The 60,948-nt window shown below is 51.2% G+C and overlaps 2 protein-coding genes across 4 annotated transcripts; one reads left to right on the top strand and one right to left on the bottom strand.

The window, feature by feature from the left end:
* Nucleotides 1-1,032: 1,032 nt before the first annotated feature.
* MTCH1 (mitochondrial carrier 1) lies at nt 1,033-18,455 on the bottom strand. Of its 3 annotated transcripts, none has more exons than XM_036916163.2 (12): nt 18,092-18,435; nt 14,247-14,331; nt 10,866-10,972; nt 10,377-10,454; nt 9,946-10,003; nt 9,554-9,605; nt 7,955-8,014; nt 5,581-5,725; nt 3,493-3,540; nt 3,245-3,312; nt 2,895-2,970; nt 1,033-1,868 (listed from the first exon to the last, which is right to left on the bottom strand). In XM_036916163.2, exons 1-12 carry the CDS (start codon nt 18,410-18,412, stop codon nt 1,797-1,799), a joined length of 1,170 nt encoding a protein of 389 aa, XP_036772058.1. In that variant the 5' UTR covers nt 18,413-18,435; the 3' UTR covers nt 1,033-1,796. The 3 variants fall into 3 exon arrangements, with proteins under 3 accessions (XP_036772058.1, XP_036772059.1, XP_036772060.1); XM_036916164.2 differs by having other exon boundaries at nt 5,632-5,725; nt 18,092-18,434; XM_036916165.2 differs by lacking the exon at nt 14,247-14,331 and having other exon boundaries at nt 18,092-18,455.
* A 12,198-nt stretch (nt 18,456-30,653) lies between these two features.
* Nucleotides 30,654-51,773, top strand: FGD2 (FYVE, RhoGEF and PH domain containing 2). Its single transcript, XM_036916158.2, has 16 exons — nt 30,654-30,899; nt 34,377-34,608; nt 36,141-36,221; nt 36,904-37,052; nt 38,287-38,443; nt 38,581-38,719; nt 39,254-39,312; nt 39,563-39,709; nt 40,378-40,470; nt 45,119-45,198; nt 45,280-45,310; nt 45,696-45,788; nt 46,366-46,497; nt 49,235-49,381; nt 50,504-50,650; nt 50,995-51,773. The coding sequence occupies exons 1-16, from the start codon at nt 30,832-30,834 to the stop codon at nt 51,208-51,210; spliced, it is 1,971 nt and encodes a 656-aa protein (XP_036772053.2). The 5' UTR covers nt 30,654-30,831; the 3' UTR covers nt 51,211-51,773.
* Nucleotides 51,774-60,948: the final 9,175 nt, after the last annotated feature.

The following is a 60,948-nucleotide window of genomic DNA, read 5'->3' as shown; positions in this document are numbered from 1 at the left end:
AGGGTTTGAGGGTAGAGCAACAGGAAGAAGTTACCCCAGAACAGTGGTCAGTGCTGTGGGAAACCACACTGGGCTGCAGAAAGGTAATGAGCCATGAGGCAGACATGCCTCTGATGGGCCTTCCTGCTCTCAAGTGGCGCCAGCAAGGCCTGGCCTGCTCCCCTTGCGATGTGCTCTCCTTCCCTGTCACTCCAGCCGTCTGAAGTGAGTAAAAGACCTTAGTGGCCTCAAGTGATGTATACTTACAGACCCCACCCAAGCATTCTCCTGCGTTCCTGGGGAGCAAGGATACTTGAGTCAATTGTTTCTAGGGCATTGGGGAAAACCAGCTCTGCACAAGCATCTCAGAGGCCTTCCCTGGAGGTAACTTAGCCCTGACCAGTGAGGAAGTATGACTAGTCACCAGACCCCAACTCTCTGAAGCCAGCTCCCCTGGAGCAGAGAAACACTTGGTGTCTCTGACACATATATCAGTATGCCCAGTTGGTATTCCTCAACTGGCAGTCAAACCCCATTAGATGGAAGCCAACAGTTTCCAGGGACAAGCATGTTCCACTTCTAAGTTTTGCTTATTTACAGACCCTGAGCAGAGGCAAATGGAAGCGAGGTCTGCCTTTTCCAGAGAAGGCAGAGCTCAGTGCTTCAGCTGGGCCCATGTCTACCCCTTCTGCTACGTGACCAATACACCAAGTGACACTCGGTAAAACCTGAGAATGTCATCTGCAAACAGAGATGGCAGAGGTTTGGTGGAATGTTTGCTGAACTTGGGGGAGACTTAAGGGAAGTCTCCCTGGTAAGGCTTATGCACTAGTTGCTGCTCTGTGAACTGGCATCCTGGCCTTTGTAATTCAGAAAATCAACCAGTATCTCCCTTTGAGGATGATCTATGCCACGCCCTGGCACATCTCATCCCCCAGCTGGGCTGCCCAGCCCTGTCGCTTTATAGCACCATCTCACACAAACACAAAGAACTGAGAAGGAGTCTGCAGATAGTTTTTCAGCTCATAAAAATAAGAGACTCCCCACCAATGCTCCAAATCACCACCAATACATTTATTTGAAGAAGAAAGGATCAAATCTTATCCAGAACTTTTCAGTTGGGTAGGATAAGACACACTGATCTGCCTACTTCTGGGTGTTCACAAATGCACAGGTCACCAGCGCCTGCTTGTGAGGCTTCACCATTAAACTGACAAGCATTTGATGAAGGAGACACAGTCTGAGCAGTCACATGATTTCCCATTAGAAGGTGCTGCCTTCATATCAGAAAACTAGTGTTGAAAAAAACCAAGGCGGAACCTGGCAATAGTTCCTAGCACAGGCCTGGACATGATGGTGGCCTTGCGAAAGGGGTCACGCCCTATTTACATAGCAGGAGAGTGACGCTCCCAGGTGAGCTGCAGGATGAGAGCTGGGGCTGACTTGGGCGTGAGCAGGGGGTGCGATCTGACCCCACGAGCCTTTTCCCATCCAACTGGGCCTCCACAGCCATTCTCTGGCCCCCTAGACAAGGCAGACTCAGTAAATCTGCACAGGAAGAGCATTCTGCCTCAATCTCACAGCCCCACCCCACCTTCCCTGCATCCTAACAGGTGACCAATCCATCGGGGGCCGCCTCACCCCCACTCAAACCCTGTTGCTGGACAGACACATGGCAAATATGGAAACCGAAGCCCAGCTGGCTGGAGCACATCTAGGTTTTGCTGGGTTGAAGTCATCTTACAGGTGCCTGAGATGATCAGGACTCACTCACGGTGGCCAGGCTGAGACCGCATGTGTTTTTCAGGTGATTCAGGTTACTCCAGGGCAAAGCACGATCCTGACGACACTCGGCGGAAAAGCAAGCTGGAGCCGCGGAAGAGCTGGCCCTGCATTGGAACGGTCAGTCAGTGAAAGGGGAGGCCATGCTTCTCGTCCCACCCCAGAGCAAGGCCAGTGTAAACCAAAGAAGGGTCCGCAGCTCAGAAACCCCAGGGTCAGGGGTGGGATGCCTAGGCTCGCGTTTCTGCAGGGCAAGGTCAGAACCTGTCCTGTGCTGATGCACGAGAGAGGTTCTCTTCATGCCACGGGGCTTTCAATGTCCACGGGGATCCTCAGCAGGAAACCCTGGAGAGGAGACTCCCTACCCTTCTGGCTTCTGACTCCTCCAACGCCCATGGGACATGATGCATGTTGACTTGACAGAGTTGTTGGGAAAAACTCTGTCTTTTGCCTCCTCACTTCCCTCCCATGTGTCATCGTCTCAACTTTGTGGCCATTAAGTGCGCTGGCTCCTCCCCAGGCCACTGCCTCACTTTACTTACAGGCAAACCAAGGCCAGGAAGAGGCAAGGACGTGTCCTGGGCCAGTTTCCTGGATCCTTGACTCCTGGGTCCAAGAGCCAGCAGGAGGGCGCTCAGAGCACAGAACACAAAAACCCAAAGACCAGCACCCTTGCCAGGTTCACCACCTGGCCCAGGTCAACCTCAGGCTCTCCTGGGCACCAGGGACATCCTGCAGGAGTGGCGGTCAGCCTCCAACATGCCAGCGCCTGTCAGGAACTGTTCGTAGCTCTTGCACTTTCAGCTTGTGTTACCCGAGGTATAAGAAGTCCCTGGGCTTCCCCGCTACCCCATGGCCACCCTCATACTTGCTCTAAGAGTTTGAGTAGAAAAGGAGACCTGGTCTGCTGTATAATTTAAGTAAATTCCTATCTAACTACCTCAAATCTTTTCCAAAAGTAAGTGAAAATTTAATTTACATGCCTTAAATTGAGAGTCTATATTCTCTTTATGCTCCCTGCTCACAACACTGGATTCCACGACAACCCTTATTTTTCATTGCAATGAAGAAATCTACAAAATCATTTTATCTGGTTGACGTGGCAGGAACGGGAAAAGGGGCTCCTTGCTTACCTGCACACTAAGGTACTTCCAGCAGTGGATCCAGGATTTGAACACTGGGGAGTAAGGGGGGAGCCCGGCCTGTAGCCTGCCAGAAAAGAGAACATGACAGACCCAGACAACAACGGATGGATCAGCCAGGGAAAAGGAGAACTCAAGAGGGAATGGCTTGGAGCTGCCACCATACACATCCTGAAGCAGAGATTCATGCCAAAGGGGTGTGGTGAATCCCAGAGGAAGCCAGCGTGCCTCGTGGGCTGAGCTAACACACAGACCAGGCAGGAGGGCGCACAGGGCTGGCCAGCCCCAGCTGGGTCTCCCCAGCAGCCTTGGCAAGGAGCCTGTGGAGGGTGAACACCTACCCACAGTTGTTCACGGCCATGAGATCACCGACCAGCAGGAAGGGGTAGGTCAGCATGCTCACTGCAATCTGAAATCCAGTGAGATTCATGTCGGTGACCCACCCACTGACAGCTGCCACCCAGCTCAGAAGCAGGTACACACTGTGCCAAGACCTTACTGAGGCTTGCCTCCAGTCACCACCAGAGCTGGCCTCCTAACCCCCACCCAGGCCCACAGGGCAATCAGAAGGGCAGCTGGTATGACTTACCCCCATCACAAATTTGGTGTAGCTCCGGATGGCCAGGGCCTGGCTGAACTGAAGGGACAGAAAGGAAGACCAGTTTGCCACAGGTACCTCAGGACACAGCCTTCAGATATGCGGGCCCTTGCCCCATGCTGCCTGCTGTGCGGCCCCCTTCACCTTGCTCTCTACACTGGCCTCACGTGCCCGCTGCACAAACTGCATTGCCTCTGAGGGCCTGCCGGCAGCCTCCGTAGCCTTAGTCAAGGCCAAGAAATCAGGAGACAGAATTGGGATAGCCAGACTGAAGGGACTCCCGTGGCCCAGCTGGGGAGGGTGCAGAGCAGAAGTGAAGACTGGGTAAGTAGGACAACTGGCCTCTAGCTTGCGTGACCCTACCTAGCTGTGAATGCCAAGGGCTTGGCCTGTGTCTGCCGTGATCACTTTCCAGGGCCTGGCACACAGTCAGTGCCAAGTGCTCACCGAACGAGCAGATACCCACGCACCTGAACTACCACACAGATTCCCAGTCTGTAGCAAAAGGTGAGGGGCAACTTGGCTTCCTGCCACCACCTACCCCACCAATCTCTCACCCCTTTTAGACCCCCACCCCCAACTACTAAATTCTACTTTGCCCAGGAAATAGCCCCTAACTAGGAAGAGTGACTACCTACCCCTCAGCTTCCTGTGGCACAGCCGTCCCACCAGATGGATGCCCTGCAACCCTGGGGGAGGTTTGCTCAGCCCTCTGCTGCAGTGACAGCCTCATTTTAGCCTTTAAGCCACACAGACAAGCACTTGAAAAATACTTTCAATGAAACTGTTGACTGCTAGTGTTGGTAACGTTAAGTGCAGCAGCCCCTGGTCAAACAGCCAGATTGGAGGAAACCAATTGGCTCTGACACACAAGACATCCAGCTGTCCCAGCCTTGCTCTGTATGTGACATCAGCAGCTCACCCATCCACAAGGCCCCTAAGAAAGGACAGGGCCATGGGTATATGCTACTAAATGTAGATGGTAGCTGGTTCTCGACAGTCATTTGAATCTGCTTACACTGAAAGGCCAGTAAGACTCACCTATCCAAGTCAAATGGCCAGACATGGTTTCCCTTTGAGCAGAGGCTTACAGCTGTGGCAGGGCACTCCTCCCCACACAGACAAGTGCCCAGACCCCCAGACACACCGGATCACCATTCTGGGGCCCAGACACAGACACATGTAGACTATGAACCGCCCCCCCGCCGACACACACAGACAAGGTGATTCTGGCAGGCAGGTCCCCAGCCCCTCACCTATCCTCCTGGGGTCAGCAATCACTGCTGTTAGAAGGTCTATCTACCAGGAATCCCCTGCCCATCACTGTTCCCCAACTCTTATCTTAGTTCAGGGAGAATCATTTGACCCATCAGGTGCCCAGACCCCTTTCTTCAAGAGCCCTTCCAAAGGACCAAGGTCTCCAAATGCCTGACCCAACCTACTGAGAGGTATGTGTAGGCCACCACTAATAAAACAGTGAGGTGCACCTGTATGTAGCCGATACAAAAATGCTCAAGGGGAGAAGCACCCTCAGTCCGGTGCAGGTAAAGATCTAGTTGCAGCCCTGTTAATTCCCAGCTGATTGTCTCAGGAGAGCCCTTCAATCTCTGGGTCTCAATTCCTCTATCGGTAAAATGGGGTGTCACACCTGCCCTGTTCCCTTGACACTGGGGTGCCGTCAGGACTGAACATCAAAATGTCCACAAAAGGGTTTTGAAAAGCCTAAATAAAACATTAAGCAAAAGCTAAAGGGTTATTATTAGCTGGTCTCCCCCTTGACTTCCTGATCCCTAGTTGGGTCACTCCTCAAACCAGCCTCAGGTAAGCTGGTCTGTTTTATTTCTAAACATGAACTCCCCCAAGTCTGGTTACTGATCTTGAACCTCATCTCTTAGGGCCATTCTCCTTGGAGGCAAAGCTGATGTGGGACAGCCAGAGGTCATCTGCTCAGACTGCTCCCCAGAGGCCCTCTCTAACCCTCAGGGCCTGGTGCTCAGAACCCCAGAGCCCCTGAGTCTGTCCCAGACCCCTGGCATCAGCAGTGCATGGAAAGATGGACAAGTCCTTGTTCCAACCAACCTGGGAACCTGGATTCTGGTCGTTTCCCAGCCCCCCTGGGGTGTCACTCACGCTGTCATCCACCAAGTAGGCATTGATGAAGTGGGCCAGCAGGTTACAGCCCCACAAGAAAACCACATCTCCCAGGAGGTGAGGGATTAAGCCACTAAAAAACAAGGTGAGTGAAGATAAGCAGAGAAGGAAGGGTACATTTCCTGGGTGCTCCACACCCAGGAAGCAGGTAGGGATGTTCCAAGCTCAAAACTTCAGCATATCCAGTGGCACAACCACAGGAAAACAGCCTGCAGGGGCCCTGGGGAAGGCACACTGCCACCATACCAAGAAGGTAGTGTGCCTTTCTCCATGGGGGGTGTTATATCCCACATCTGACATCACAAGTTAGTTTAGGGTCTCACAGATGGTTTTCAAACCACAGAAGCCAGTCCTCAAAATGCAAATATTGCTCACTTTGGGATTTGCAGATGCAGATTATGAAAGAGTGCTTATACGTTCGTAGATTTCTCCTGGCTTCTTTACCTAATCAACTCTCACAGAACACTTTGCTCAATTCATCTGTTGTTTTCACCCCTATAATGTTCCATCAAAGACATTCCATACAAGCTTTGCAGGGAGGGCTGACTTGTAAAGTGATGGCCTTTAGGATAAACAGCTCTATAAACTGATATGAAGATTCTCTAAAACACAGTGCTGAAGAGAGAAAACCAGATTAAGAACAATGGATCCTATGTGCTACTTGTGGGTTTTTTCTTTTTTTTGCTTGTTTAGATATGAAGTGACTTGGAAAGATCCCAAAAGAATAGCTCTCTCCTGGGAGGGGAGGCAGAACTGTGATTTTGAAGTTTAAAGAATGTTTTTACAAAATCTTTGAAAAGTTCAAAAGAATTACTCAACACGTCTATTTTATGAGGGATATTAATAAATGAACCTTCATGAACATTATTTCCAAATTTGTTGCCTCCACCTATGCTCATATTTGACTTCTTACATACCTTTTGGTGCTTTTTGAGTACTGTAACATGTACAGGTATCAGCTGTTCCACAAGCATGTGATAAAAAAAGAGAACTCAATGGGTGAGCATTTTCTGTGGGAATCCTATCCACACACCAAACAGAAATATACAGTAAGTGTGAAAAATGCCAAGGTGGTGATGTGTGGTTTTTTAAGGTCTGACGTACTAGTTACACAGAAAATATTTGTTCATGTTTTTATACGTTTGTGTGTATACAAATCAAAGTTTGTCGATCTTGGCACTACAGACGTGTAGGGCCAAATAATTCTTTGTTGTGGGGACTCACCCCTACCTTACAGGACATTTAGCAGCATACCTGGCCTCTACCCACTAGATGTCAGTTGTGACAAACAAAAGGTATCTTCAGACATTACCAATGTCCCCGGCAGGCAAAATCACCTCCTATAGCTATAGGATACATATTTTTACATACATGTACCTACAAAAACAGGTGAAAACCCCATACGGATGTGCACACACACACACATGCCTACATGTAGTTTTTCCTTGATTAAACAAGGGAGCATAAATACAACACCTGGCCAACTACAAAATCCCATTATGAGTTAACAGAGAGACCCATACCTAGTACACTGTGTTCATAATTTGCATGTATGTCACTGAGTAGACCTTAAAAAGGCAAAAAAAAGATACTTGGCTTTTGGGTTCCATTTGTGGGCTATCCTGTCTGAACAGTCTTTTCGCTATGAGCTTTCTTTATATGTGACACCAAGGAGGGCAGGCAGTATATGGTCCTTGGGAGACCAGGTGCCCTGCTGTCAGCTCATCTGCAGAAACACTGGCCCGGCAGGGCCCGGTTTTCTTACTTTTTGAGAGAAGCCACAGTCAAGAAATACAGATTGTTACATGAAATATCCTAAATGTTCAATGTAAAGAACTTATTTGTCAGAAATGCTGTGTCAAACAGAATCCATCAGCTGGAGTCAGCCTGTGGCTGCCAGTGCCCAACCCTCATCCAAGTCACAGATTTGCAGTTATCTCTCAGCAGTGAAACCAAAGCCGATGAAGTGCCCTGGCTCGTGGAGACCAGCCCCACACTCACCCCTAGCCCTGGGGCAAATGGACAGGGCGGGGGGCAGTGGTCAGTCTGTCTGTCCAGTGTGCTGGACAAACAGTACCATTTCTGTGTGAGCTGTGACCTGGAAAGGGCTCAACAGCTCTGGCCCCGAAGATCTGTAGCTCAACATGCCATGGAGCTCTCTGGAGCCAGAGTGTAGCTACTCAGTGGGGGCAGAGCCCTGTGGTTAGTCTGAGGCCAAGAGCTGTGGCCTGAGAGGTTGAGAAGGCACCTGTTAGTAGAGCCATGCCCTATGGCCGGTTATAGGGTGTATAAACTCACGTACACAAAGAATCCCAGCAGCCCTTCCTCTTTGAAAATCTTCCCGATGGAACTCAGCACGCCACTGTGAAGAAGCCAAGACAGGGATATGAGGTCACCCAACACCTTAGAGAAGCCCACGATGTGCTGGTGAGGAGCACAGCCCACCACCCCTGCTCAGAGTCATCCAGTCCTGGCTGGGATGGGGAAGGGAGATTCTCTGTTAGCAAGCAGAGCCCAAGTGCAGAAGTTCAGAGAACTCCTGTTTGGGGGTGAGGGGGCAATCGACACAGTTCATGGAGATGGAGAAACCTTAACCCCACACAGGGTCAGAACCCTGTCAATTCTCTAGTGCCATTTTCTGTGGTTCTGAAATTTAGCAATGTACCTTCCAGCCTGGGCTGCTGCAAAGGCAACAGGCCCTTCTCCTGCCTGGTCCTAGTGCTCAACTCCAGCTGAACCACCTTCTGGCAGAGAAGCCTGCATGCCTGATAGGGAGCAGGAGAGGTGGCAAATGGAGAGAATCACATTCCCAGAGGGTAGAGAGGAAACACAGGCCTGTAGCACTAAGCCCTGGATTCAGACTGCCCAGGTGCAGCCCGGGAAAAGGCATCTGGCCCTCCTCAGCAGGTAGCTCGGAGATCAGAGAACAGGCTGTCGGGTCTTAGATATACAATGCAAAGGAGGCTCAAGAGCAATCTCTGTGACCTGTGACTAGCGATGCCCAGTGGTCTGCCCTGCATGGAGGCTCTGCTGAGCCTAGGTGGCAAGGGTGGCCTAGGAGAAAAACAGTGGGAGCCAAAGCCCTGCCAAGCCCCACTACCCTTCTCAGAACAGTGGCTCGGCCCACTGGGCTGAGCGAGATACCCCCTCCTGGTCCCGGCTACCAGCCTTGCATTTCAATCTGGGGGAATGGACTGATTTCCCATTAGTGAACCCCAAATGAGATGCCATGGCAGCCAAGCTTCCCGGGGCAGTGGTTCCACAGGTCAGCTGCAAAAAACTGAACTCAGGAAATGAGACTCAGAGAAGGTTAACAGAAGCCTCCTACCACATGCCTCCAGGATCTGCCTCCTGTCCCACACTGAGCCTCAGAGGGGCCAGGAGGGTATAACGCCACAGGGAGGGGCTACGTCAACACAGCCATGCCCCCACCGCACTTAGCTCAGTAAGAGGCATGGCAGATGTCGGGTAAATATCTGGCAAGCCATTGAGATGAGTCCCACACCCACAGGGCAGACATCCTCTTAGCAGACAATGTCATGAGGTATAAACTGGGTTCTCTGACAGATGCAGAGACTGCATAACCTAAGGGGTCCAGGAGGAAACCCTACCTGAGTCCTAAGATTCAGCTCTGGTGCCAGAACGCCTAGCTAAGCCAACTCCCATCCCACTCACCCCCTCTGCAGGGAATCTAGGCTTATCCAGGGCAGCCCCAGCCAAAAGATAGAGAAGAGAAAATGCCCCTGGACTCGGGCCATGGAAGCCACCACCACATTCCTCTGAAGCCATCACATTAGAACTAGGGCAGAAAAGGGGCAGTGACTGACCCAGCATGGCCCGTCCTGGCAGACTCTGAATGGTGATGGGGCCACTCCTGCCAACCCTGAGAAGAATTACCCACCTGTATTTGGCCTCCCGTCCCACAAACTGGACCATGCAACGCATTGAGATGACTGAAGAAAAAGAAAACACACAGGTGACAGGTGGCCAAAGCCACTTGACACCCAGCTGTGGGGTGCCTGGTGCTGTGGCCACTGGGCAACATGGCCTGTGTTAGAGTGCAGGAGGGAAGGTGGGCCCCTGGGATTCCCCATCATACCCCAGCACAATGGATCCTATTCTGCCTGTGAAGAGCCGCAGCTCTCTTTAGACAGGACTCCTAGCCACTATCCTGAGCGGGGTTCCAACAGAATACCGCCCCACTACCACTTCCCAGACATCCCACCGCTGCCTGCCTACAGTCCCCATGGGGCCACCCCACAGCTGAGATGCAGTCTCCAAGAGGCAGCTCACCATGCAGGGGGTGGGCCAACATGCGGGACACACACTGCATCATCATCTCATAGGAGGTCTGCAAGAGAGCAGAGGGTGGGGACTTGGGCCAGCCTGTCTCCGGAACTGGCACTCAGGAGAGGCACAAACTCTTATGGCAGAAAAACCAGGATCCCCCAGCCCTGCGTGGGGTCATTCTACCTCGGATGGTCCCATTTGTCATCCACCCCCAATTCCCTCCACCCAGAGATCTGCTGGGGTCCATGCCAGGTCCTGTGGCAGCAGAGAGGTTTTCTGGGAGTCCCTGCAATCTCCACTCTGACTTTCCAAATCCCTCCCCACCCACACACAAAGAGGACCCAACTCTGTGACTCTTTAAGGACCTGCCGACTTGGCCGTAAGGAGTAATCAGACACTCTTCCAGGGCCTCTCCTTCAATTCCAGATACCCACCTCCTTCACTACTTTCTTCAGGGAAGTCTTCATGTCATCCTTGTTGGAAACCTGCTCAATCTCATCCGGAGGGAAAACCTGAGAGACCAAAAAAACAAATGAGGGTCAAAATCAAAGTACTGCTATGCCTTTTAAATTTAACTCTTAAGGGTCACAGATGGCAGGAATCAGCTCCTAATGCTTCCTCTGTAGTGTCCACTAGCCAGTCCTACCGCAGGCAACCCCCAGGGCTGGAGCTTGGGGGAAAAAGACCCCCACCTGGTATCACAGTTGTGGCAAAGTGGGAGGACTGTGGGGCAAGAGCCCTCCCAGTCAAGGAGACCCAGCACTGGACCACCAGGGTGCTTGGAGCCCGGCTATGGTGCTGGGGTGGAGACCTGAGCAGCCTGGGAGCAGAGAGGCTGGACCAGTGCACACAACTGCCTCTGAGAGTGGCAAAGGCCTCGGGGATACTGTGGGCCACGGCTCCCGGCCTCATCCTGGGCTCACCTTCTTCATGCTGCCCCGGGTCACGGTGGACAGGGCGTTAGACATCAAGCGGGGGCTCAAGCCTCGGAACAGCCCTATCTTCCCATCCACTTGCACAATGTACTTGGCTACAAGAAAGCAGAGGTGGCAGTGTCACGCCCAGCCTAGACACACCCACTCCAGGTTCACATACACACCCAGACCAGATGCAGCCTGTCCCTTAGTACAAGCTGCCTTCAATTACAAAAGGAAGCATCCACCTAGGACCCCAGAAACAATCAGGTCCCACCCCCAAATGTCTTCTCTAGCCCATTTCTTTTAGTAAAACCTTCAAAACACATTTCTGACAAGTTCACTCATTTCCTTTTTTCTTGGCTTTAAAAAACCTATTTGGCAAACTCAGCTACAGTTTTTCAACTCAGCAGTTTAAGTGCTGCAACCCAGAAACCAATTCTGCTGCTTATAAAAAAATGTTTTTTGGGTGTGTGCAAGAAGAAAAGGAAAAAGGCAGACAGTGCCCACAGGCAATGAAGTTTCCAATCTAAGGTGGGAAAAAGGAAAGGAAGGGCTCCCAGAAGGAAGGCTCCAGGGTGTCCCAAGCATGCCACAGACAGGGCTGTCCCCACCCTCTCACCAGAACGCATCCCGGCACCCACTGGCATTAATCACAGGGTTGGGGGATGCTGGTGGAGAAGTAACTGAAACAGGCACTGAGGAACTATTTTATGGACAAAAACGTTATTAACGCAGTTCAAAAAGCTGGACCCCATTATGTGTGTAAGTCAGCGTTTTTTCACTACATCTCTAAAAGGATTCCTTCCTTAATGTTTTATTGTTTTATTCAGTATCAACTTTTTATGTTTAAAAAGGTGATGTATTTTTACAAACATGTATACCCGGAAGCTAGAACGTTCAGACAATATGCTTCCCTTCCAGACCCATGACTTTAGCTCTCTAGCGCCACACAGCGGCAGGAACCAGCAAATGTGCCTTTATCTCTGCAACATGTCTGCCGACCCAGCAATTCAATGTCACTGCCAGCAGGAGCTTTCACTGGGCCCAAGAGCACCTGTTACCTGCGTATTTGGCTTCCTGAGATGGGGGGTGGGGCTGGAATGAGAAGAGTGGGAGGGGAGAGGACACTGGGCAACGTGGCAGGGCGCACGCTTCACAGAGTGAACAGGCAGAGGGAAGGTTTACTTTGGGGGAGGGGAGCTCCAGCGAGCAAAAGGATGAGCAGAGCAGCATAAAGCCTGAGCGTGATCTGAGCCAGACACGGCCTTTCTACTGATTTGCCCACCAGTAAAAAAAAAGGCAGCGTATTTCTCCCCACCTCAGAGATGATCATGAACAAGAGGAGGCATGCAGAAATGCTTCCAGAGCCTTTGTGAGCCCAAAGGGCCTCATGACTGGCCAGGGGCCCCAACATCCCCCGGTTTCTCTTCAGTCCCTGGAAAACTCCCTAGAAGTTCTGTTAGACCAAAGAACATCATGAGGGTTGTTGTGCTTTTCACCATGACATTGGGAGGAGTAGATCCTGTCCAGACAGCACCTAGACAGCACCTAGACATTGAGATATCGAGTCCCCACCCTGACTCAAGAGCAAATATGGTGGCTGAAAATGCCTAGTGGGCATTTGCTTACAACATCTGGACTGAAATAAACAGGGTGGGGAGGGGCACCTCAGAACTCTGCTCATGTGGGTCAAGACCTCTCTAGTTTGAGTTCTTTTGGGAATAGCTGCATGACATGAACACAGACACTCTGGGTTCTGACCGGGAGTTCCTCACGTGGCTAGAGCATGCAGACAAACCACAATGCAGGGGCTGGCAGCCACACCCCGGCTTCCCACATATCCAGTATTAACTTTGTATAAGGGCCTCCTTGTACAACTGTAGGGTGACTTCTTAATTCTGTAATTTCTCTCTCCCCTAAACTGACCATTTTTAAATAAAAACAAATAGGAGCACATTCCCCCACAAAACATGTTCTGCCTGGCCCCCGACTGTACTCAACACCACAGTGGCAAAACTGGAAGAATATGACAACAGATTCTGCCAACAGGGTGTGAAGTGAAAAAAGGTGACAGGAGGCAAAGCTCCAGGTTATTTGGCAGAAAGTTTTCAGGGAACATTCTAGACTGATCAAACAGGAAAGAGCAGAGGTAGAGGGAACATGAGGAGATCAGCCTGACTGTTGGGTGTGGAGAGCAAGGGCACATTCTTTTTTTTTTTTCTTTTGGTATCATTAATCTACAATTACATGAAGAACATTATGTTTACTAGGCTCACCCCTTCACCAAGTCCCCCCACATACTCCTTCACAGTCACTGTCCATCCGTGTAGTAAGATGCTGTAAAATCACTACTTGTCTTCTCTGTGTTGCACAGCCCTCCCCGTGCCCCCCACACACTATACATGCTAATTGTAATATCCCCTTTCTTTTTCCCCGCCCTTGTCCCTCCCTTCCCACCCATCCTCCCCAGTCCCTTTCCCTTTGGTAACTGCAAGGGCATTCTTAAAAGTCCAGTGCAGGTGGGTCTGGAAGGGCCAGTGATGGTGGATTTTAGGTCTTGGCCAGGTGGTGCCTGCAGGCCAGGGGATGAGCAGTGCAGGCAGCCAGGTGGATTTCACAGCATCAGGCAAGCACCACTGTAGTGGATTTCTTGATGGAAAGAACTCCAGGTAGGCAGAGCCTCGGGAAGTGAGGGTGAGGGTTGGGGGGGAACTGGGCAGAAGTGTCGATGGGGTGTGGGTGGAGGGTATGCTTGTATGAAGGGCCTGTGCGCTAAGAACGAAGAACGAGGAGTTCTTCAGAGGAGGAGTGTAGGGCCAGGGCAGTCAAGCAGCCTGCCTGAGCTCATGCAGGTGTTCAGGGCAGAGCAGAGGTGTAGTCAGACTCCTGTGCACTGGTCCAGACCCAGCGGCTGAGATGTCAGAGTGAGTAGGCACCACTACCTGCAGGGGACCGAGGATGAAGGAAAAGAACGCAGGAGGCCCAACAGGCCCCCTGCTTGGAGGAGCGGGAAAGCAGAAACACTGGTAACAGGGCAACACTGCTCAGAAGGCAGAAGGAAACCTCCAGCCCCTGCTTCCAGGTACAACCTGGGGCAGCGAGGATGGCAGGGCTCAGGGTTCTGGCTCAGCCCCCTCTCGGGCACCTGTCTGCCCCTCCTGCTGCCAGGAGCTGCAGGCAGAGGGGCTGGACCAAAGCTGCACTGTTCACCCGCTCCTGCCCTGAACCCTGCTGACTCTGGCCATGCTCTTCATCCCCTCCTCCACGCCAGCCGCGGCTCTGGGTGCCAAGCTGCCCAGCGTGCTCCCCAGGGCTAGCTGGGCTTGCTCCCTGGTTGATGCTTCTTTTTTGCCGGTGTGGGCTCTCCTGCCTGGGAAGCACACTCACCGTAGGTGAAGAAGCTCGGCAGATAGAGGACCTTCCTCCCCAGGACGTTGGTCCCAATGGTGGGGGGCATCGGCTCATGACCCACCTTCAGAATCAACAAATACAAAAGGAAGGTCAGATTCTACTGTTGATTCAGTCTCACTGCTTCTCATCTTTCCTAGGCATTTAACTCTTCTCCCACAAATTCTAAGGTTCCTGTTGATGTTTCCCCATCAAAACATACCCAAAATTTCATTGGTGTCTCTAACCACCAGCATATCATGTGATCTCCCAATGAACAGAAACACCTGGTCCCAGAAACCATGCTACTGCAGTCTGCATCACCCTCACCTCCCAACATTCCTACCTTCAAATTCCAGGTATATCCAGGGCAGAAACCCCCATTTTTAGGTACTTCAAACCCCATGCTCCTCTCAGAATAAATCTGTTATTTTCCTCTCCAGATAACAAACTTCAGTCTCCATCCCAAAGGTGGCAACATTAAAATGTATCACACCCAGTCTCAGTCCCAAACTTCAGACGGCTCAGCTCCAAGTAACCCACTACAAAGTTCACCCCACACTCAAATTTCTTACCATACCCACTGCAGACGCCAACAGACCTGACCCTCTCACTCCCAAAATAGAGCAAGCTGTTACCTCAAACCCCAGTTGCTCCCCAAACAATTGCTCACTGTATTCTGATCTTGAGCATCCCATATCCCTGTGACAGGATAACCCCATCTCTTTAAGGCTGTTATGACTCTTGCTGTACAGATGCTGGCTGTAATTAAGGTCTGTTAAGACTCACAGATGGGTGAAGGACCAAGCCACCTATACCCACTGTGTGGAGATGGGGATCTCTCTTGAAGGGGGAGGCCATGGGTTATGCTGCCAGTTAATGAGAAGAGAGACTCTCTCCGCTGCACGGCAGGAGGCAAGGGGTCTTGGACACTAGTCCTGTCCTTCAAAGCAGCCAACCAAGCCCAAGGAGCAGAGCAACTCCTCTTGGATGTGGAAAGCAGCAGGAAGAGCAGGGTTGGGAAGCTCTGACTTAAAAAAAATATATGCTCTCAGCATTTTCCTGGTTCAATTTGCTTTTTTTTTTCACCTTAGTCAATTGTTTTTGAAAGTCCAGACTATCCCTTGTGGATATGATTCTGAGCTATGTGACAGCCTACTGATTATAAATAAGAAACCCCCTCTGTGACAGGGACCTTCTTTTAATAAGATTTCTAGCCCAGAGGAGCTAGAGGGAAGGGATGAGCCAGCTGACCCAAGCAGTTACCCCCATCTTCTAGAACTTTCCCCTTCTGAGCTGAAAGCCTCAAGGGTCTAAGTTTTGTTTTGATTTTGTTCTCTTCTACAGGCAGATTCCCTTTATACCCTCGATTCCAAGTCTGAGCTACTGCTCTTTTGCTGTCTTACCCAGTCTAATCACAATTTGGGAGTTCCATCAATTTCAGTTTCACCCTTAAGGTGAAATCTGTATTTCTTCACCCCTATCCTCATGGCCCCAAATCTGTGGAATCTATTTTTTTAAAATTTCATCTGTGTTACCAAAAGCACAATGGCCGTATCTCACCCCTCTTCCCTTCACCATCAAATTTTTGTGATTTATGCCCAAGTCATACCCACCCAATTTCATCCCCAAATCTAACACAAGTTCTTACCATAGCCAAAGCTGAAGCTCTGTATTAGGTACTGGCAGAGCCAGTTAATCATCCTCAAATCTCTAACTCCTGAAACTTAACACCCACCAGCCCTGATCTGAGGCGCTGCATTCTAATTCACCTCATCTAGACAACCCCCCAAATCTGCCACTCACTTCTGCCACCCACCCCAAACTGGGATCCTCCTTTTTGCAAAATGTTAATCAGATTCCCAAGCTATGCCTGTTAAGACTTCACCCCAAAATATGTTCCACTCAGCACAAGATGGGTTCAAATTGGATAGGCCACCTCTGTCACCCTAACTGGGCTCACCCATCCTTACCTACCCACCATCTAGTTCTTCTCACCGTTTGGTCTCCCTCATGCCAATTCTCTCTTCAAATCACTCCTACACCAAATCTACCATGGTCCAAATGATAAAGCCACTTACCATTTCCTTCACATGAGGCCCCCCACTTGTGTGCCAGCATCATCCATTCCACAGACCCTCCTATCTGCCACCCTAAGAACCCAGCCCTTACCAATCCCACTCCACTAGTCAAAAACTTAGCTCCTAGAACTCTTACTTCCCATCTCAAGGATCACCAGTTTCAAAGTCCCAATTTCTTTACTAAACCTCCACTGCTGTACATATAAATTCTAATTCCAAAAGTAAAGCAACCCTGACTCCCAAATAACAACCATATACCAGACTTGACCTTCCCCCATCAGCCATTTCCAAATCTCAGTCACAGTCAGGTTCTAGTTAGGCACTCTCATGTCCCCGACTGAATCTCTTCCTTCCTTGTCATACTTCTGGTCACACTCCTCAGACCTGAGATTTCAATTACTTCCATTGGAGTCCCTCATTCCAATCGTTATCTCCCACCCTCTCAGGCCAATTATAAAGACACTAAATCTGACGTTCATTTGCCTCAGCTCAAATCAAACCTCAAATTTTGGTTGAATATCCATCTCAATTTTTAACCCCCAACCCTGACTCTTCTTAACTGGAAAAGTCTAGGCTAGTTTTCAAATATCAGTCCAGGCCGGAACCATCCCCAACTAAACAGTGCCCATGTCAGTCAGTCCCACCTCATTTTTCCAAACTATTTCCTCCACCCCACCTCCTTCCAACTCAATCTCTTTCTCAAGCAGCCCACTTCATCTGCAAGACACTGCTGGCTACCACCAAATATGCCAAATGCCCCTGTAATAGCTCCATTCCAAAAATATCCCCACCTTGGCTTCAGTTTCTGCCAGCCTCTACGTATCCTGCCACCCTTATCCCAACTGCCCCTTCTGCCCAGTTCCAATACTCCCATAACCCCTTCGGCCCATTCCCCCCAATGCAAGGGCTGCATTCCCATCTCCAGACCCTAACGGTGCCTTCCATTTTCTCCTCCAAGTGCGTCATCCCTTTCCCCCAAAAGCCTCTAAATCGCCACCACTCCCCTCCCCCATTGCGTCGCTCTCTTTCCCCCTCCCCCAAAACGCGTCACCCCGTCCCCTCCTCCCACCAAATCTGCCGTCGCCCTCAAATCCCGAGCCCCCATCTACAGCAAACCGCTACCTCTACCCTTCTATCCTTTGCCATCCCCGTCTTCTACCAAATTTCGTCACCATTAAATCCCACTGTCGCGCCCCCTTCGCCCCAGTCTGATGTCCTTTCTTTTCTCCTAAATTTGTGGCCCGGGCCCCCAGTCTTTTGTCCTCCCAAACCGCCTTATATTCACCTCTCTGACTTCTTGCTCCCCTCTACCCTAATACATGCTCCTCATCTTCTAAATATTTTGCAGGGGCTCTCAGTCCTCCTTCCCCCCTTCACCAAAATGTCTTGCTCCTTTCCCAATTCTGTGGCTTCTTTAACTCACCCCAAAACGCTGCCCCTTCCCTACTATTCCAAGTTCATCGCCTCCACTCCTTCATTCCCCCAAACCCATCCTATCGCCCTCAAGTCTGCATCCCCAAAATCTCGTTCCAAATTTGCCGCTTCTACCCCTTAAGCCCTCTCCCGCACCCTTACACCGTGCCCCCTGCATCAGTACACCCTTCAACGCTTTCCCCTCTCCCACTCCTTCGACCCATCAGATACGCCGTCCCCGCCCCTCTCCCCAAATGCGACGCCGCCGACTCCTCCGCCCCCGTCTTCCCCCGATCCCGGCCGGTCACCTTCACATCCGTCCCCCACCCCCACGGAGCCCTAGCCCCCCACCTGAATGAGCAGCTTCACGTAGAGCAGCGGGTGACTGAGCGCCGTCACGCCCGCGCCCAGCGCCACGAAAAGAGCCTCGGTGGTCGGGGCGTTGTCCCCGGAGCCCAGGCCCCCGGACGCGCCGTCCATCCTGCGGGCCGAGGGTTGCGCCGCAGGCCGAGGATGGCGCGGATGTGCGCGATGCGCGGGCGGCGGGTCGCGAGCCCGGGCCTCGACTCCCGCCGCCGCTCCGCCGCGAGCTCCGGCTCCGGCTCCTGCTCCCGCCATCCCTGCGGCGCCGCCGCGAGCCCAGGGCGCCACTTCCGGGTCCGAAGCCCCCATGGCTCCAGGCGGCGAGGTCACTCCCCATCACGTGACGGGAGGACGCCCCGCCCCTCGTGGCGTCAGCGGGCGGGGCCTGGACGCACCACTCGCGCCCGCGGGGGAGTGCGGCAGTGTCGCGTGGCGGGGGGTGCCCTGCGTGTGGGGCCCCCGGGGCTGGGTTGGGGCCTGACCTAACGTGGGGTTGCCAGCGGGAGGGTCAGTGGTGGCTGGCCTCCCGGGCCATGGGCTCGGAGACTGTGGAGGACGCTGCAGGCCGGGCGTTCCTCCGGGAGTCCACGAGAGCGTCCGGGCAGGGCTCGGTGGCTCTGCAAGCCAGATGCCCCCAGTATGGGCCGAGGCGCTTCCAAGCCCCCTCCCCGGCCTGGGGAGTTTTTCTCTGCAGGTCTGTGCCCGCCCCTTTGCGGCCTGGATCTCAGGCGGCGAGCTGAGCCCTTCCGCGGTCTCCAGTTGTGTCTTACCCTTTTCCTCTCCTCACCAGACCAAATCCAGTCGCCCCTCAGCGGCTGTGGTCACCCTCCTTTGCAGTTGAACCTTCGCGAACCTCCCTGAGAGCCTACGGTTAGAAAATGGGTTTGGTCGTAAGGTATTTGCCAATCTCCCTCACTAGAGGATGAGGGTTTAATCACTCAGTGTGAGCATATTTAGGCCCTGTGCTAGGCACCAAAAGTCTAATCTTCGTTAATGAAAATGAGTAATAAGAACTGACCCTTAAATCGCACTTACTATGTGCCTCTTTTTAAAGTGCTTTGCAACGTGTTAATTCAAGTGTATGAACCAGCAATCCTGTGAGGAAAAAATTTGTTACAGCTAGTGCTGTATTTGTTTGTAAATGTGCCCACCCACTAACGCCTAGAATAAGTGCCCTGCTGTTTGTGCGGGTACTAAAGAAAAGTTTCTGTTAAAACAGTAAGGAAAGGAATCATCGAGTATTCTAGAGTCTGCAGGGATGAAGCAATGGGGGGCCTGGTCCCTTTACCCCTGCTTATCCTGTGTTCCTTGTGAGAAAGTTGTTCAGAATAGACATCTGCCTTCTGACCACTTAGTCCAGGTTTCCTGCAGTCTGCCCTTCCCGATTGATTCCCATCCTGCATTGCCCCCTAAAAATCCACCTCCCTCCTTGCCACTCCTGACGACAAATATTCTATACACTTTGCCCTGCTGGTCTTCCTCCCTCCCTGCCTGTCTCCCTCTCCTTGGCCTCCCTAACCCAGGTTTGTTCTGTTCTGAATCACTACAAAGCCTGCTAGCCCTTTCAAGTTACTCTGTTGCCTCCTTCCAACACAACTTTCTTCATCAAACTCACCTCCTGCCCCCAGGACACTTGAAGGATTTCCTTTTGCCTGGATTCTGATTTAGCTTTCTTAACTGGGACCTTAAAGTCAAATTCATCCACTGCCTCATCTAACATTAAAGCACCATAATAAGTTTCTACCCAGAAGTCAGGTTTCCAGTTTTGGGGTTGGGGATGAGGGTTTACCTCACCTTCCTTCTGAAACTTTCTCACACAAACCTTCTCCTCTGGGTTTTTCCTCTCTATTTTTCTCTTCCCTGTTTTTCGGCTGTTACTCCTTCTGAGCTTGACTGTGTTCATCGTGGGCATTTCACTCTGCTTTACATGGTCACCTTTTTGTGTTTATTTGGTCCTTTCAGACTGTAGTTCCATGTAAGGCACTGTGTTGTCTTGTTATTTTGTATCTTCTCAGCACCAAATACGGTGAGATGTGCATATACAGTAAGTGTTCGGTGCATTGATTTTAAGTGATTGAACAATTTCATTGAGATAGAAAGTTTTAAAAAATAGGTCAATTAAAGCAGTTAAACCCCTAGGAAACAGAGCAGAAGCAAATGTGGGATCACCAAAGCTGTATTTCCACAACCCAGGGTTCCAGGGACACCAAGAGGAAGAAAAAAAATCCTCACAATAAAAAGAAAGTACAAACCACTCAAAAAGATTCCATTATGAGAGTGACCGGGCAAATTGGGGGATTAATTCTTCCAGGAATTTGATGGAATAGGGCAGCCTGAAAGAAACGTTAAGGGGGAAAACCTAGTTTTCAAATGAAGGCAAAGATAAAGAATCGAAAATACTAAAGAAAAGGAAAGGGCATTGTGAAAGAAGAACAGGTATATTTGAAAATGAATCAAACAGATGAAGTGAAATCTAGAAATGAAAAGTATACTTTCTGAAATGATTGAATGAAAGAAACTTGCTTAGCTGTCCCTCTGCGAAGTAACCGAGCAATCTGTGCTTAGAGGCATAGAGCAGTTAGCTCTGAGCTGGGGTTAGTGCCCCACCGTGGTCACATTACCCTCTGCAGTTATCACCCCACAGCCCTTAACAACACTGCTCTGTGCTGCCTGCTTTCTTCTCACTCTCCCTCGTTAGACTGCAAGTTCCTTGAGAGCAGAGACTGCCCAGTTCATGGCTGGCACAGTCCCTGATGCATGATAAGAACCTACTACATGGTTCTTAGAAAATAAATGAATAAGCAAAAATACTTTTAAAATTGTGACAAGTTGTTTATGGCAGCACCACGTACAGAATGAAAAGTTTGTGCAGATGCATATGCCCAAAGTAGATCAAACAAATAGCAGAAAATTAACAGGAAATAAGACTCTCATAGACCTTGAGAAGTACCAAGTATATAGATCACCAATCCCTGGAATCCTGTTGGGAGCTAACATTACAATGAAAAGAGAATACAAAATGGTTAAGTACCCACAACTGCAACCAGGTCGACATCATATTAACCAGGTCAGGAGTGAATCTGAGGGAATGCCAAGGTCAACATGAAAGTTCAGGCACACCAGGTGTCAGAGAGGATGAGAAGAAGATTGGTGTAAAGAAGATGGGCTTGTCTGGAGCTAAGCTCCCTGTTTATTAGTTCTGAGACCAAAGGCTGCTGCTTCTGTTCACCTGCTTGCCTGGAGTGTGGGGCAGGTGGTGGGAGCACTGACCTGCCTTCTGTCCTGAATCCCTGGGTAGGGTTAATGCGGTTGCTACTGCCTTTACAGGCATTAACTCCATTTATTATTACACTATGAGGCCAGGGTTGCAATGGCTATCCTCACTCCACAGGTGAAGAAACAGAGACCCAGAGAGGTTAAGTAACTTTCCCAGTATCAAACAGCTAACTAGAGGCATAGCCAGGATTCAGATCCAGATCTGCCTGAATGTGACGTGCCACAATCTTAACCAGAGGTCAGACAGAGAATGGACAGGTGTCTGGAGCAATGACACTAGAAGCAGTTCCCCACTAGCAAGGTAACCTGTTTTGTGCAATGACACTAGGCCTCCAGCATCTGCCCTCAGACAGGCCAGTCACTTCAAGGGTGCTGCTGACATGAAGGCCTGTTAGATCCATGGTTTGTGAAGAGAGCAAGATTTCAGCAGCCACGACATGCTCCCTGGCAGCCCACATCTACTAATGGCTCCCGAGGCAGACACCATGCCCATGTGAGCCAGAGGGACAGCCTAATGCCAGACTCACTCCGGTATTCCTCCTCCACTTCATACCTTCTCACCTCCTTAAAGGGTCTTCACTCCCCCCTGAGATTACACTCTATAGACCACCTTCAGCCTCGGGGGCTCCGCAGTTGCTGACTTCTTAGAAACAGCCTACCACCTGAAGGAAATGGGCGATCTGGAGTCAAAGGTGTCTGGCTCTGAATCCTGGCATTGCTGTGTGCCCGTGAGCTTCTCTGAGCATCAGTTTCCCCTGGTGTGTGATAAGAACTGGGGATAAGGAATGTGACAGAGTGGCAGAGCCACCACTCAATAAATGTTGGCTGTTACTAGTGCCAAAACGTGCAGAAGGAAAGCCTCATCTTGGATCTGACAATTTTCTCTGTTGCTTTGAATATTTTCCCAGCCTCCCATCACTCCCTTCTTTGTGGGTAGTGCTTTATTTGTACAATCCAACCAGTTTCTGTACAAGACAGGTTACCTTGCTAGTGTGGAACTGCTTCTGCCCAAGAAGTAATGGGGGCTCCTCACTAGCTGGTGACAACCCACCAATTCCTGCCCCAGAGGACTCTCTGAATTAAGGGAGCAGAGTACTGTGCCAAATTCGAGCCACTCAATTCAGGAAACCCCTCTTGTCCCAAGGTGCTAAAAGAAGGTACCTGGTAACTGTTATCATCTCAGGGAATCTGGCATGGATTCTGTTCAGGTCCCCAGAAATGAATAGACATGAAGAATCACTTAGGCTTCCGAGAGAAACGTGGAAGAGCACTTGAGGACTGAGAGGCCCCACGGCTTGGGAAGAAGCTTACAAGAGTGAGGAGGAGACATGGGGCCTCCATGTGCAGCACTCACCTGGTGTCACGTGGTCAATTGCCTGGTTTGTGTTCTGCTCTGTCATTTTTCTCTTGGTGGAGAAAGTGTTTCTTACTAAGACTCTCGCACCCAAGGTCTGTTTGTCCTAAAAGGTGGGAAGCAGTTTTCTTCTGCAGCAGCCAGTAAAAATCAGTCATGAATGGGCCCTTGTCCAGTGTCTGGGTGAGTTTGGGGATAGAGATGATAATCAATGGGAGACTATTCAGCACTGAAAAGGAGTGAGCTGTCAATATGGGCAACAGCATGGATGAGCCTCAAAAGCATTGCTCTATGTGAAATAATCCGGACATACAAGAGGACCTGCTGTACGGTTCCATTTGTATAATGTTCTAAAATTAATCTGTGAGGATAAAAATCAGAACAGTGGTTGCCTATGATGGGGGAAATAGCAAGAGGAACTTTCTGGGGGAAGTGTGGTTACTGAGTGGATACACTAGCCAAAGCTCACTAAACTGTACTCTGACAATCCGGGGATTTTATTGTATGGCCATTATTCCTTAACTAAGGAAAAAAACATCCCAGGACTAAGATCCTTGCTGTTTCCTGTTAGTGGCTATCTAGGGGCTCTAAAGGTGCTGTCAAAATGTTTGCTGCACACATTCATGTGAATTCTTACATAAGTAGAAAACGAAACTCCTTCCTTCTCCATTGCTTCCCTACCAGCCATTGCCAGCCTTAATGCTTATATGCAGAGGTGCTGGTATGCTTAATAACTGTCTCTCTAGGGGAAAAAAATCTCATTTGTAGCACCTGATGATTCATGTGGAGGAAATACTCTTACCATGGCTGACTTCAAGCTGCTGATGTCATGTCACTGAGTGTGGCGTTGGGAAGAGATGTGCATAGCTGACTTCTGCAAGCCGGTAGGAGCTGACTCCGGCACACCACTGCACCAAGCCTTTACTTCCCAGCTTCAGGGGTGTTGTGTGTGTGGACAGTTACCTGCTGGGTGAGCTGAAGGATGTCCATGCACACCCACTAGCCCCTAGTTGGAGGAACTGGATTTGGCCTCTTGGGGCACCCATGCTCACTCCGGATGCGCAACAGGACTTAGGACACCCTGGGACACCAGAGGCTGGCTAGGACATTGCCTGAACCCCTGACTCTCAATCCTAGATGAACATTAGAATCACTAAGGGAGTTAAAGAAAGCCCAGCCCCCAGCCCAGATGGTTGACTGAGAATCTCTGGGGATGGAGTCTGAAAATTAAAATGTTTTAGAGAAGCTCTAGAAATGATTTTAGTGTGCAGCTTTTTTTTTTTTCCCCAGGAAGGCACTATTTAAGGTACCTTGGATTGGGTGAAAATCACATGCAGCATGAAATTCTCTTACAAGGGCAGGCTGTAATTCCCATTCCAGCCTCTAATCAAGCAGCACGGCAGTGAGGGAGGCGTGGCTTGCTCACCCCCACGCCAGCTACAGCTTGTCTGAGAGACAGACTGGGGTTCCAGCAGGAGCCAGAGGCAGGATCAACTTTGGCTCACAGTGAAGGTGGGCACCCTGGAGCTTCTGCCCCATGAGAGCTCAGGAGAAACAGAAAGCAAAAATTCCCTTTGGTTCTTTTAACTGATAATTATTGAGCATCTACCACATGCCAGGCACTAGTATAGATGCTGGGGCTATAACAGTAAGCAAAATAGACAAAAATGCCTGTCTTCATGGAGTTGACATTCTGGTGAGGAAGACAGACAATAAACATAATAAAGAAATCAATATATAAGAAGTAAATGAGAAAAATAAAGCGAGGGGGAGTGCTGGGAGTATGTGGTGGTGTTGCAATTTGGGGAGTACGTGGGGGTAAGCAAAGGCCTTGGTGAGGTGACATTTAAGCAAGGATTTGAAGGAGGCAAGAGAGTGAGCCATGCAGCTGTCTGGTGGAATAGAGTTCTAGATAGGCGGAATGGCAAGCGCAAAGGCCCCGAGGTCGGAGTCTGTCAGGTTGGAGAGCAGAGAGGAGGCCAAGTGCCCAGAGCAGAGAGAGAGAGAGGGGAGAGTTGTGGAAATGAGTTCAGGGAATTTGGTCCTTGGCTATAACACCCAGTGAGACAACTAGATAAATCCCTAATGTAGGCCAGAGGAAGGTGGCCTTTGAAAAGAGTGGGGAAACTGAGGCAGGAGTAGTGGTCATTCAGCTGATATTTATTGAGCATCTACCACATGCCAGGCGCTTTCTTTCCTATCCAGTGGGGGACAGGGAATGGGAGAGCAGTGGCTCCCTCACATCAGAGCCCTGAGCCCTGGGATGGGAGGAAAACTAATGTGCACAAGAAAGACCCCAGGGAGGAAGGGGACGCAGGGCAAGGGCTTAACAGAACCTGGTCAAGGCAGGCAGTGTGGCGGGGGAGACCAAAAGCCAGACTCAGAGAGGCAGAAGTTGGGGAAAAGAGAACCCCGCACTCTCCACAGCCCTTCCTATGTGTCCAGCTCCCTACTCAGACAGGATTTGTGGAGGGCCTACTATGTGACAGGCACTGTACTAACTTCTGGGGACACAGGGACAAAGAAGCCAAGGTCCTATCCTCTCAGGGTCTTGTAAAGTCCTTGTTAGTCCTCAGGTAAGAATTAAGAGCATCGTTTGTCGTATTTTCCCAAGTTCCTAGCACAGGGACTATTTGTTGAAAGGAAAGAAGGAAAGGGAGAAAGGGAATCAGGTAGCTCTTTGACAGCAGAAGTGGATTTTGGTGAGCTTCAGTGTGACCGGTTTTAGAGCAGCTCTCCCGGAAACACGTGAAGAGGAGCTTAGGAGCAGAACAGGTGCATTAGTGGTGGAGTCACAGGCAGAGAGGAGCTCCTGCTCTTGGGCAGGAGGACGGGAAGAGGTAGCTCAGGTTGGCAAGTGAATCCTGTGAGCAAAGTCACTAGTGGGCGAGGCAGCTGGCTGTGCAGGCACAATTTGTTCTCTTTCTCTACTTGGAAACCTGTGAACTCTCTCCAAACTGCTCGTGTTTCTCAGTGAGCTACTTGGGGGGAGCCCAGCAGTCCTGAGAAAGGCCCACAGCTATTTGGAGATAAAAGGAGCCTGACCCGGGGGGAAGGCCCACATGCTGGCCATGTGCTTGCACTCTGGGTACCTCCTCAGGCATGGCCTGGCACCATTCCTGGGCTCTGGCCTGGCCTTGCTGCCTGCCTTCTGGCGCCTTCCTGCCCAGACCCCAGCCCTGGCTCTGCCTTCTCCCCTCTCCTCCCCCAGAAACACAATTCCCCCTCTGCCCCTTCCAACCTCCCCGGAGCATATCTCATGCCTCCTGCACACTGAGCCCCACCTGCTTTCTGCCTCTGGTGACCTCGAGTCCTTCCTGAATAGTGAGGTGGGTGCCAGGGCCTGGCACAAGCCTTACCCAATCCCTGAGAATGCCAACTTTGAAACTAAATCATTCACACGCCTAAGAAGAAAGAGCTGTTTATGTTCTTCCCTGACGTCCTCCAGGCCACCCACGTCAAGGCTGACACACGTCCGCTGTCTTTGTGTTTCAGCCATCTCTGCACCCTCAGAGCAGCCTCTCCACCTGGCAGCCAGCCCTTGGCTAGCACACATTAGGGAGCTTGGTTTGGCCCCCCTCTGTTCCTCACCTCACAGTACTGAATGGCTCTGAATAATTACATCCCTCAGACTGACAATAAAACTTAGAAATGCCCAGACCACAAAGGGCAGGGGTACACAGCAGCCCAAATCAGGAATCTTCCTGGAAAAGGTGAACAGCAGGAAGGCAGATGGTCACCTGAGGCCTGGCACCCACACCCACTAAAGGGGCATGCAGCACCAAGCCCTCTCAGAAGAAAGCCTCAGAAAATGGTGGGGTTTCCAGCAAGGGACAGAGTGGGAAAATTCTGGCTTTTGGGGAGGTGACAAGCCCAACTGGTCTACGGAGGGAAGTTATTTTTTCAGCTGCCTCTCTCCTAGTCAGGGACTAGAGATGCAGCCTCAGCCCTCCCATGGGCACAGGCGGTATGGCCTGTGCCCGCCACATGCCACCCAGACAGCCCCCAACCAGGACCTCCTGAAGGCCAGTAGAGGGGTGGGGGGCTCAGGGGGAGTGGGGGCTGTGAGGCAGCCCTGGGGAGGGGTGGGAGGGCTGCCCCAGCTGCAGGAACAGGTTTCAGCTGGCTGCCTGCTTCTTCCCTGGAGCCTGTCGTGGCGCTCAGAGGTCCGTCTGTCACAGGCCGTTAGCTCTCGCAGGTGCTGTGCTTGGCTGAGACTGGGGGCCGGGTTGGGGGGAAGGGGGAGCCTTGGGAACATGTCGGCCTGTCCCCTCCTGTGCCTTGGCTTACTGGGGATAAATGCTCCTCTGGGTAGTCCTCACTCTCCCCTGAAAAAGCTACACCCTCACAACCCCATGGAGATTCTCTCTACACACACACACACACACACCACATACATATGCGTACCATTTATACACATATGTACACACCACACATGCCACATACACACCAGACACCTGATATACTACACACTACACATCACACAAATACATGCACACATGTGCATATTATATATACATACAAACTACCCACACACGTGCATGCAACATCTAGCTCCCATTTTCTGACACTTCTGTGGCAGCCCCGAATGCCCCATGCCATCCCAAGGCTGCCAGAGAGAGGCCTTCTGGGTGCCCCAATCTGCACACAAAGCCGCCACTGCATGGGAGAGCTTCTCTCCAGCCAGCCATGTGGCTGCCCGGTCCCTCAGTCCCTGCTTAGATGCCCCTCCCTCCCTCCCTCTTCCCCCCGTCCCGGCTGCAGGGACCTGAGCTTTTTCCAGCCTCCTTAGTGCTTGAAAGCAGAGAAACCGAGAGATTCCATGAGGCTTATCTATGCCAAGGCCCCAAAATGGAGAATTCGCCCCCTCAGCGGAGATGTGTTCATGCCCATCAGATCAGAAGTTCCTCCTCTTAAAATCCTGTACCCACTCCCCTTATTTCGCAAGCACCTCAGCTCAGCAGACAAAGCTTGCCAGGGCCAGGCTCCGGAGGTCCCCTCAGACCCATGTCCTTCCATTCCCCTGTTCCTGGACACCCAGATGTGCTCTCCTTCCTAGTCTGTGTTCATCCTGGACTGGGCTTGGAGCAGCCAGATAATAATGCCTATGCCCAGGCCCTGCGTGCGGGAGCCAGCGTGGGCTGGTGGGAGGCAGAAGAAACAGGGGACTGCAGGCAAGGGGAAGGAGCCTGTGTGTAAAATTGTAATATTTCCAGAATATCTCGCCTGGCTTTAGTACGTCTACATATCAATAGGCATTCAGAGGTGGAAAAAGTACGGCTTTAGTGCATTTGTGTCTTTCCTCAGGGGTGGAGAGAGGTTCATCTCCGTATCAATGGGTAATTACCTGGGCAAGGAGGGCCTATCTGTACCTGAGAGGTGAGGGAAGGGCCTGTTTTGCTTCTGCCGGAGCAGGAGAGAGAAGTGGCCCCAGACTGCAGTTTGTAAGCAATAGATAGATTTTAAACTTTATTTCTCCCTTTGACTGATTTCGGTTTTTAGAGGTATTTTGCCCCGGGGTTTCCTCTCCTCGGACTTAAGGAGCATCAAGGAGGGGGGCCTCCCAGGGCCTCGGAGGCCATCCAGGAAGAAATGGCATTTAAGGATGAATCCAATCACGTCACTATAACATGTGGACCTTACTGGATCCTGATGTTTTAAAATAATGGTGAATTGGTCTGCTCAGGCTGCCATTACAAAATTCCACTGACTGGGAGGCTTAAAAACAACAGAAATTTATTTCTCACAGTTCTGGAGGCTTGAAGTCCCAGATCAAAGTGTGGCAGGGCTCCATTTCTGATGAGGCCTCTCTTCCTGGCTTGTGGATGGCCACTTATCCTCACATGGCCTTTCCTGGAAGTGTGTGTGGGTTCGCGGATGGAGAGGTTGTAGAGACAGAGACGTCTTCCTCTTCTTGTAAGGCCACAAATACTGTCGGATTAAGACCTGTGGGCAAAATTGTAACATTTCCCGAGTATCTCGCCTGGCTTTAGACATCTGCATATCAATAGGCGTTCAGAGGTGGAAGGAAGTACGGCTTTAGTACATTTGCATCATTCCTCAGGGGTGGAGAGAGGTTCATCTCCATATCAATGGGTAATTACCTGGGCAACGGAGGGCTTATTTGTACCTGAGAGGTGAGGGGGAGGGCCGGTTTTGCTTCGGAAAAACAGAGGGGACCCGACTGGAGTTTGTGAGCAATAAACAGATTTTAAACTTTATTTCTCTCTTTGACTGATTTCGATTTTTAGAGGTATTTTGCCCTAGGATTTCCTTTCCCCAAACTAAGAGGACCCCCTTTTATGACCTCATTTAACTTTAGTTACATCCTACAGGACCTATTTCCAAATACAGCCGCAGTGAGGGTTAAGGCATCAATATGTAAATTTGGAGAGGACACCCTTCAGTCCATAGCAGATAACGTTATGAGGAATTGGCTGGATGGATATTTTATTATGTTGAGGTATTATTGCTAAATATCTGTTGGGGGGTATGAAAATGGTAATATTGTTTCATATATATACATGTGCATGTATATAACATGGAATGTATGTACATGTATATGTGTGCATATATAGAATATTACCATATGACTGAGTATATACATATGTATATATGTCCTTATCTTTGAGATACTCAGCAAAATATTTGTGGGTGAAGTCATCTAATGTTTGGGATTCAGTTCAAAATTATATGGGAAGGGGGAGTGAGTATGGTTACAGATGGAGCAGGACTGGCCATGTGTTAGAGTTGTTGGGTCTGGATTATGGGTTCATAGGGGTGCATTATATTATTCTGTCTATTTTTGCATATGTTTTAAATTATCCATAATAAAGCTAGAAACATAAAGTGAGGAGGATTAGTGATATTTAGGGCTGGGGGAAGGAGCCAGGCATCTGCTCAAAGAAATTGCTCAAGCGAAGCTCTGAGAGTGTGGCTGTTGGGTGCATGAGGCCCCACGGGTTCGCAGGTGCTGAGGCGTGAAGCCGGGCCAGGCACAGGCACTTCAGGTACTGAGGTGATGGCGGCTCAGTCCCTACACTCTAGGACAAAGACCAGTCTCAGCGGAGGGCCCTGGCTCAGAATGAGCAAGACCAAAACCCAGTGGGAGAGCCCTGGAGGGCCTGTGAGGCTTGAATAAGGGGGACAGTGGCGGTGGCCATTTATTCTGGAAGGGCTGGGAGACCAAGTGGTGGAAGAGGGGTCAGCAAGACAACCATTGTGCTGGGAAACGGAAAGCCTGACATGGAGTGGCAAGGATGTGGTCACCCAGGATCCCAACCAAATCTTTGCTGGAATTGCTCACTTTTGCTCTGGAAATCTGACTTCTTTTGTGTTGTTACTGGGTGATTTTGTGCAAGTTACTTAGCCTTTCTGATCCTCATTTTTTTCTTCTGTAAAATGGGGATAGTAATAGGATCCACTTCATAAATGAGGAAATGCTTGCCTAGCACCAAGAAGAGTACGTTAGCTATTATTATCAGTTTCAGAGAGGAAGCCTCCCTCCCCTGGGGCAACAAAGTGGAGACAACAGCTGTTAACAGGAGTGAGCCCCAGCCGGGAGATGGGAACTCCACAGTACTCCTCCCTGCCAGCCCTTAATGGGTCTGTGATTTATTTTTAATTAAAAAAGCTTTTTCCTTACAACAGTGATTCGGGTCAGATGCAGCAAAGAAGTTGAGAAAAGACCAGGCAAAATCCACGGGACCTTATGAGAGAAAGTGAATAGCCAGAGTTGCTCAGGCCAAGAGGCCAGCCAAGGGCCCAGCTCCAGAAAGTACCTCTGGGCCCAGACTCACTGTCGCCTCAGGTGACTTCTGGAACTGAGGGTCCCTTGGAGGGAGGGGTGAGGCCTGAGCAGGCTCCTCCCTCAGCAGAGAGCACGGGCCTTTCCCCTTCAGGGTTGTAGCTGTGGGACCACTTCCTCTTTCTGCACTCTGAAGCCGGGAGCAGGCCTGCAGAGCCCTCCGCAAAGAGAGAGCAGATTCCAGAATGCCTTAGCCTTTCTGTGACTCTGGGTGTGGGTGCTGAGTGCCTTGGCTGGAAGCCTCCCTCCCTGCTTCAGGGGCAGCTGAGGGCCGCCTTGGAGGCCTGCGGGATGGATGGGGCAAGTGAGGAGAAGCCAGCATCTGTGTCCAATCTGGTGGCTGTGTTTGAGAACAGCAGGTACCGGGTGGTGGGGTTGGGAAGGGTCGCCTGCTGCCTGGCAGCCTCCCTCTAGCTCCCTGCACACCCCCGGCAGCACAGACCCTCGCGGTCTCCAGGCTGAGGACCTGGTCCAGGGCCACGTGAGCCTCATAAGGAGCAGTGGTCTTTCTGCACCCTGTCCTGGACACCTCGTCCTATCTGGGCAGCAGCCGTGCCCCTTGGTCATGGGTTCCTTCGAGCATAGGAGAGTGTCGATGGGGCACCAGGAGCTGGGCGGGCATGAGAGCGTGTGTGTTGACGGGCTGGGGAGAGTGCAGACATGCGTGTAATTATGAGTGAGTGTGGGTGGACCAAATGTAGTGTTTGGGCTGCATGACTCCACCCATTACCCCTCCAGGAGAAATAATAGCTAATACTTATCAAGCATTTACTCCTTATGAGTAGGTTGACCATATAATTTATCATTCAAACCAAGACACAATTGAAACGGAAAGTGGATGCCATTAAATTTTTTTTGGCAGGAGTTGGGAAGGAGCAATAGGAAAAGCTGACACTACATCAAGCAAACCAGGATATGGGATCAGCTTCCTATGGGGCATTGTTCTAAGTGCGTTTTGTTACTTATTTCATTTAATCACCAAACAGCCTACTGGGGATGGGTTCTGTTTCCATCTTACAGATGAAGTAATAGAGGCACTGAGAGGTAGGAAGGCTTTAAGTGCTTTAAGTTCATGGGCAATGAGGCAATGCAGTGGCTTCCATATGAAAGGAAAAGGCTGGACTAGATGTACAAAGGTCATTGGTGGCCCTAGCAGGGGTGTGTGTGTCATTAATCCACTCTGCAGGCATTTTTCTTAAGCACAGGACTGTGTTAGGGATTGTCATAGGTAGGGTTATCTGGAAATAGACTCTGAGGTAGATTTGCTTCAGGTTTACTGGGGAGAGTTTGGGGAACAGCACCTGTGGGAGTGAGGGGCGCAGCCCTGGGCAGAGGAAGGGGTTGTGCTGCCCTGCACTGGCAGCAGAGGCCACAGCCTGACCAGGGAGCTCTGACGCTGGGCTGCCCCTCATGAGGTTGTTTCACTGAAGCAAAGGGCTAGGTTTTTGTACCTCCACGTGGACTGGTCAGTGGATGTGGACTTGACCTTGAGTGAGGCAGCTCTCCTCCAGGCAGGGCAATTCCCAGAGAGGAACCCAGGCAATACTCATCAGCCGCCATACTGCCAGTGCCCGGCCGGGGGATGTGTGGGGGGGGGGAGGGGCAGGGGGGTAGTGCCTCAGCCCTGAAGCGGTGTGGATGGCACAGCACAGCATCACACAGGAACTTTGGCAGATGCAGGAGCCTACAGAATGATCCCTGCAGGGAAGATTTCTGCCTCTGGATGCTAACTAAGTTCTTGAATTACCGTGATACCAGGTCATGGAGAGTAAATATCCTGAGAGGGGCCCAGACTCTGTGCTGAGGGCACTCAGAGAGACAAAGCCTGCTGTGGCCTTCATGGTGGAGGTGGCACCCATGTGGACCTAGAAGGGCAGTTTAATTCCCTGCCTCTCCCAGGGCTCTTGGCCAGGCGCCTTCTGTTCAGCACCGAGGACAGCTCAGATGCCACCTTCCTAGCCCACCACCCCCTTGGGTGTAGGGAGATGGCACCTCCTCAGCCAATATGCCAAGCATGCCCAGTGGAGACCCCCAGCATGTGTGCTATGCCCAGACAACAGCTCTAGCAGGAGGAGGCAGCCCTCAGACCAGGTTGGGGCAGAGGAGGTCTTGTCGGGAAGGTGAGAGTCACTGCTTTTGTGAGGAGCCCCTTGCCAGCTGCTGTGGTGTGGGCTTTCTTGTGAGATCTCCCAGGGCCTCGGCTGATCTGAAACTGAGGGGTGAAGAGGAAAAGAAGCTGGCTTGGGGTCCTTTGAGAAAAATACGGAAGCTGAAACCAAATGTAGAACAGAAAGCCTGAGGCCCAACTACTTCCATGAGCTGAGGAACCCGGGGGTGCCAGAGAGGGGTGGGGGTGCCCAAGAGGAGCCATGGGGGACTGGGTCCCAATCTTCTCTCTGCCCTGAACCAGCTGTGTGATTTGGGGCAGGTCACACTGACTCTCTGGACTTGTTTTTCCTTGACTCAAATGGGAAGGGGCAGTTTAGAGGGAAGGTTCAGGAGCCAGCCTGCCTGGTCCGGTCTTACCTCTGCCACCCCTATCTCAAGTTATTTATACTCTCTGTACTTCTGTTTCTTTAGCAGCCAAATGGGGGTGCTGGAAAACCTCACAGATTTTTGGAGCTTTTGCCTGGTTCTCCATTTCCCAGCCTGTCTTTCTCATGGGGGTACTTAGCATGTGCAGTCGCCACAAGCCTTTCCACACTGATGGGAACAGGGCACAGCCCAGATCATTGGATGTACTCAGTGAGAGTGGCTGCTGCTATGCACAGAATTTAACTGGCCTGAACAACCTCTGTGTAGGGTGACAGAGCTGCCCTGCAAAGGGCAGATCGTGGGACAGAAGGAATAGGGAAACTGCTCCCAGGCTGGCTTTTTCCTCCACTAGGGTTGTAGTGTGCACAGCTCCTGCAGAAAGGTTCTAGCTTTGGTAGCTCTGCCCTCCCTTTAGGGAGTTCCATGGTTCCCACCTTCCCTCCATGTCTCAGGTACAACTCAAGGGTGATTTTGAGTTGGGGGGCACTTAAAAACATCTGTGTGCAATATTATTCAGCCGTAAGAAAAAAACAAATCCTACCATTTGCAACAACATGGATGGAGCCAGAGGGTATTATGCTCAGTGAAATAAGCCAGGCAGAGAAAGACAAATACCAAATGATTTCACTCATATGTGGAGTATAAGAACAAAGAAAAACTGAAGGAACAAAACAGCAGCAGAATCACAGAACCCAAGAAGGGACTAACAGTTACCAAAGGGAAAGGGACTGGGGAGGATGGGAGGGAAGGGAGGGATAAGGGTGGGGAAGAAGAAAGGGGGTATTATGATTAGCATGTATAATATAGGGGGTGGGGGAAAGGGGAGGGCTGTGCAACACAGAGAAGACAAGTAGTGATTCTACAACATCTTACTACGCTGATGGACAGTGACTGTAATGGGATTTGTTGGGGGGGACTTAGTGAAGGGGAGAGCCTAGTAAACATAATGTTCTTCAAATTATATATATATATAATTTTCAAAAAAAACAAAAACAAAACAAAACAAAACAAAAACATCTCTGTGCAGGAGGGGTTCCTTATTGCATTTTAAACAAGGAAGTATTTAGTTCCCTAGAGAACAAAATATAGTCTGCACTGACTCATTTTGAAGACTGGAGTTCCCTCCAAGGAGGTGTTGGGGAGGGAAATGTATGGTCTGTTTATCAAATGCCTCCTGACATTCAGGGGCCACCGCACCCCTGTGATTTGCATTCATCAGCCCAAAATCCCCACCAGGGAAGTGCTATTCTTCCCCCTACTCTACAGACAGGAAACCTTCAGGTCTGCTCTGTTCTCCTCAGGGCCCCAGGAGCAGCACCGAGAGCTCACAGGCTGGAGGCCGAGCCTCACCACCCTGGATGCAGGCCTCCTCCACCTGCAGAGCCATGGGAGAAGCCCGAAGTGGAGGAGGCCCTGGGGTCTGGGCCCAGGACCGTCAGCAGGAGGTACCTGAACTCCTTGAAAAACAAGATATCCAGCGGGGCCTGGAGGAAATCTTGCCTGCCTGGGACCAGCCCTGAGCCAGGGACGCAGGTGCCTGAGGGCTGGGGTAGAAATGGGAAGCTGGGGGGTCCCTTCATCCTCCCCCAAAATTCTCCAGCCAGGGACAGCACTTCCCCAGGAGGGGGTCTTGTGTGACTAGCTATCAGCTGGAAACTAGATTCTCCCTGCTTAATGGCCTTTGATTAAGTATCTACTATGTACCCCACACTGGCATTATTTCATGTACCCTGCACTGAAGGAGTTTTTCAGGTAAGGAAATTGAAACCCAGACAACTTAAGGAACTGGCCCAAGGCCACACAGCTTGGAACAGTCTGCATCTTGTGAACCTGGTACCCTTCCCAGGTGTGGCCTCAGTTTACCCACTGAGAGACAGGTAACAATTCCAAATAGAAATAGAGGTTAAAGCTAATTCCTGCCTTTAGACTGGTCCGGGGCAGGTCACTTCCCATCTCTGGGTGTCAGTTTCCTTCTCTGTGGAGTTCAATGTCTAGGCTGCATGATACTGTGCACCCAGGAGCCAGAAAGCCAGGGTTCACATCCCAGCTGCTCTACTTGCTAACTGGGTGACCTTGGTCAAGTCACTCTTGTATTCTCAAGTTCCTCATTTGTAAGATGGGATAGTGATCATAGTGGTATGTTCTGGTTGTTAATTGTTGCATAACAAAAACCACCCCAAAACACAGTGGCTGAATACAATTTATAATTTCTTACAGCTGTGTAGGTTGACTGGAATGCTATTGGGTGGTTTTCTATTGGTTTGACTTGGGGTTTGTCTTAGCTGGGGCGGTCATAACAAAATGCCACAAGCCAGGTGACTTAAACAACAGACCTTTATTTCCTCGCAGTTCTGGACCCTGGAAGTCTGAGATCAGGGTGCTGGCAGGCTTGGTTTCTGGTTAAGCCTCTCCTGGCATACAGACGGCCTTGTCTGGGTACATGTGTTCTCATGGTGCCTCTCCCTCCTCTTATGAGGACACCAGTCCTAGGGTTAAGACCCCACCCTAGGACTTCAGGGACACTCGGTTACCCCTCAAAGGCCGCATCTCTGAATGCAGCCCTCCTGCGGGTTTGGGCTTCAGCATGGATGGGAGGGAATGATTCAGTCATCAACAGGGTGTCTCATGTGGCTGCAGGCAGGTGTGGGGTTGGAGCTGGAATGTCCAAGCTGGTTCCGCTCCCCAGCCTGCTGCCTGGGCAGGGACAGTGGGAAAGCTGGGCTCAGCTGGGGTATGGGTGTGACTGGGCTCCTGGCTCTCTGTCCGTGTAGTCTCAGGGCCTCCTCTCCATGTGGCCTCTCCATCAGGGAAGCCAGGCCTCCAGATGTGGTGGTCCAGGGCTTCCAAGCAAGCACAAGTAGAAGCTTCTGGGCCTCTGAAGGCTTAGGACCAGAACTGGCACAGGCCATCTTTTGCCTCATTCTCTCAGTAAAAGCCATCCCTTCACCAGCCCAGATGCACCACAGGTGGGCATGGATGCCAGCACATCTTTGGAGGCTGCGCCCAAGGACCCCATCAGAGGAGACCAAAACTGTCTCTCTCCTTCTCCTCCAACTCCCCTGCAGGAGCCTGAGGAGAAGAGGATTGTCCAGGAGCTGCTGGAGACAGAGCAGGCCTACGTTGCACGCCTCCACCTACTAGACCAGGCCAGTGGCCAGGACGCGCTCTCCGAGCCCAGCACCCAGAGCTCCTTACCCACCCCTGCTCTCCTTTCTCACCTGCCTCACCACAGCTGAATGTTAGGATCCAGGATCTGAGTCTAGGAGGCCTTGGTCCTTTAATCCCAGTGGCTGAAGTTGGGGCAGAAATCAGGATTTAGCCCATTAGCACCACACACTCTTCCACCCCTGGTGCCTGGGCTAGCTTGAATGTAGTGAAGTACCCTCCTGCCAGCCCCTCCAGGGCCCACACAGTATCCTCACCTGTCATCCCCACACCTGCCATCCTCGCCACCATTCCTCCTTCATGCTTCCTTAGGGAGCCCAAGGCAGAAGGGTTGAATCACTGGACATCAGCAGAGGGGTCTTGAGCCTGGCAAAGTCCAAGACCTCGACAGACACAAGATGGGCCCATTTCTGACATTTGTCAACTGCCAGCCTTTGGCAAGTCCCTAAATCTTTAGGCCTTGGTTTGCGCATCTGTAAAGTGGCCAGAACACGAGCTTCCCTATCTTTTCCCAGGGTTGTTGTAAGGATGATGGGAGATAAGGAGGTGAAAGCATTCAGTAAACTCGGGGAGGGCTCTGGGGGCCTCCAGGATTGCCCATCCCCCTGGGTGTGTGGGCGGCCGCCTCTGTGCCACAGGCCTAGTGACCCGGCGTGGCTGCAGGTATTCTTCCAGGAGCTGCTGAGGGAGGCCCACAGCAGCAAGGCCTTCCCAGAGGACGTGGTCAGACTTATCTTCTCCAACATCTCCTCCATCTACCAGTTCCATGCACAGTTCTTCCTCCCAGAGCTGCAGCGGCGGCTGGATGACTGGTAAGGTCCACCAGGGGTCCCTGAGGCCCCCTGACCGCAGCCCCAGCCAGGTTGGGATAGAGCCCCCAGGGCGCTGTTTAGGCCTCTGCCCTTGCTGTCTGGCCATGACAGTCTGGGCTTGGTCTGTCTGCAGCAAGCAGCTTGGATGGTTGGGCCCTGGGAGGCCACATGCACATGTGTGTACATGTACGTGCATGCATGTGAGTGTGCATGTGTGTGTGTCCTGAGGAAGGGGATGAGCCAGGTCTTAGGAGGCAGTGCACACAGCCAGCACTGAGGGCTCTCTGCACACCTGGCCCTGGGCTTTATACCTATTAACTCAATCTTCAGATTAACACACTGTATGAATATGGGCATCACAGTTATACAAAAAACACTCTCATTTTCAGAGGTGACCACTAAAATATTTAGTGGTGAAATCACTTTTTTTCTATATTTTGCCCCCAAAATGCCATAATACCTGGGATGTCTTCTAAAATTCTTCAGCAAAGAGGAATGTTAGTAATTGATAAATCTGTAATGGATATATAGGGGTTCGTTATTATATTATTTTTACTTTATGATTATTTAAAATTTTTCATAATATAATGTATTTTTTAAAAAGACAACTCTATGAGATAGCTACCATCATTCCCATTTTTTAGATGGGAAAATTGAGGTACAGCGAGTCTAGGTCTTGCCCCAAACACACAACTCAAGAAAGTGGTGCAGCTGGGAATCAAAGTCAAGCAGGCCAGCTCCAGATCACAGGGCCCTTAACACTGTGCTGTAACTGTCCCCGGCTGACCTCCAGGCCCTCCCACAGTAGATCCTGCATAAGGCCTTACCCCTCTGAGCTTTGATTTCCTCATCTCTAAGATGGGGCAATGACTGTCCCCTCTGCAGGGCTGTGAGAATTAAATGAGATGAGTCTTGGGCAGTGCTTGGCCCCTGTTATTGTTATCTGAGCAGGCATGAAGTGGTTATGAACACCTGTTGTGGCCCCTACACTGTGCTGGGCTTTTAGGGGGCCCAATTCATAGAAGAGAACAGCATTTGCCCTCAGGGGGCTCACAGTCTAAGGGAGGGCGAACCACACATGTAAGTATGAGGATGACATGCCCCCCATGCCTGTAACCAGAGGCACAGCAGAAAGGCCATTTTGAGGGGTTCAGGGAGCCTGGCCTCCCCTGTCCCTGCCCCAAATCAAAAAAGGTCCTCAGGCTGAGGGTAATACCAGGTTCCCCTCCTGCAGGACAGCCACGCCCCGCATTGGCGACGTGATCCAGAAACTGGCCCCCTTCCTGAAGATGTACAGTGAGTATGTCAAGAACTTTGAGCGAGCCGCTGAGCTGCTGGCCACCTGGACTGACAGGTCTCTGCCCTTCCAGGAGGTTATCAGCCGCATTCAGGTGAGGCAGGGGGCACCCCACGGTGGTGTGCAGTGGCTCAGTTTTCCCTGCCCCCACCCCACCCCGCTCCCCTCACCCCCCAGGGCACTTCTCCGCACTCTCATCCCGACACTCTTCCTCCCCCAATCCTCCCCAAGAGCAGCGAGGCCTCAGGCAGCCTGACGCTGCAGCATCACATGCTGGAACCCGTGCAGAGAATCCCACGCTACGAGCTGCTGCTCAAGGAGTACGTCCAGAAGCTGCCAGCCCAGGCCCCAGACCGGGCCGATGCCCAGAGTGAGGACACCCCCAAGGGCTCTAGGGGCTGGGGAGGCTGGGGCCACTCCCGTAGATTTACTGAACACCTGCTGAAATGGTTTTGGTGAGCATGAACCATCAACATTGATCGTTGGCGTGTCAGAGACATTAGTCTCTACCATTAGCCATTTTTTACAGACACTACAGCTCAGGGAGGTTAAGTGACTCAATCAAGCTCACGTAGCCAGAAGGAGCAGAGCTGGGGTTTGAAGCCATGCCTGTGTTATGTCAAAGTCCATGCTCTTCCACTGCACCCTCTGGGTCTGGCTTGGTTTGGGGGACCCTCACAGAAGCCAAACACCTCAGCCCTGTCTTTGGGTGGCTTCCAGGCTCTCATTCTGGGTGGGAAGCAGTCCCCAGCATCCAGACAACCCATGTGCCAGGCGACATGGGCTGGGCTGCACTGGGGTGCTCTCGGCAGGCCCGAGGCCACTTTGTTGGCTCAAGGACCTCCTGCTTCAGTCACCAGCCCCAGACTTTGCAGGGGATAACACTGACCCTCCCGTCCCCCAGAAGCCCTCAACATGATCTTCTCAGCTGCTCAGCACTCCAACGCAGCCATCACAGAGATGGTGAGCAGCCCGGCCCTCGGGGCCGGGAGCAGCGGGCATCCCCAGGGGCCTTGTCACTTCCTCCCTGCAGCTCTTAGCCTTCCTGAACCCACCCAGGTCTCTCCATCTGCACATCCCCTATCCTGCCCCGTGACACCTGGCTCCCTGCTGGCTTCTCCCTCAAACCCCACCCTGTCAGCACACGGTGAACCTTCCCAGTGTAGGGGGGGCCTTGCCTGGCCTCTGCTGAAGGTGCACCCCCTGTCTCCAGGAGAGGCTGCAGGAACTGTGGGAGGTGTACCAGCGCCTGGGCCTCGAGGATGACATAGTAGACCCTTCTAACACTCTGCTCCGCGAAGGCCCCGTGCTCAAGATCTCCTTCCGCCGCAGCGACCCCATGGAGCGCTACCTTTTCTTGGTAGTGGGGTGCAGGGGTGCCACCCTGCACTGGGGAGGGAAGTCCATGGGCAGTCCTGGCACTGCAGGAGGGACAGGGAAAAGCCTGCTCCTCTGTCCTTTGCTTTGGACAAGTCACACGCTGCCTCCTCGCCTCAAGGATTTCCAACTAACGGATTTCCCCAGACACGCCCTAGGAAGCAACAGTCAGAATTTGAACCTAGTCTATTTGGCTCCCAAGCCAATGGTATTAATCTGTGCTCTAGAGAGTATACAGCAGGAGGGACTTAGTCTAGCTGCTAGGAAGAACTGCCCTGGTTTGCACTGAAAAGGCCAGGGAGTCTCCTGGAGGTCTGGAAACTAGTCCTGCCTAGAGGTCTGGAGAAGGGAGGTATAACCTCATGTAAGCCCCTGACACCCTGAGTCCCCAGGAGAAAGGCCTTGTAGGTTCCTGAAATCTGCTGTGGTCCCTGAATGCCCACAGGTAGGGCAAAGCTTCAGTGAGCATCCTAGTTGGACTGGGGGCTAGACAGCCCCTTCCTCATCACCCCTGGGATGTCCTGTGAGCTGGCCCAGAGTGTGGTGAGAGGGGAGGGAGATGCAGTGGTGCTCAGCCCACTCTAAGGGCAGCCCTGCCAGACCGCCCCTCCAGCCCTGCGCTCCGCACACTCACGTCTGTGTCTCCTGCAGTTCAACAACATGTTGCTCTACTGTGTGCCCCGGGTCATCCAGGTGGGCGCCCACTTCCAAGTGAGGACCCGCATCGATGTGGCCGGGATGAAGGTGAGAGGACCCCCAGCCACCACTGGGCTTCTCCCCAGGGTGGGACCCAGTATGGGAAGTCACAGGAAGGGCCACCCGGGCTCTCCTTCCAGGACCCAAGCCTGGCAGGTCCTGGGCCAACGTGGAGGTAGAAAAGCCTCAGCTGGAGTCTCCAGCCCCCATAACTCTGGCCACTCTATGGGTCAGTGCCGGCCTCAGCCCGGCCTCACTGCTTGTCCTACCATCTACACCACTGCTTCCCAACTTCAGCAGAGCACATGCATGAGTCTCCTGGGAGTCCTGTTAAAATGCAGGTTCTGATTCAGCAGATCTGGAGTGGGCCTGAGATGCTGCATTTCTAACCAGCTAACCTCACAGGTCCACAGGCCACACTTTGAGTAGGAATGGTCTACACTGTCATGTCAGCTGCTGGATTGTGTGTGTCCACATCGAGAAATGGCCACAAATGAGTGGGGCAGGGTCCATAATATGGCCACTGGCTAGGCGGTCACCATGGATTGGGCCTGCACCATTCCATCAGAGCCTCATAACAGCCCCATGATGTCAGGGCTGTTATTATCCCCTGTAGTTTTTTATTTTTAAAAATAATTCACATTGCTGTAAAAATATAGATAATACATATTCCAGAATCAAAGTATATGAAAAAATACACATAATGAAAAATCTCCTCCCCACTCCATCCCTAGCTCCCTTTCCTAAGGCAGCCTTGGCTTCTTGGGAGGCCTTCCAGAGGTAGTCTTTGCATTTACAAACTCATACTAATATATTTATGGTTGCTTTCTTACTTTTGTTTCACATAAACAGTGAACTTTTTTTTCATCTACACTATTCTGCTTTTTTTACCTAGCCACATTCTGGACAGGGCATATGTGGGAACTCTGTACCTTCCTCTCAAATTTGCATGGAACCTAAAGCTGCTCTAAAAAAATTTAAGTCTTTAAAAATTAAAGAAACCAAGGCCCAGAAAGGTTAAGTAACTTGGTTGGGGTCACACAGCAAATCCTGTTTTGAGTGATCAAACCGCGATTGAAGACAGGTATAACAGCTCAGATCCCCTGTACCTAATCACCATACTATACTGTATCTTATTAAGGTTTCAGCCCAAAGGGATAAAGCTTATGGTGGAATTTTAGGCATAGTAGAGGAAATGGTGGGCCCTGCCTGACTATGGCTCTCTGATTGCTCCTGAGTCCCAGTGTGTCATAAGGGCTGGGGCTAAAAGAAGCAGAGGTTGGGCCTGGTGTATTTTGGTACCCTCCCATCCCTCTATCCCCCCATTCCTTACCCCTGTGCTCCCCCTACCCCCACCCCCGTCTCTCAGGATCTGTCCTAGGAAGGAGCTGTAGGCAGGAGTTGAGGCAAGGTGCTCCCTCCTCTGGAGGCCCCTGGGCCTCTGACAAACTGCAGTAGGAGGGCCATGACCCTGCTCCTGACTGGGCTTGCCTGGCTCCTGGGGGCCTTGTCAAGGGCCTGGGGGTGGGGTGACAAAGGCAATGGAGGTCATGGGCACTTTGGGGGGACTTACAGCCCATCCCCATGCCTGAGCTGACTAATGTGTTGTAGCAATTAGCCCTCCACCCTGTTGCATCCAGCTTTCCTTCCCAAAGTGGCCAGAAATGGCCCAGAGACCAGGGCATGTGCAGGCATGTATGTGTGAGAGCCTCAGTGGATGACACCGAGAAAAGCAGATTTAAGGAGAGTTACAGACAATCAGAGAAATGGAGACAGGCAGCCCGGTCTTAGAACAGGCAGAGAACCAGGAATAGACAAACAGAAGCAGGGATTGACAGATAGAAAACCCAAGAAATACAGAAACCAAAACAGACTCATAACAAGAAAACACATAGACCCAGGGCTGAGAGTGCCAGACCCTTAGGATGCACGTCAAGGGGTGGTAGGCCCAGTGTGTGCCAGCTTCCTGGCACTTGCCTGTCCCAGTGAGCATGTTCCCACAGGACGCTTCTGAAGCTCCAGTGGCTGCACAGCACCCTGTGGCACGGGCCTGGCAGGTGCAGAGCCGTCTACCTGCCCACGTCTGTGCAAGGAACCATTTTCTGGTCTGAACTTTGGAGGCAAGTCTGGGCTTTGATCTTCATGGCTCCTCCCGGCCTGTGACCCCCTGTCCTCCTCCTTCCTTGGTGTCAGGGAGGCCTAATTCTCAGCAGCTTATTTTCCCCAAGGTCTGATGTGGTCCTAATTTTGTACCATCTGTGCAGGGTAGGAGGAAGAAGGAAAGGGTGTAGTCCAGAGTCTCCCGTATAACTGCAGGTTGTACACCGCATGAGCACAGGACCCCCAAGATGAGCACACCTCCCCTAAGATGAGCACACCTCATCCAGAGCAGAGAGCAGATAGTGTATTTATAATTCTCATTGTCCAGCAGGTGGCAGTCAAGCATCTTGTTCCAACAAAATCTGATTATTATGCCAGTTTGCCAACAGATGTCAGTAAAGTGTTTTGAGGAGGGGTGTCTTTTTCTAATTAGCACAATGGCACCGTACAGGCTAGGCTGGCGGAGGCCTGAACTGGCCCTACCTGGGGAGTGGTTGAGACTGGGCACAGCAAAGTTCTGGGAACTGTCCTTTGAAAACCTTTGTCCTGGCCCCCTGCAGAGGTGGTCCTGGACCCTCTCAGGTCAGGAGCTCCCACCCAGATGCCCTTTTTATTAAAGGCATCATTTTTCTTTCTACCCCTGGATTCCAAAACTTAAGTTTCTCTCCCCTCTCCCTAATCCAATTAGTCGTGGGGGGGTGGTTCATGCCAGATTTCCTGATTTTGTCCTCCTACTAGAAACCTCTTCTCTCTCTCCAGGTGCAGGCAGGCTGGTATCATTCCCTACCAGGCCTTTAGGCTACTGGTTTGTCCCACTGTCCTCAGATCCAGCCTTTGTTGCTTGCATATAGCTGCTGGTGTGGCTTTCCCAAACACTTTTTCCCACATGAGCTTCTCCGTTTATTAACCCTCGGAGCCTCTCATTGCCAAGGTATCGAGTCCAAATCACATCAGGCCCCTTCTAGAGGAACAGACTGGTTATGCAGGCCCTAGGGTGGGCTAGGCCTAATGTGAGGAGGATGTGCCCAGCGTCAATACTCTCTGCGATGCGGTGGGCTGACCCGAAAGTGTGCAAGGGCCTGGTCACTGCATGACAGTAAACCAGCAGAGGCGCTCAAATGTCAGGTGAATTCAATGATGACAAAATTCCTCCATGCTAAGGCTCCTGGGATCTAGATGTATGTCTTAGCTTCCCTTTGTGATTCTCTGCACACTCCCTGGGGCAAAGATGAGCTTACAGAGCTCTGGGGGTGGAGTGGAAATACATGCTCTTCCCCCTTCCTCTTGGGGGCCAAAAACCTGAGTTTGAATGCTCATTCTGCTCTCTAGATGCTGTGTGGCCTCAGGCAAGTCTCTTGCCCTCTCTGAGTCTCCATTTCCTCATCTCCTAAATGAGAGTGAGATCTGCCTCCCAAGATTGCTGTGAAGATTTTCCTTTTTATTTTTCTATGGACATTTGTAAGCCGAGAAAATGGGACAATGAACCCCTATATATACTCATCACTAACAATTAACTCAAAGTCAGTCTTGTTTCCTCAGCATTCCCCTCTTAATCTACCCTTGCCACTGAATTGTTAAAGGACAGATCCCACACACATAATCATTTCACCTGTAAATACTTCAATACATCTCTGTAAGAAATAAGAACTCTTTTTTTGTCCTAAAAGGTGACAAGAGTACTATGATCACATCTAAAAAATTAATAATTATTATTTAATAGCATTAAGATACTTTGGTTTTCCTTGACTGTCTCATAAATGTCTTCTCTCACAACTGATCTGTTTGAATTACTTGTGATAGGCATCTTACATCCCTTTTAGTCCATCTCTCACTTTTTTCGCATTTATTAATTGAAAAAAATCAGATCATTTCCCTGGTAGAGTTTCTCACAGCCTGGATTGTGCTGGCTGCACCCCTGTGGTTCATTCAACAAATTTCCTGGTCTCCCATGTTTTTTGCAAACTGATAAAAACCCAGAAGCCAGACCAGATTCAGCTTTGCAGGACTAGCTGGCGAGAGGTGCTCTCCTTGGGAGGCACATGATAGCTGTGAAGTGTTAGGATGGAGCAGTGGGTCAGCAGTTGTGCCAAGTAAATGAGAACATGTGGAGAGCCCTGAGCTCAGTGGCCGTCACATAGGAAGTGTGCTCTGACTGGCCGCTTTCCATCGTGACCTGTGGTGTTCGGGAACCAGAGGACAGTGAAAGACAGGGCATGGGGGATCGTTTGACCTATGAATTGAGCAATCAATTCCTTCCTTCACATACAGGGGAGAGGGTCTTCTGGTAAGCCCTAGGTCTGCTCTTGACAAAGCTGTGTCCCCAAACTCAATTTGTGATGCAATTTACATTTTTGGTGAATCCTTTGTCAGTGTGACCCCTATGTCACACTGGGCCCACTTAGCTGCTGCAAAAGTCTCATGATCTGGAGGCCCGTTTGCTTGGAGCGAGGCCAAGTTGTAACCTCATTTGTTTGACTCTGTGAGATTAGGGATGCAACAAACAAGCTCCTCATTCCTGTTCCCTGAATTTGAATTGTCCCTGGGCACACAATCCACCTCAAGGATGAATGGGCCTTTCCTTCCCACTCTCGAACAGGTGCGGGAGCTGACTGATGCCGAGTTCCCCCACTCCTTCCTGGTGTCTGGGAAGCAGCGCACCCTGGAGCTGCAAGCCCGGTAGGCGGGCCAGGGGGTGCCAGCGGGTGGGAACCTGGGAGGGGCTGCGGTCCTCAGCACCTATGTTCACTTTCTGAGCAGGTCCCAGGAGGAAATGATTTCCTGGATGCAGGTATCAGAATGCTACAGGGCCACTGGGGTCCTGACCCTCGCCTACTGGGCTGACAGGGAGGGAGGGGCAGGCGCACATGCCCAGCTGCTCCCTGCTCTTCAGGAGCTGCTCTGTGATAGTCTGGCATCAGACCTGGGTTCGAATCTTGCTGCCTCTCACTGCCTAGCTGGGTGGCCTGGGGCAAGTCACTTACCATCCCTCAGCCTGTTTTCACATCTATAATCAGGGGCTAATAGTTTCTCCCCACCTCAGTTAGCAGGTGGTGTTTACAATCCAGTGCCTAGCCCCAGTAGGCTTTCAGCAAGGTCTTTGAGCGTGTGGACAGCAGAGAGATAAGCAAGCCCTCCCTACTGTCCATCTAACCACCTCCCCTTGGCCCCACCAGGCCTGCCAAGCAGCCATTGACCAAATCGAGAGGCGGAATGAAACCTTCAAGGCTGCAGTCCAGGGCCCTGAGGGGGACACCCAGGATCAAGAGGTAAATGATGCCTCCACACCCCTCGCTGAGCTGCTGGCCTCATATGGGGCTTATTCCATCTCTTTGCTCTACTCAAGCCAGCTTGGAGGGCGGGGACTCTGTCACACCAGAAGTGATTTGAAGGGATCAGGGAATCGGTGCTGAAGGTTCCCCCATTAGCAAAAAATCCCTTTGGGAGCCTCTATATGCAACTCTCTGTAGGAAGGATTTGATGTCTGTATAGATTTGGCTGTGGGGAGCAGTGCAGGTTTGGGTTTGAAAGTGCCTGAGAAATGTAAGACCAAGGGAAGGTGGAAGAGGGTGCGGTGGGAACTAAGGAGAGTGTGACTCGATTTCAAATCTGAGCTCTGCGCTAGCTTGCTGGGAGTTTCTGCAGACTCGCTTGACCTCTCTGGGTCTGTTTCCTCATCTTGAAAATAGGAGTAATAGCAACTGACCTTCCATATGGTCTTTGTCAATTCAGTCTGCTTCCTGTGGAAGCCCCTGGGAAGCCCAGCACACTAATCCCTGCCACAAGCAGGTGGGAGAGGGCCCCAGGGCCCCAGGGTCATGAGGTGTCCGCTCTGCTGCCCAACAGCTGCAGTCCGAGGAACTGGGTCTCCGGGCACCGCAGTGGGTCCGGGACAAGATGGTGACCATGTGCATGCGCTGCCAGGAGCCCTTCAATGCCCTGACGCGCCGTCGTCACCACTGCCGGGCCTGCGGCTACGTGAGTAGCCCTGCCAGCACCCCTGCATCCCCCGCCCCACCTTATCCTCTGTGCCCCCAGCTCAGGCCCTGCTCTCCCCTCCCTGCCACTCTGCCGGCTCCCACAAATGCAGAAATGGTGGGCGCTAACTGTGCCAGGTGTGTGAGTTACCTCATTTGGACCTCCTGTGCCCACCTGTGAAGCAGGACTGCTATCATCCCATCCTAACAGATGGGACGTTAACCGACTTGCTTAAGACCCTCCCCAAGACCCGAGTAGCTTACCTGCTTTCTCACCGCCATTGCCCAGGACCCCAGACCCTGCACCTGGAAATGGTCTCCAGTCTGAACCCCTGGCTCCTCTTGGACCTTGCAGCCGCCACCTCATCGGCCCCATGCCTGGGCTGCCCACCCTTTGTCCTCTCTTTGAGACCAACCTCGGTTAACTGTCCCCTCCTCTTCTTGGCAAGTCCTTAGCATCCCAGCACCTGTCCAATTCCTTTGCTGACTCTGCCTGCCAAGTCCGGGCCTCAGTTTCCTCATCTGTACAATCAGGATTATAATACCTACCTCCAGGGTGGTAGTGAGGGCACAATAGAAAAAGGTGCACTCCTTTCCCTCTCCTTCTCTTCCTTTCCTCCTCTCTCCTCAATAGCTTTGCAGGACTCACTCAGGGGAGCAGGCCACCAGCTGACTGAGGAAGGAACCCAGTCCATTCCACTCCCTCTTGGCAGCTCAGGCCCAGTTATTGGGGCAGATCTGGCTTTGTGTTTTAAGCGCCTGCTGTGCTAGAGCTGTTTTCCGTTGACATCACACCCCCCTCCATTTACTCTGCAAACAGAGAAGCCTTTACACCTCAGTCTTTAAAGACCTCCAGGGGACTGGAGGAAACCAGCAGGTTGGGGCCAGTTAGGGAGGTGTCCCCAGAATGTGTTAAACTGCAATCAGGACACAAAGTAAATTTCTAGGACTGGGAACACACCTATGTTCAGATGTAAGTGACAAGTTTCATCCCAGAACCAAATAGGAAGGATCTGGGGTTTAGCTACTGTTCTTGGTGATTCACATCTATAAATAAGAGTTGAGTCGTTTCATAACTTGCAACCTCACAAGTAGTTCTTAAAAAAATTATTTAAAATAGTTGAGAAATCACAAAGAAGCATGAAGAATAACATCCATGTACCTGCCTTCAGTGTACTTAGAAGAACTAAAATATTCTGACAGCTAAATGAAACGTATGATCCTTAATTGGATCCTGGCCAGGATAAACAAAACCAGCTACAGAGGTCGTTATTAGGGCCATGGGGGGATATTTTATTATGAGCCACAGATACATCATAATATTGTATTGATGCTAAATTTCTCAAGTGTGATCATGACATTTTGGATAGGCAGGAGAATGCCCTTGGTCTTTTGGGATACCAGCTACATATTTAAGGGTAAAGTGTCATAACTGTAATTTATATTAGAATTGTCTGGAAAAAAAATACATAAATTTACACAGAAAGAAAGCAAATGTGGCAAAAATGTTAACAATTGGTGAGTTTGGTGGGGGTGGTATCATTGTATTATTCTGTCAATGTGTCTGTAGGTGTGAAATTTTCCAAAATAAATGGTAGAGGAGAAAATACACCCTAGAAATATTAGAAATCTTTAATCTCAAAACATAAAATATTCTCAAGGTAGTTTGAAGCCCCCTGCGTGTGACTGTGCGAAACACCCTTGACCCGATTTTGGAGTTTCTCATGCCTGTGCACACCTTTGTACTCTGTGAGTCATCCTTTCGGTGGTTTGGGTGCCCAGTTTCTGTCTCCCCACCTGCCAGACGGGAATCCTGGTGAGGGTGGGGCAGGCCCAAACCTTCTCCTGCGGATCCCTCCCAGGCTGCGTGTTTTCCCGGGCACACAGATGAGCTCCCTGATGAATAACCCTCCCCCTCATCACTATCTCGTGCCCTCCATTTCTAACCCCACATCCTGGACTCAGTGTGACACCCCAGTCTTCCTGGAAGGCCCATCCCACAGCACCTCCTGTTTTTCTGAGTCATGTGGTGCCTCTTTCGCTAGCATCTCCTGCATGACCCATGTCAGCTTTCTTAGGGGCTTCTCTATGGTGGGCATAGAGTACACATGGGAGGTCTTCCTGGCAAAAAAAAAGCCAGCCCATCATTTTTATATCAGAATGCACCTGACTCTGGGATTGAGTGGAATGCAAATTTGCAGAATTTTAAGGCTAAACTGTGAGACTTGAAAGACCTCTCCTATTTGTTGAGGGTCAGCTGCTGCCAGTGAGCGGTGTGGCCTCAGCAAATCACTGACCCGTTGTCGTCAGGTGAGAATAAAAGACCCAGTGCTGTTCACCTGGTGGGGTCAGTGGGTGAGTCTGGTGCTTTGGCATAGGGGAGAGCACGCCCTTGGGGCAGTGAATCCAATGTGAAGGGTGTGTGCAGGGCAAGACCCTGGGATTAACAGCTGCCCTCACAAAAGGGGCACCCGAAGGGGAGAGACGCTGAGGCACCTGCAGCGGGGGCAGGAATCCAGCCCCCAGCTCTGGGAGCCCAGAGTGTCAGCCCTCCACCTCCAGGCGGCCGGGCCTCTGCCAGCACAGGGGAATGCCTGTCGGCTGCCATTTCTCTCCCAAAGTTTGCTCTTCCACCCATTTGCTCTCATGCTCCCACCTACTCCTCCCCCCCATGGTGTAAAACCCCCCTCCCCTGCCTCATCTCAGGCCCCAAGACCCTCCTCCCCATCCTGCCCCAGGTGGTGTGTGCCAGGTGCTCCGACTACCGCGCTGAGCTCAAATATGACGACAACAGGCCCAACCGAGTCTGCTTCGCCTGTTACACCTTCCTCACCGGAAACGTGCTCCCGGAGGACAGGGAGGACAAGAGAAGAGGCATCCTGGAGGTGAGGGCCACGTTCCTCCAGTCAGGAAGGAGTGCAGGAGCCCCCCCACCCCCCACCAACACCCCCGGCCCCTGGCCCCTTCCCCCGCAGCAGCCGGGCCTTCACCCACAGGCGCAGTCTGGGCTCCAGGCTGTCATCGGGCTCTCCCACCTCTCCTCTGCGTCCCCATCTGATCACCACACTGCCTCTCTGGGCACTTCCTGCTTACATTCCCCTGCCCTGCCCTGTCCTCTGTGCCGGGAGATAGAAGAGCTGCTGTCGCTGATTTCCATTTTACAAGTGGGGAAACTGAGGCTCCAGGTCTGGGTCCCACTACTGGAAAGAGGCTCACTGGAGGCTCCATTCTCACTGGCAGGGCCTTCAGGGACATATCCTGTGGAGATCCAGGCCCAGAGAAGCAACTTGCCCAGGGTCACACAGCAAGTTAGGGGTAGCTGTCTGCTGTCTGCCGGAAATGTCCCCCCTGAGGCCCCGGGTGATGTGCTGAGCCACTCCGCGCCCCAGCACGTGCTCCCAGGCTGCTTTCTCCCTGCCAGGCGGCAGCTGCACAGCCCTAGCTGTGTTCAACTTTGTGCTACAATGTTACCCAGCCCAGGTGCTTAGCCAGGGCAGGCTGTTTCACTGCCCCCTCCCCTTCCCTCCTTAAAGGACAAGTAAACATCCCACTGACCCTGGGAGGCAGGAAAAAAACCCAGCCTAACCCAGCCGAGCCCAGCTCCCAGGTTTCTAGCTGGCCCCTCTCCATGAACACCTGCTCACTTTCCAGTCCTCCCCAGTCTTCTAGGTCCAGCCCCTGCTCATGCCCTCCTGACCACCTGCTGCTGGGGAGAGGGCTCTGTCTGCCCCTTCTCAGGCCCCAGTTCTGCTCCCTAGGACAACTCCTGGGTGATAAGGCCCCCCAGTTCAGGCTGGCTGGAATTTCGCTGCAGCTCTACCACTGGCCAACTGGTGTGACCACGGGCCCATGGTGGGACCTCTCTGAGCCTCAGGGACAAACAGTGCCCCCCTGCCCCTTGCAGGGTTGTTACAAGGATTAGAAATAGTGCCTGTCAAGCTCCCCAGACCAATGTCTGTCACAGAGCGAGTGCTCTGTTCCCTGACAGTCTGTCTCTCTGGTTTTAGAAAGGGTCCACAGTGGGGTCTGAGCAGAGCCTAATGTGCAGCTTCCTGCAGCTCGTCGGGGACAAGTGGGGCAAGAGCAGCCCCCGGGGCTGGTGTGTGATCCCCCGGGATGACCCCCTTGTGCTCTATGTCTACGCTGCCCCTCAGGTAATGCCACCACCTGCCCCCTCTGCCACACACACAGTATTGTGTGGGGAGTGGGACTGGGGTGAGTACTATTGCCCCATATGTCGGATGAGCAAACCAAGGCCCAATGAGGACATGATTCTCTTGAGTCTCAGGGTTATTGGCTTTCAGAGCTGGGCCCAGGCTCCAGCTCACAACTGCTTTGCCCTTAGGGGGCAGCTACTCTCTTCTCCGACGCTCCTCTGCCAGCCTGCCCCTCTTCGTGGGTGTTTTGGGGAGTGGGAGATGGGTGAGTGGCTCTTACCTTCAAAATGCCTGGGGGCTGAATGGGGTTCACGGCCCACTGCTTCCTTCTCTCCTCCCAGGACACGCGAGCTCACACCTCCATCCCACTGCTGGGCTACCAGGTGACCACTGGGCCCCAGGCAGACCCCCGGGTCTTCCAGCTGCAGCAGTCAGGCCAGCTCTATACCTTCAAGGCTGACAGCGAGGAGCTGAAGGGCCGCTGGGTGAAGGCTATGGAGCGCGCAGCCAGCGGCTGGAGCCCTGGGGAGCCCGACAGTGGGGACCTGTCTGACTGAGCCACCGCCAGCCACTTTCCTCCTTAGAGTCCAGCTCCCACAGACTGACCCTGGGGCCTCAGTGGCCACCACCCCAACCTGAGCTTTCCAGTAACTGATTTCCAGTCATCTGTACCCAAACTGTGTATCCCAATTTGGGATTCAGAAAACATAGGTCTGAAAGGGTGACCAAGTGTCCTGGTTTGCCCAGGGTTGAGGGGGTTCCTGGGACATGGGACTCTCAGTGCTAAAACTAGGCAAGTCCCAGGTAACCCAGGACTGTTGGCCACTGGTGTGGTTCTCAGCCTGGGCTGCACATAGTATCACCTGGGGAGCTTTAAAAAATCTTGGTGAAAAAATAAATATAAAACTAAACTAAAAAAATGTTTTTTAAAATACCAGTGCCTGTATCCATCATCAAAGATTTCTGGTCTGGGATGCGAGAGGCATGGGTATGTTTAACGTGAGTCTAATGTGCAGCCTGAGCTACCGGGATGAAGAGAGCAAACAAACTACCAGTGGTTGAACACCTATCAAGAGCCAGGCATGACAGTAATAACAATAACAAATAAGCATCTACTGGGCCCATCAATGTGCTAGGTGTTTTACGTGGATGATCTCATTTTTCCCCCTGGAAGTTATAATCCCCACTTTCCAGATGAGGACAGAGTCTTAGAGAGGTTTAGTCATTGCCGAAGGTCACACAGCTAGTGCACTAAAATCAAAGCTCTTTCCATCAAGTAGTAGAGCAATAGAGCAAGCAGGGAGGGGAGGGGAGTGGGAGAGGAAAAGGAGGGGAAAGTGAAGAAAAGGGGGTGAGGGGGGAGGAGCAGGGGAGGGCAGGAGAACTTCTGTTTGACCTGGCTGGTGGGTGAGGCTGCTTTCTCATAAGGGACCCCCAGGAAGGGGCAGTGGCCCCAGCCTGGGCCCTGACACCCTAAGCTGCTTGCATCGGGCCTAGCCACTGCTGAGCTCTGCCACTGAAGAAGGGAAAACAGACAAGTCACAGATGTTTGCCCCACTCCAGGCCTAGCAGTTTGCCTGCCCCTAACCTGAGACTACCTCCCCGCTGCAGGATATTTTTAAAAGCTCAAGGAAACCTCAATGGCACAGTCTCTCTGGGGACCAGGCTAGCCGTGAATTCATTCCTTCATTTAACAAATATTTGTTGAGCATCATCTGTGAGCCAAATGCAGTTCCTATACTGGGGATACAGCAGCGAATGAGACAGTCAGAAATATCTGCCTCTGTGGAATTTATATTCTCATTCAACAAAATAATTGTAAAATCTAAAGCATATCAGATATGATAAGTGCTTAGTGTGACAAACTCTCCTGGACTTTACTAGTTTTAAAACCAGAAGTCTCAAGTCCCAGGAAACCCCCTAGTTCCAGGCAAACCAGGATGGTTGGTCACCCTAGAGGAAGAAAAGCAAAGCAAGAAACAGAGCAGAGGGAGAATGAGATGTATGGTGTGTGTCAGTATTTTAAGAATCAAGGAAGGCCTCACTGAGATGTTGGTGTTTGAAAAACAACCTCAAGGAAAGAAGTAAGGGAGGGAGCCACACAGATATCTGGGGAAAGAGCATTCCAGGTGGAGGGAACAGCAAATGCAAAGGTCCTGGGGTGGGAGCCTGCCTGGTGCATGCGCAGAACAGGGAGGAGCGAAGTGGACTGGAAGCTGATCAGGGGAGAAGACAACAGATCATCTCTAAATTAAGGGCGGGAGACTGGGGAGGGCTGAGTGAGCAGGGGAGTCACTGGGAGGATCTCCTGCTCCTGTTGACACAGACTGAAAGGGGTGTGGGTGGGAGCAGGTAGAGGTGGCTGCAGCAATCCAAGGGGGAGAGAGAGGTGGTGGCTGCCGCAGGGCTGGAGCAGTGAGGATGGTGAGAAGGGATGGGATACTGGGTTTATTTGGGAGGTAGGCTGGAGAAGATTCCCTTCCAGGTAGAGCGTGGTGGCAGAGAAGGAGCCGAAGGCGACACCGAGGCCTCAGAATGTGGAGGGTGGCACTGCCCCTGTGCAGGGAGAAGGCTGGAAGGGGCAGGTGGGGAGCACAGCACACTGGGAGCTCTGGCGTGGGCAACGGACAGCTGAGGCACCAACGGACAGCTGAGGCACCCATGCACGGCCCCACCAGCAGGTGGGTGTCTGAGCTCAGGCACCGCGTCTGGGCTGGGGTGTCAACCGGGGAGCTCTCACCCTAGAGACGGGTTTAAATGTGTGAAACAGGAGAAGGAAGAGGTCCAAGGATGGAGCCCTGCACACGCCAAAATTCTAAACGTGTGCACCCCAACCTTCTAACTGCACACACCCCAAACCTTCCAAGCCTTGGACCTGCAGTTATAATTCTGAGAATTTACCTCAAGGAGACATGACAGTGTGACAAGACTCAGGTGCACTGTTTACAGCATTCCCCCAAATCGGAAACTACATAAACATCCATCCAAAAGAAACTCATTGAATATATTTATGCCCATTGAGAGGGAACTCTGTTCACTGTTAAGGCTTATATCTTTTTTTCTAACTTTTTTTTTCATTGAAGCATAGTTGATGTATATACAATATTATATTGGTTTCAAGTATACAACATAGTGATTCAACAGTTATACACATTATTAAATCCTTGCCCCAACTATGGTAGTTGCTGTCTGTCAACACAGAAGGATGTTACAGAGCCACTGACTATATTCTCCATCCCCAGGACCAACTTGTATTATGATTGAGATTTTTGTGCCTCTTTATCCTCCTCACTGTCCCACACTAACCCCTCCCCCATCATAACCACCAGTCACTTCTCACTGTCTATGAATTTACTGCTGTTTTGTTCATTTTGTTTTGTTTTGTTTTTAGATTCCACATATAAGTGAAATCATACGGCATTTGTCTTTCTCCACCTGGCTTATTTCACTGAGCATAATACCTTAGAGGCCCATCTACGTTGTCACAAATGGCAGGATTTCTTTCTTATGACTGAATAATATTCCATCGCGTATACATACCACATCTTTGTCTATTCATCTGTTGATGGACACTCTGGTTGCTTCCAAGGCTTATGTCTTAATGTGCTGACATGGGAAGATGCCTGTACTGTGTTAAATGAGCAGTACTACAGAAGGAGTGACATTTTTAAACACTGTGTGTCAAGCATTGTACTGAGGCCTTGGTGGAGACTATTTCATTTAATTCTTAATAACATTAGAAGTAGATGCTACATTCAGATCCTCATTTTATAGATGAAGAAACAGAGGTGTCCATGGTTGGGCAACATGCTTATGGTGACATAACATGAGACAGAAGAGGCAGCATCCCAGCCCACTGTGCCGTGAAACATCCCAGTTCTACTTGGATGAAGATATTTTACATCTGCACCATCTAAAGGGGTACCCAACACATTTAGGAGTGGTTGTCTCACTTTTTTATTTAGATTCCTCCACAGTATTTGAATTTTTTTCCCAATATCATGTATTACTTCTATTACCACAAGAACAATAGGGTTCCCATGTAAGGGGAAAGGGAAGGTGGGAACAAGGAAGGCTCAGCCGCCTTGGCCTTCTTCCCTGGGCCTGACCTGCCACTGCAGCGGGTCATGGGGCATCAGTGCCAGAGCCCAGAGGCTATGTGCCCCAGGGCTGCTGGGAAACGCTACCTGGAAGCTCCCAGCAGGAATGGGTTTGCTTATTCCACGAATGAGGGTGGCCACGTGGAAACGTGTAGGGACCAGGGGGTAGAGCAGAGCCTGAACCTGGCAGAACTCCGGGTTCCACCAGGAAGCCATGGACACTGAGATGGTGCTGTCCTTGATGCTTTTCTCCAGGGAGCTCAAAGGGGCCTGTGTGACATGGGGGAGCCCCTGACCTTCCCTGGCAGCAGCTCACCCCAGATTCGCTCACGTGATGACACTGTTGTGTCCCAGACTTGGGCTGCTCAGGCAGCAAAGACTAAGGGCTTCAGATTTTTACACTGAAGATCCTTACTTCTAACAGGCTGGAGGGGCTCCGATCAGTCTGGCTGCTCTGGTGCCTGCGTGTGCCCATCCTAGAGGGGAAGCACAGGGGATGGGAGGAAGGCTGACAGATTCCAGGGCGGGGGCATCTCTGGAGACCCTGGTGGACCCCGAGTCAGGTGGAGACCTTACTTCTCCTACCTTCCCTCCCGGAAAGTCTCCCATGGTAGTGAGGAGCTGTCCTAATGCTGGCACGCTGGGGCCCGGGGAGCAGCATTCACCCATTCATTTGTTCATTTCTTCCTATAGTCATCATCGGTAGCCCTATTGAGTATCTCACTGAGCACAGCACTCAGCACATGTCATCTTATTTCATTCCATAGCAGCCCTTCGTATCAGTTCCAGTGTCCACATTTTATAGATAAGGAAGGTGAAACCAAGCAGGGCTAAATGATTTGCCCATGACAAGTAATAATTTGTCACCTAGCCTGAGGGTAATGAATCAGATTCAGACCCAGGCCCATCTGATTCCAAAGCCTGGCCTCTGCTGGCACTGGGAGGCAGTATCTGTCAGTGGTTAGTGGTCCAGACCATCACACAGCTCTGCCACGTACTGGCCATGGCTTGGGCAAGACTTCACCACTCTGTGCCAGGGTTTCCTCCCCTGTCAAAGGAGGACAGCCATGGTCCTACCTCCCTGGGGACCGGGGAGCAGGCAACCGAATGAATGTTTGTCCGGCACTGAATACAGCAGCGACCACACAAGATGATCACAGGTGTTCGCAGTTACAGCTCTTCCACGCTGTGCAGTCTGCCTCCGTGTGCTGCAGTGCACGTATTTATGGGGCATCTGGGGATGGAAAGTTGAATAAATCATAGTCCCTGCTCTTAGGGAGGGAAGCTCAGTGTCTAGGTCATTAAAATGATCTGAGAAGCTGGGAAAAACTCCCAGTGCCCAGGCTGCACCCCAAGCCCATTAGATCAGAACCCCTGATTTAGGCTGGGGCTGAGGCATCAGGATTTTAAAGCTTGCTGGTGGTTCTGATGGACAGCCCCATCAGAAATGGCAGGACCGGTTCTCGAACCAAGGAGCCCTAGTTCTGGTCCCCAAGGGTTCCCAGGGCGATGTTGGTCCAAGTGGGGGTGTGGGAAATTGCCTTACTGGGGCACTAAAAGAATTAAATTTAATGAGGTATAATTTACATGCAGTAAAATCCACCCTTTTATAGAATAGTTCTATGAGCTTTGGTCAAAGAGTCCAGCCATGGAACCACCACCACAATCAAGACACAGAACAGCTCCATTCCCCCAGAAGTTTCCCTATGCTGGTCCTTTGTAGTCACCCCCTCCCCTTACCCCTGGCCCCAGGCAACCACTGATCTGCTCTCTGACCTATAGTTTTGTCTTTTTCCAGAATGTCATGCAGATACAATCATATGGTAGGCAGCCTTTGAATCTGGCTTCTTTCACTCAGCTCGGTGGACTGGAGACTTACACCTGGTTGCATGGATCAGTAGTTTGTGCCTTTTCGCTGCTGAGTAGTATTCCCATGTGAGGGTGCACACAGTTTGATACCCTTTTAGTGGCTGAAGGACATTTGCATTATTTCCAGTTTGGGGCAAGTATGAATGCTGCTGCTATGAACTGTAAATATGCATGTTCAGGTTTGCACGAGCATACATTTTCATCACTGGGTTGTATGGTAAGCATATGATGAGGACATGAATCACTTTTTCAGAAACTGCCAGTCCATCTTCTGTAGTGACTGCACTGTTTTGTACTCCCATCAGCACCGATGAGAGCTCCCATCGCTCACATCCTTGCCGGCATTTGGCACTGGGTTTGGGTTTTTTGTTTGTTTTTAATTTTAGCCATTCTGGTGAGTGTGTAGTCCTTAAAATCTTTAAAAATTTTATGAATATATCAAAAATATCACATCATACAACTTCAATCTATATAATTTGTATTTGTCAATTACACTTAAATAAAGCTGGGAGGGAAGTTTATGAATGTAAAGAAATAAGGGTCTTTTTTTTAAAAAAAGGAAGAAGTTGGGGTCTTTAATAGTAAATAGTTTGTAAACTTATAATTATTTAAGCACCTACTACGTACCAGGCAGTATCTTAATCCTTCCAAAATCCCAGGGCAGAGTGATGGGAGGGGCAGCTGTCAGGGTCTGAAAGACTCAAATCTCAGCTCTGTTGTGGGCTTGCTGTGGAATGTTGGGCCCATAACTCAACTCCTCTGAGCCTCCATTTATTTATTGTAAACAGACTGAGCAATGCCCTGCTGAAAGTTTGGTGCAAAAACCAAACAAGACAATGCAGGCAAAGCTCCTGGCCCACAGGAGGGATTCAATAGCTGGGAGTTGTTAGTAGCTGTGCTCTGTGCAGCTGCATGCCTGAGATAATGGGTTCCAGCAGCAAGACCAGCTGTTTCTACCTTCAGAATATGTTCCAGGGGGGCCCTTCTTCACACCTCCCGCCTCTGACTCGCCGCCGCTCTGGGCCAAGCCACCGTCATCTCCGTCGGATGATCGCGAGGGCTGCTCTCCCTGCGCCTGCCCTCGCCCCCTGGTGGTCGTATTCCAAATCGCCAGCAAAGAAATTCCAGTCCAATTCAAGGTCCTGGTCGCAACCTCCAGCGGCATCACAGTCAGGAGGCCCTTCCCCCATGCCCCGCTCCTGCAGTCCGCCAGGTCTTTTGCGATCTGGCCCTTGACTGCCTCTCAGAGGCCGCCGCTTCCCTTGCCCGTGATCACATCTCTCTCTCAGCACGCGCCGCCTTCAGAACCTTTGCGCCTGCTGTTCCTTTAGCCTGGAAAGTCTCCCCCACCACCCGAAATCTGCGTGGCACACTCCGTCACTTGGCTCACGCCCTCCTTGAGGGGCTCCCTGTCTACCTGCCTTACCTAGAGCACCTTGCCACGCTGTCCCCTCACTCTGCTTCACTTTCTTAAATGCACACCCGCCTCACACTGCTTTCTCTAGTTCGTGTTTGTTTGACTAGTATATGTCTCCACCACTAAAAATTCGTGGAGGGCACGGGCTTTGTCTCTTGCCCATCACTGTTTCCCACCATTTGGCCCACAGTCCTAAGGACTATTGGAATGCATTGTGCAGCTCAGATACAGCAAGGAGATCGATCACCTTGTACTTACTAATCATTGCGTGGCTACACAAATACATTGACAAGGTCGCAGAACTGTCACGCTTTCCCCTCCCCCAGCACTGACCCTTTTTTTCATCTCTGTGACCCAGAACTTAGCACATAGCAAGTGCTTGAAAAATACCCTCTGGCCTGGAGTCACACCAGCTCTGTCAGGCCACCACAGTGCAGGTGCTATTTTCTTACCCATTGAGGGGACTGGCAGTCAGAGAGGTGATGTGTGAGAGGTCACATGGCACTTCTTGTGCACTCTCCGGATGCACACCTTTTCCTTTTCCTTACTGCTCCATGTCTGTCCCCTAGGACCCTGCTTCTTTTTGAAACTGGCCATGGTGTGTGAATTCACACCACAGAGATTAGTGAGTCAGCCCCTCTGCTCCTCATCCCCCCCAAAAAAGCTAGTGGTTAAACTTCACCAGCACACTGGGCAGGGAGCGTGAGTGAGACAGAGTGAGAAGTCAGCTCGCCTATCCACATCTTAAGCTTGCAACCCTCAAGGGTGGCTCAGACACCTTAGCCATCTTTCTCCCCTGCTAGGCCTCACACTTTGTCCGGAGCCATATGCAAATGGTGAGCTTCTGCAGGTAGAAGGCTACTTCTGCAGGTCGAAGGTGAGGGAGAGGGCACCTTCCTACTGATGCCCCTCTCTCCCTGCCTGAGCTGTGTACTGCCAAGCTGGAGCCACTTCTGCCTCTGAGTTTTTCTCCTCACACTCTCTCTCTGTGATTCTCTTATTTCCCATCTCTGCCATTCCCATCATGTCTCTTTATCTCTGGGAATATAAATAAGAGCTCACTTTCAATAAGCACTCACTAGTGCTTTCTATGTATCAGCTAATTTAATTCTCATACCAGCTCCCTTGTACAGTTGAGACTAGGGAAACACAGAGAGATTCAGCAAGTTACCCCAAATCACACAGCTGATGGGGAAGTGGGGAGGCTGACTAGATTCTCTGTGACCTTTCTGGGAAGCAACAGTAAACACATTGGGCTTAGAATTTTAAAACATGGGCTTGAGTCCTCGCTCTGTCACCTCCTTGTGACTCCATTCCCTAGGCCCACAGCTTCCTTCCTCATTCATAAAATGGGATGACCAACACGTGTCCTGTCTATTCATAAGCTTGTTTTGGGGTCAGAAGATACAATGGGTGTAAAAGGGCTTTGAAAATGGTGAAATTTGCTGAGCAAGTGGATTATTAGTATTTGGTTCTGTTTTCCAATTTTGACTTTCTCTCTTGCTCCTCAGAAGCATTCTTTGTCTGCCTTAGTTGTACCAGTGTGTGCAGTACCCAGCAGGCTCCCAAAGGCAGAGGCATGCAGGGACTTCTCCTCTGCCTCTGCCAGGCTCCTATTTCTCAAGCTTTTCAGGGAAATTATAGTCTCTCCCCTTCTGTTACTCTCATCAAGTACAGATGCAGAGGGCATGAGGGTTTGCCCTTACAGGGAACTAATGCTCAGATCAAGACCAGACCTCCACCAAGTACTCAAACACATCTTAGTCATTATAAAGGAGGCCAATTGGAAGTTATGCTTCACTTTATAGAAACTGGCAAGAGTAAACTTTTCAGAAATACATCCACTTCTGTGGAGTAAGGCAATAATTCCTGGCCTGACTTTACTTTTCTTTAAAACATTTTTAAAAATCTATTTCATGTTTTCATTAATAGATAGCACTTTCTTGGAAGTCTAATTTACAATAAAACGCACAGATCTTAAGTGCATGGACTGATGGATTTTTGCATATGTTTACCCACATAACCACCACTCATTCCAAGACCAGCGCTCAGACATGTCCAGCACCCTGGAGGGCTTCCTCATGCACCCTCCCAGTATTGATTTATTCTTGGTACAAAATTCAAAGGGTGCAAAGGATAAACTGAAAGTCTCCCTCCGTGGACTTCCTGCAGTTGAGGGGCTGGGCAAGGCCGTGAGTTACCGGAAGCAGAGTAGGTCCCAGTCAGGAGTGGAAAGGCTTAGCTGAGTAATCCAAATAAAAGTCCTCAGACGCATCAAGGCCGAAGAGTGTCGCCAGGGTGAGACGCAGCCAACAAGCAGAGCTTCAGAGCTACCAGGCTGCTAATGGAGTTAGGAACACGTTGGGAAGCACCAGGTCGTCACCAAGAGTGAAGCCAAAGTTCATTGGTCTCAGGGTGCACGTGTGGGGGATGCCGACCCGGTGTACAGGTTTGTGCGCCATCCCTATGGAGAACTGTTACAACAATGGCCCACAACAGACTTACCCCGAACCTGTGTGCATGTCCTTTGTGATATGACTTTGCTGCTTCTGCAATCATAAGACAGGATCTATCTCACCTCCCGTTGAATCTGGCTTGGCCTTGTGACTCTCTTTGACCACTACGGTGTGGCAGAAGTAATATTGTACAACTTCTGAGGCTGAGCTCCTGTACTCTCTTTTGGAATGTTTTTATCACCATGTGAAGAAGCCCAGCATGAGAGACCAAAGGGCGAGGACAGATTAGGCATTCCAGCTGTTTAGACCACCCAGCTGAGCCAAGCTGTCAGCAGACTGCAGCCATCTGACCAGCAGAGAACCACCCAGTCTTTTTCACAGAATTCTGAGAAACAATGGTTGTTGTTTTAAGTCACTAAGTTTTGGGATGGTTTGTTACATGGCAGCAGATAA

The sequence above is a fragment of the Manis pentadactyla genome, chromosome 16 (assembly GCF_030020395.1).
Source record: "Manis pentadactyla isolate mManPen7 chromosome 16, mManPen7.hap1, whole genome shotgun sequence".
In the NCBI taxonomy this organism is placed as follows: Eukaryota; Metazoa; Chordata; class Mammalia; order Pholidota; family Manidae; genus Manis; species Manis pentadactyla.
The sequence above is the reverse complement of the archived record's forward strand: the minus strand, read 5'-3'. Positions and strand labels throughout refer to the sequence as shown.

Coding starts and splice junctions, on each gene's coding strand:
- MTCH1 (XM_036916163.2), bottom strand. CDS start 18,412: ATGGGGGCTTCGGACCCGGAAGTGGCGCCCTGGGCTCGCGGCGGCGCC. Junction 10,455..10,865: donor CCCGGGGCAGCATGAAGAAG/GTGAGCCCAGGA, acceptor TTGGTCTCTCAG/GTTTTCCCTCCGGATGAGAT. Junction 9,606..9,945: donor GTTGGCCCACCCCCTGCATG/GTGAGCTGCCTC, acceptor CTTTTTCTTCAG/TCATCTCAATGCGTTGCATG.
- FGD2 (XM_036916158.2), top strand. CDS start 30,832: ATGGATGGGGCAAGTGAGGAGAAGCCAGCATCTGTGTCCAATCTGGTG. Junction 39,710..40,377: donor TGGAGCGCTACCTTTTCTTG/GTAGTGGGGTGC, acceptor TGTCTCCTGCAG/TTCAACAACATGTTGCTCTA. Junction 40,471..45,118: donor TCGATGTGGCCGGGATGAAG/GTGAGAGGACCC, acceptor ACTCTCGAACAG/GTGCGGGAGCTGACTGATGC.